Below are 69912 nucleotides of genomic sequence, written 5' to 3'. Positions count from 1 at the left end.
ATCTGATCCAAAATGGGAGGATGCAATGCATATTGAGATGGAAACCTTGAACAAGAATGCCACTTGAGAGCTAGTTCCTTTACTGAAAGGAAAAAAAGCAGTTGGATGCAAATGGGTGTTTACTTTGGAGCACAAGGCTGATAGTTCCATTGATCGTTACAAGGCAAGATTGGTAGCAAAAGGTTATACTCAGACCTATGGAGTGGATTACATAGAGACCTTTACTCCAGTAGCAAAGCTAAATACTATGCGCGTACTCTTGTCCTTGGTTGCTAATCATGATTGGCCCCTATTACAATTTGATGTAAAAAATGCATTCCTTCATGGTGACCTCAAGGAAGAAATATACATGGATCCTCTGCCGGGTATCCCTATGACCTCTAAGGAGGGTGTCGTGTGCAAACTACGGAAATCCTTTAATAGATTAAAGCAGTCTCCAAGAGTTTAGTTTAGGAGGTTTGCTACATCTATGAGGAATTTTGGATATGTACAAAGTAATTCTTATCATACTTTGTTTTGAAGCGTCATAAATGTAAATTGACAGCTTTAATAATTTATGTTGATGATATGATTGTAACTGAAGATGATCAGGTAGAAATGCAGAATCTCGAGAAATATATGTCATCACACATTAACTGAAAGTATTTAATAGTGAGGGAGAAGGTAGTAAACAAACTAGTCAAGTTTGATCATATCAGAACTCAAGATATGATTGCGGATCCATTTACAAAATTTCTGCCTTTAGAAGCTTTTTTGAGACATGTTGAGAGCATCAGGGATTTGCATTTAAGGATGTTAATTTGATTGATAGTTTTGATTATTGAATAATTTCTACCATTTTGACTATTTAGTTGTTTAAACTTATTTTGCATTTTGTTTATGCATGTGAGTTTATGGTCTCTTTGAGATACAATTGTTTTGAATAACATTGCGGATTGACTCTTGCTAAGTCATAAAGGGGTATATGTACTGAAAAGCATAAAGATTCGCATTACATATCAATATATGTTAAGGTTCGCGTTTGTAGGTGCTTCATGTGTTTTGAGATTGCATTATGTGATTATAGATGACCTTTTTAAAAATAAATAAATAAATAAATAAAGGAGAGCAGTGCTTGTGTATAGTTCGTTTTGTTTAATCACTTTTCATTGTAGCTTGAAGTGAAGGACTTAACTGTTTTAAACTCACGACCAATAAATATTATCAAACTTTTGCAATACAGAAGCTTAGTGTTCTAGTGCTTGATCTAGTGGGAGAATGTTATATTCATATTTAGATCGCTGTACTAGATACTAAATTATATCAGGTTTGATAAGAGTTTAAATTAGGTTATACCTTGAGGCCCAAAACCTTGTGAATTAAGGAAAGTTTTGAAGCCAATTAAAGGGGTCATATTTATTTCCTTTTGCGCGAATTCGTTGCTTGATGTGCTTGGAGTGTTAGTCAAGTCAGCCCTTGGTGATGAGTAGAGACGACTTGACCTAGCCCTATATAAGCTTAAGACTCTGCTCTCGTCAAACACGTTCTCTAAACCTAATCTCATCATAAAGAGAGTGCTTGAAACAGTTTTTGAGAGAGAGCAGAAGTCTTTAGCCGTTCGTGTCTTTTGCTCATGTTGCTGCTGCTGCAATTGAATGATTTTGAGATCGTGTACTCAAGGAAAATGGTGCTAGGTATGTCTTCTATGTATTTCAATTTGTGTGAAAGATCATGAACGCTTATATAGAAAATCTAACAAACATTACATTATCTGTTATACATAATGTGTTTGAGAGCCTTACTCTTAATTGTGTAGATTATGAAGGATGTACAGAGAAGCATAATACAGGAAAATACAGACAGAATACTCAACAGATCCAAACCAGTGGTTATCTGCACCATCTTGCTCCTCTCAAACATCTTTACCAGAAGAATCATGACAATTACATGTCCCACTTTCGTCTTTGAGCTCAACGAGTGTGCTAATTTTCATTCATTAGGCCTCTCCTACAGAATCATCCAGTTATCTTGGTAATGTTGTAAACAGAAATACTAGAAGCCAAAAGTGGAAAAGTAAACGAGGGAGAAAGAAAACAAAAATGCCATCTACGCTAAGGCTTATTCATCACTAAGCAATTCAAGCTGATATTGGAGAAAATGAACAGAAAAACATGGCAGTAATAAGAATTTAAATATAGAAAGCTATGGAAAAGATTTAGCGAGTTCAACTTTTATTAAGTATAATATTTTTGTGTCTCATCTGATGACACAGTGCCGATTTAGTAGACTAGTGCCTGACATTTTAGTCCAGGGATTATAAGTTAGAAGCATAGCTACTGGGATATTTATTGGAATATGTAAGGTAACATTACATTATCCTCTATGCATAATGTGTTCGAGAGCCTTACACTTACTTGTGTAGATTATGAAGGATGTACAGAGAAGCAGAAGAGAGGAAAATACAGACAGAATAGCTCAACAGATCCAAACCAGTAGTTATCTGCACCATCTTGCTCCTCTCAAACATCTTTACCAGAAGAATCATGACAATTACGTGTCCCACTTTCGTCTTGAGTTCATCGAGTGAGCTAATTTGCATCCATTTTGGCCTCTCCTACAGAATCATTCAGTTATCTTGGTAACGTTGTAAACAGAAATACTACAAGCCAAAAGTGGAAAAGTAAAAGAGGGAGAACGAAAACAAAAATGCCATCTATTCTAAGGCTTATCCATCACTAAGCAATTCAAGCAGATATTGGAGAAAAAAGAACAGAAAAGCATGCCAGTAATAAGAATTTAAATATAGAAAGCTACGGAAAAGATTTAGCGAGTTCAACTTTTATCAAGTACAATATTTTTGTGTCTCTTCTGATGACACAGTGCAGAATTAGTAGACTAGTGATTGATATTTTAGTCGAGGGGGAAGAACTCATCGTAAGCATGCTCAATTAGATGTTTTCCATTTATTAATATCTGTGAAGGTTTGAGAATGTATACGTGAATGCCGCATACACATGCAAAGGAAGGAAATTAAGATTACCTTCAGAGCAAACATTCCAAACAAAGAAGAGCCCTTAAGAGCACGATCATTATTAGAAGGCACATCATGAGGGACATTACTGATAAATAATCCATATAATCCCATACCAAATATTAACATGACAGTCCCAGCAAGGTAAACATCTGCATCCCAGAAATAATCATAGATCAGTGTCTCAACATAGAAGGCTATAATGATTACTATAAACATAGAAATATCAACACCTCTTCCCAAAAGACAAAGGTGGCCACACAATGAGTTTTACCATGTTAAGAAAGGAGTGCTTTTTCCTTAAACAGAACTTATGATTTTTTCTTTGGTACAAAAAGTCATGATATTTGAGATGTACGTTAGCATTCAAAAATCATATTTGAGAAACAAACTGAACTTGACAAAATACTTGCAGAAAAATAAAGAAAGTATACAAAGAGAATTCTGAAAATTCTACCAATAGCTTCAACTAGTCGTAGAACCATTTGTCCAGTGTGATGCCCTTTGACACAACTAGTCCAGTAAACTTTATATGCATCCATAATATAAACGCAACCCTGAAAGTCGAATGTAGTATGAGTATGCGCAGATATATTCATATATTATGAGTATGTACAGATACAAAATGATTGAGAGAAATTACATTGAGAAAGCACAACAACGAACCAGCCAAGGAACCTCCAACAGCAAAGAGTGCCAAAAATCGGAAGTCAAATATTGTCTGTTCAACAATAGACATGTAAGAAACGATCAGAACAGATATTTTATATGGTAAAAAAAATATAAACAGGTAAAGAAGAAAATGCACAATTGTCTTTCTTATTGATAGACTGACAGTTGATAAACAGAAAACAGAACATTGATTATTTTTCAAGTCATTCATAAGAAGTGACTAAGAGGGATTGACTCCAAGATTCTGAATGAAACTAGAAGTTCAGTTGCATCATTAGTACCCTAATATATTGATTCTTCTTATTGCTCAGGAGCAATCTGTCAAACAATTAATCTGCAGACTTGATGCTTAACATGTAAATAGGAAACTACTTCGCTTTATTTGACCAATAGGATTGTTTCTAAATATTATTCATTAAACCCAAATAATTCATTTGTCACATGAACATACCATATGGGCCACATAGAATATTAAAAAAATATTCTTACATAAAATGCCCATAATTTAGTATAAAGTACTAGTTTAACATACATAATTTACTATTTTCAAGAAAAATTAAACTAATGAGCCAAATTTTATAAGAATATATTTCCACAATTTTCATCTATTATCAACTGATAATAGCAAAAAAAAAAAAAAACTACTAATTCCTCCAAACTATTCAAAAGCCTACTCTGTCACACCCAAATCCCAAAAACTCCCAATATTCCCAAATGAGCATCTGAACATATTTATACCAAATAAACAACCGTTATTAAGCAAGTATAGTGACTGATCAAGTTCTTATTGTAGTTACCCTTTCAATTGAAGACTCAGCAGATCGGGCAAACCGAACAAACGGGTTGCCGTTGGCCAGGGCGTAGTTGAAGCCAGGTGGCTCCGGCGGCCTAGAGGACGCATCGGCGTAAGGGTTTGGAGAAGTATCATTGGAGGAGGAGAGTATGGTTTGATTTGGGGTTGTTGATTTTGAATCTGGGGATGCTGGGGAGCTCAGAGAAGAAGCAATGATGGGATGAGAGAAGTGCTTCGAGCTGCTTGAAGGCCCGCAGTGGCGGATTGAGGTGGAAAGGCAGAGGGTGGAGGTGGAGATGGAAGTGAAGAGAGCCATGTTGGGGAGAGAGAGAGAGAGAGAGAGAGAGAGAGTGAGAGAGGAGGGGTTTGGAAGAGGGAGATATTTTAGTTGAACTGCTGAGAATTTTCTGTGCCGTTGGATGGCGGGTAGTAACGGTAATATGGGGACGGAAGTGGCGTTCACGCGTAGAAAAGGGGCGTGGAACTTTTGGGCTAATGCTGGATGGACGGCGGAAGGAGAAGTCATCCACACAAAACAGACAAACGGAGGCATGGTGATTGGCACGCGAACGTGCCAAATTTCACTTTTGATTACTGTAGTTTGCTCTACTTTGGTCCATGCATGTATTTTTTTGCAGTTGCATAACTCGTGTTCTTAATGTTTTAGATGTAATGCAGCTTGTTTTTTTCTCCCTTAGATATTTTCTAGGTGTAAAGAGAAGAACACATGGTTGGGCTTACCCAGAAAAATACAAAGTACAAAAACAAAACCAACCCATCACAACGATTTTCAGAGGGGAGAGAGAGGAAGACAGAAAGAATGAGTATGAGTGGAGGTAGAGAAGATGGTGAGTGTAATCAGACCGTCGGGTTACGGAGCTCTTCATGGCTGGTTTAAATCCAGTCAGTGATTAATGTCAATTTACCACTTTGATATTTCTCTCATTTTAAACTACATATGTGTTCGATTTGATAAACAGCTATATATTATTCACATATTGCTTTTCTATAAATATAATCATCACATTACAAAACACCCCAAAATGAAAAATATTTTTATTCCAGTCCTGCATTAATAGTACTTACAATCACAAGCAATTAGCAGTCATGACGCTCACGTTGTGGCAGCAACATTGACTTGGTGTCCAGGCAACTCTCCTTAATTTGAAAGTCAGTAATTAGTAGGACCAATAATGATGATGTTTTATATAATAAGGATTAAGGAAAGTGCTTACTATGTTTCCAATTTGTGAATTTTATAAGAACACACATTGACTGTTGGGAACTGGTTTGGACGTTTCTTGCAATTAAATATTTTTATGTTGAATGCAAATTGTTCCCATCTTTTCCTCTGGTCTTTATCCATGAAACTTCACTTTTTTTTAACTCTTCTGAAGAATATGAAATTAGTTTTTAGTTTCTTACTTAGCACGCCATTGAAGATTATAAGTTGAAATCTCATCATGGTTCATGGCTTACAGTGCTTGCTTGTTGAGACTTGAGTTTATGGAAACAGTTGCAATGCTTCAAATTGTGTTATTGCTAATTCTCTCCTTTACAAAAGCAGAGTTCGCTTTTAGTAGTGATGCTCGGGTTATAGGCTGCCTAGAAGCAGAGAGAGAAGCTCTTATTGACTTCAAGGATGGTCTTGAAGATCCTGAAAACCGGCTTTCATCCTGGAGAGGAAGCAACTGCTGCCAATGGTGGGGGATACACTGCAACAATACAACTTCAGCTGTTATAGAAGTTGATCTCCGTAACCCGCATCCGCTAAATAAATTCGATGATTCTCCTGGCAGGTATGGATTCTGGAACCTTAGTGGCGAAATTAGACGATCACTGAAAATGCTCCAGTCCTTGAAACATTTAGACTTGAGCTTCAATACATTCAATGGAATTTCAATTCCTTCATTCTTCGGTACCCTGAAGAATTTGCAGTATCTAAACCTGTCACATGCTGGGTTTAGTGGTGGAATTCCTCCAAATTTAGGGAACCTCTCTAGCTTGCGGTATCTTGATGTGTCGTCTAATTTTGTATCTGTTGATAACCTTCAATGGGTGACTGGTATGAGATCTATGGAATATCTCAACATGAATGGAGCTGACCTTTCAATACTAGAACCAGAATGGATTGAGACCCTTAATAAACTCTCGTCCTTAACTGAATTGCATCTGTCCGGGTTGTGGCTTGTCTGGTTTAATTCACTCTCCCAGAGTTATCAATTTTACTTCTCTTGCTGTAATAGAACTTGATTTTAACAGCTTCAACTCAGAGATACCCAGTTGGCTTGTTAATATCAGTAGTCTTGAAAGTGTCAGTATAAGCTATTGTGGCTTGTATGGAAGGATTCCACTTGGTTTCAGTGAATTACCAAGTTTGAAGGTTTTGGATCTTTCCGGGAATGAAAATCTAACAGCAAGTTGCTCTCAGCTTTTCAGAGGAGGATGGAAAAAGACAGAAGTTATTTATCTAGCTTCCAATAACTTACATGGTAAACTTCCTGCTTCCTTTGGCAACATGACAGCTCTCACTCATTTTGATCTTTTTGGCAACAACGTCGAGGGCGAGATCCCGAGCTCCATTGGTAAACTTTGCAAGCTGAGAGATTTTCGCATATCTGGTAATAACCTAACAGGATTACCTGAAGTCCTAGTAACAGGGACTGCAGTTCTAGGACTCCGCTGCCTAGTCTACAGTACTTTGATTTGTCAGTCAATCAATTGGTCGGTAAATTGCCCGAATGGTTGGTTCAGCTTGAGAATCTTGTTGAACTAACTCTGTCCTATAACTCACTCTCTGGTCCCATCCCTTCTTCATTAGTTTCATTACCAAGCATTTCCACTCTGGATCTTGGGCATAATAAACTAAATGGGACTCTCCCAGATAGTTTGGGAAAACTTTCTCAACTGTCTTTGTTTGATGTTTCTTTTAATCATTTGACAGGTATTATAACGGAAACACATTTTTCGCAGCTCAGTAACCTGACATTCTTACATCTGTCTTCCAACTCTTTAACATTAAATGTCAGTTCAAATTGGATCCCTCCATTTCAAGTCTGGAATCTTGATCTAGGCTCATGCCATTTGGGTCCATCATTTCCTGCTTGGTTAAGATCACAAAAGGAGGTCAAGTTTCTAGATTTCTCTAATGCTAGCATTTCAGGTTCCATACCTAACTGGTTCTGGGAAATCTCATCTAACCTTTCACTGTTAAACATTTCATTCAATCAGTTAGGAGGTCAGCTCCCAAATCTGTTAAATTTAAATCCATATGCGGATATTGACTTGAGCTCCAACTTTTTCGAAGGTCCAATTCCTCTTCCAATTGTTGGTGTTGAGTTACTAGATTTATCCAACAATGGATTTTCAGGTCATATCCCAAAGACCATTGGGGAAACCATGCCAAACTTGATCTTCCTCTCTCTTTCAGGGAACCAAATAATCGGCGAAATCCCAGCATCTATAGGCAGAGTTCTGCTTCTAGGAGCCATTGATCTTTCAAATAACATGCTAACTGGAAATATTCCACCTAGCATAGGGAACTGTTCTTATCTAAAGGCTCTAGACCTTAGCAAGAACAATCTATCTGGAAAAATTCCCAGCTCCTTAGCTCAGCTGAGAATGCTTCAAACACTGCACCTAAGTGACAACAAACTCTCTGGAGGTCTCTCACAATCTTTGCAGAATTTGTCGAGTTTGGAGACACTGGATATTGGAAACAACATGCTCACAGGAAGAATTCCACCATGGATTGGGAAAGGTTTTGAACATCTGAGAATATTGAGGTTGAGGTCAAATGTTTTTTTTGGAGAACTTCCGATCACGCTAACAAATTTAAGTTCTTTGCATGTCCTGGACCTTGCAGAAAATCAATTCAATGGAAGCATTCCAGCTAGCTTTGGAGATTTCAAAGCTATGGCTCAAACGCAAAACATGAACCGCTATCTATTCTATGGAATGTACAGGGGCAGGTACTATGATGAAAGCTTGATTGTGAACTTAAAAGGCTCACCTCAAAAATACACCAAGACTCTCTCCCTTGTGATCAGCATAGACCTCTCTGGAAATAATTTGAGTGGAGATCTTCCTGAAGAAATAACTAAACTGTCTGGATTGGTTGTTCTGAACTTATCCGGAAACCAAATAAGCGGTGGCATTCTGCAAGACATTTCAAAGTTGACGCAGTTGCAATCGCTTGATCTTTCTAGTAATAGGTTCTCAGGTCTTATTCCTCAAAGTTTGTCTTCACTTTCATTCCTGGGGTATCTAAATCTGTCAAACAATGACTTCTCTGGTATGATCCCATATACAGCTCATTTGACAACTTTTGATGCAGCCTCTTTTACCGGAAATCCAAGCCTTTGTGGTCCTCCGCTTGTTCTAAGCTGTCCAGGTGCTGATCCCAGCAAAGGAGGAGGAGCTGTGGAAGATAATGACAGTGGCAACAGCTTCATTGATAAGTGGTTTTATCTGAGTGTTGGATTGGGATTTGCAGCAGGTCTTCTGGTTCCTTTTTTCATTTTAGCAATCAGAAAGCCTTGGAGTGATGCCTATTTTTATTTTGTTGACAAAGTTTTAGAGAGAATATCATGTTTGAGAAACAGAAGAGCAGTGCATCACAGGACCAGGCGTCCTCACCTGAGCTAACCCGTCTTTCTTTTCTTTGAGTTTGGTGCTTCAGATTTTATACTCTTATGTATTTTTTGAGAACTTAAAGTTTTCTTATCAGGATTTATGTAGCAAATGAAAAATGGTGAACAAGAGTGGGTTGTCTCTGAGTGGAATTCCTTGCTGCATTTCATCTATAAGGACTAGAAAAATGAAGTATTTATGTGTTGTTGGACCTTGGAAGCAGACCTGTACTTGAACTCGTATCCAAAACCTCTTGCTCATTTAGTGACAGAACCAGGAATTTGTTCGCTCATTTAGTGACAGAACCAGGAATTTGTTCTTGGATGAACTAAATAAAAATTGTGATGATCAATATTTTTCTTTCTATGTACTATATTTCTACTATACATAATAGCATTGGAATAAAAAAAGTAAAAAAAACTATGTTCTTTTTATATTTTTTAATATGGTCTGATAGAAAAAAAAAGAAAAGAAAAAAAAAGAAAAAGAACATAGCTCAGTCAAAATGATTGGTGTTCTTTTCCTCTCTTTTTCCAAACACCAAAACGTTGGTTGGATAGTTGGACTAATAGCTCAGCCAATATAAAAAAAACCCAGATGACGTAAAATTACCAGAAAACGATCATATAGATTTCCACAGAGAGAGAGAGAGAGAGAGAATGAGTGGAGCAGAGAAGGTGGTGAGTGTAACCGGAGCGTCCGGTTACATAGCTTCATGGGTGGTGAAGCTGTTGCTGCAACGGGGGTATACTGTCAAAGCCTCAGTTCGTGACCCAAGTCAGTCATCAGCTCACTTCACTACTTTGTTTGATAAATAGTTAAATACCCACTTCTTATTTTTCTTTCTATTTCAATTGATTGCAATCGCATCCCTTTTCTGATTAATTTGATGATCACTGAGCCCTTTGTGTTTATAGGAAGCTTATGATTCTTTATTTGGGAAAATTCTAGTTTATTGAAGAATGCATCAGGCTTGATGTGCGGGGTTTGTATATTTTACTAATAATGCTTGAATATTTTCATCAAAGTTGGTAACTTTTTTAGAAAATTTGTGTGGGTTTCTGAAACTAATTAGTTTGATCACTATGATTTTGTGTGATTAGGACCTTGATAACTTGATTAGTTTATCAGTTTGATCCAGTTTGGTCACCTCAAGTAAAAATTGGTAGTATCAAACTAATCCCCAAGAGGTGATATATAGATGTTTTGTAGATTGGGAATGTTTTGATTGGTATCACAAGATCTTTTGTTAAGGTAGGGTTTTTAGGGTTTATGGGGTTATTTTCTTGTATATGCCACAGATGATAAGAAGAAAACAGAACACTTACTTGCACTGGATGGAGCTAAGGAAAGGCTTCAGTTGTTCAAAGCAGACCTACTGGAAGAGGGATCTTTCGATTCCATAGTTGAGGGTAGTGAAGGTGTTTTTCATACAGCTTCCCCATTTTATCACGATGTCAGTGATCCACAGGTACATCCTGTATTACTTTAACTGCTCTGTTGCTTATAAATAATTATGATATATCTACATTTGATTTCAAGAAGTGACCGATTTCTGTTGCATTCTTGTTGCATTCTTTCATAGATTTATTAGTATACAGTTATTGTTTTAAAGTTAAATTCTTTATGCTAAAAAATGTTCACCGGATGCTAACTATAAGTTCTCAGTTGCAAAAGGAGCTAAGTGCAATGGTCTGCTGTTGGATACTTTGCATTCAATTACATCTTATCTGCACATTCTAAAATCAAGACCCTATAGGCTGCCGCTTTTAAAGTTTTCTTTTGTCAGGCAGAACTAATTGACCCTGCTCTGAAGGGAACGCTAAATGTCCTTAGATCGTGTGCTAAGGTGCCATCTATTAAAAAGGTGGTTATAACATCCTCTATGGCAGCAGTTGCGTTTAATGGAAAACCTCTTGCTCCTGATGTGATAATCGATGAATCTTGGTTTTCAGATCTAGCTGTTTGTGAAAAGTTAAAGGTTTGTGCACTTCTCATGCTAATTTTTTAAGGGAGTTTCACTAAAATACCCAAAATGGAGACTGAAATTATAAAAAAACCCAACACCCAAAACACTTTATAAACACACCCAAAACCCATCATTACACACTCAAAACCCATTTATAAACACACCCAAAAAATATACAATTGTTGATTTTACGGTTGATTTTGGGTGTGTTTCTATGTTTAAATAGTGTTTGGGTTTTTTTATAAATACATGTCTAGGATTGGGTTTATTTATAAATTTGTAAATTTTTTATGATGGAATATCTCTTCTATAGGTTCTTTGTGAACATCCATGTGAAGATGTAACTGGTTTATGTATTTGAAATATCAGATGGAATTATTCCCCTGATTTTTTGGCACCTGAGATCCAGTCTTGTTCAGAAATTTGCCCCCTTACTCTTTAGGATCATGCTTTGCCTAAGATATCTCAGTTTGTTTTTTACCTTCTTAGTGAGCCTACATATGAACACCTTTTAGGATTCTTTAGCCAGTAATGCCGTATTAAGCGGTGGATGTAAATTGAAAGACATAATTACATGTCGTGGTGCGGTTGATGCTCATATAGATATATGTTTTTTTTTGGTCTGGTTGTTAGCATACCTCTTGTAAATGACTAATTTTTGTTGTGTAAGAGTTAAATCTTATAGCCTTCATGCTTTAAATACATGTTCATTGTGTTTATTAAGACTTTTCCTTCATCAGCTTTGGTATATGATTTCAAAGACCTTAGCTGAGGAAGCTGCTTGGAAGTTCACAAAAGAGAACGGAATTGATATGGTTGCAATAAATCCAGGATTGGTGATTGGTCCTCTCTTGCAGCCAACTCTGAATACAAGTGTGGAGCCTGTTCTAAAGCTCGTAAATGGTAATCCGAAGTGTCTGTATTATATGATTTTAGGGAGTTTCACTAAAACACCCAAAATGGGGGCTGAAATTATAAAAAAACCCAACACCCAAAACACTTTATAAACACACCCAAAACCCATCATTACACACACTCAAAATCCATTGATAAACACACCCAAAAAAATATACAATTGTTGATTTTGGGGTTGATTTTGGGTGTGTTTCTATGTTTAAATAGTGTTTGGGTTTTTTTATAAATACATGTCTAGGATTGGGTTTATTTATAAATTTGTAAAGATGGTGATATAATCATACAAAATGTAAGGCTAAAATAAGCCACATGTAGTGATCTTAGAATAGCTAGATGTATGGCTGAGGTTCAAGCTGTTGTGTGTGAATCCAGCTAAGGCTAACGGTTATGTAGTACCCGCCTTCTGTGCTCATTCAGATAGAAGAAATATACATTCTCTCTCTGCATTTTTCAGAGTGAGAGAAGCAGAGCATTTCATCATTCTGCATTTTCCTCATTCTTCTATTCTTCTCTTTGTCTTGAGCATTTCATAACCCAGCAAGAATACAAAAACACTAACAAAGTTATAGCATACACATGTTTACTTATCTAAACTAAGAATCCTTGAATGCTAAAGTTAATTTAAATGTTGAGTATAGAATATTTTTTTTTAAGAACACACAGAATTCTATTAATGAAAAAGGAAATTTAAATCTGTGGATAAGCAGTCCACAGCCAAAAAGACGAAACTGAAAGGGTTCCTTCTGAAAAATCCTTGTACAAAAACTATGAACACGAAAAAATTGCTTCAAAATCCAAGACACAAGGTAATGCTTCAATAATTCTTTCTCATTATCTCTGTGATAACATACAATCTGCTAAGAAATTCTTATTGCTGATGTTTAACTGATGCAGGTGCTGAAACATTTCCGAATATAACTTACAGATGGGTTGATGTTAGAGATGTTGCCAATGCTCATATTCTAGCCTTTGAGAATGCTTCAGCTAGTGGGAGATATTGTTTAGTTGGAAGAATAACACACTGTTCAGAGGTCGTGAAGCTTTTGCGTGATCTCTTCCCTGCTCTCAAGATTCCAGAAAAGTAAGTTGCAAATATAATCAAATTATAGCATGTTACTCCTGTCCAAGATATCTGTATCAACCCTAGAGATAGAGGAGGAATTATTTGGTCAAGTTTACCATATTCATATTGTTCTGTTTAACATTGATATGATAAACAGACTCAGTAATATGAATTTTTCTTCATAAGTGCTAAATTGCGAAACATAATATTTGGACTTTAAGATTTGGAAGTCCAAACTTCAAAAATTAATGTCTATGTGTTCATGGCAGATGTGCAGATGACAAACCTTTCACACCAACTTACCAAGTTTCCAAGGAAAGAGCCCAAGCCTTGGGTGTTAAGTTTACGCCTCTGGAGGTAACATTGAAAGATACTGTGGAAAGTTTGAAGGAGAAGAACTTCCTTTAATCATGGAACTCATTCGAATTACCGTCGAGACATTAGAGCTCAGTTTATCACTTATGGAAAGTATGTTAGGCCAATTCTCAACAAAAGTCCTTGTCTAAGAGCCCTTTACATTTTCTACCACCAAAAAAAAAAAAAAACTGTTTACATGAAGTTTTATTAGTCACCTAAATGTAGTAATGTGGAACTTGTTTCAACTGCCTTTTACTTATTGCGAGTTTTAAACTTTGAAGTGACTCCATTAGAAGTTCTGCTCAACCCACGCCTTTTCCTCTCGAGGGACTTTTAGTGCGGATTGATAATCTAATTGCTGAGCTCCAAGAAAGGCAAAACTGAAAGTGACTTATTCCAGAAGAAGTTTTGACAGTTTATTATTAGGTGGATGTTATCTTCTAGAGAAATTTTTTTTTTTGAAAAAACAAACCATCAGATAAGCTTAAATACAACTTGGACGCATTTTTACCATCAAACAGACAAATAATCACCTAAGGGGAACGTTTAATTCAAATTGGGAATATTCGACCAGGGCGTACATTTCCCAATTCGAACGATGACTTCTTAGAGCATCTCCAACGCAAGCCCAGCCGGGAAAGGTCGCAGAGGCAGCCCGAGATACAGCACAGGCCCGTAGTCTTTGGTGGTGGGTCCCACGTGCCCGAGCAAGCCCAAGGGCAAGTCTTGCCGGCTTAAGTCGATGCCAATGGCGTCACGCTGACGCCAACAAGACGGTAGTCAATCTTTACCGCGCGTGAATTACACGCGCCAACGGTAAAAATTTGAGTTCCGTGGCGTCAAGGCGCGTGACGCCACCGACGCCACCATCGACACCCAACGGGCAGTGCACGTGGCGCGATGGGGACTCGGATGGATTTTTTCCAGAACCGACGGTCCTCGCTTTTTTGGCTACAAAATTGCAAAAAAAATCGAAAAAAATCTGAATTTTTTAAAAAAATACCCAAAAATTCTGTATTTTTTCTCTATAAATACCTAACCATTTTATTTACTTTCCACACTAAAATCTTCATACAATTTCTTCTCCATCCCATATTTTTTACTCTTTACTCACATTATTCACTTTCCACACCAATTCTTCATACAAACTTTTCTCCTTCAAATTTTTTTGTTTATCTCCACTCACATTTTTCACTTCCACACCAATTATCCATACAAACTCTTCTCCTTCCAATATTTTTTACTCTCTTTCTACTACTTTCCATTTGTATAAAAAAAACGAATGACATCTTCTATTGAAGTCGGAGGCTCGTGGTCAACGAATGAAGATATTGCGTTGTGTCAATCTTGGGTGAACATTAGTCATGACCCTATCACGGTAATGAGATGAAGTTTCATCACATGTGGAGCAAAATTCATGGAGAATTTTGTCAAAGATCGGTTCTATTCGGACCGAAATGGCGTTGTCTAGTAGATGGAAACTTCTCAATAAAGAGTTAGGGAATGGAGAAATGCCTTGACAAAAGCAAAGGCGAACATTCAAAGCGGTCAAAATTTGACCGATGAGGTAAAATATTTATAATTGCCATTTTAATCAATTCAATGTCACTTTTTTTATTGCATATTCTATTTGTTTTTCTTGCATAATGTTTTTTTCTTGGTGCACCTTTAATTTGTCTATATTTTCTTGCATAATCAATTTTATTTTTGCATTTCAAAATAGTTTATATTTTCTTGCATAATAATTTGAATTTTCTTGCACTTCCAATTATTTATTTTTAATAGATGGTACAAGCACAAATGTGGTTCGGTGCCATGGGGCAAGGCAAAAAAAGTTTTGTGCATTTTCAATATTGGGAAATTGTGAAGGATTGTTCGAGATTCAAAATTATTCCCACCGGTCCCCCGGTTGTGATGAATGAGACGCCACTCCACGATTCAACATCAACCGATTCTCCATTGGACTCCCCAATGGAAACGGAGTCACCATTTGTGCCACGTCCGCCAAGACCTATTGGGAGAAAGGCGGCAAAGGCCAAGAGAGGGGCCACTTCGACCAATGATTGTGTACAATTATTGGAGCAAATAGCTAAGAGCACCTCACTAAGAATCGAGAGAGACTTGAAAAGAGATGAAATGGACATGGCACGAGAGGAAGCATTTGTTCTCCAACAACAAATGGCACAAGAAAAAGACATAGAGGATAGAGAGATGAAAATCATGGCTATGGATACGAGCCATATGTCTCCCGAAACAAAGGCCTATTGGAAGCTACGACGAAGAGATGTGATGAGGAAAAAACTTTTCAATGACGACGGACCTAGCAATACGGATTGGTTAAATGATGAAAACCATTAGGAAGCAATAGAAACACCTTTGCCATATGTTGTATTGTTGTATTGTTGTATTATCCTTTAATTTGTTGTATTGTTGTATTATCCTTTAATTTGTTGTATTGTTGTATTATCCTTTAATTTGTTGTATTGTTCCCTTATCCTTTAATTTGTTGTATTGTTCCCTTTTTATTCAATAAAAAAAGCATTAAATTAAATGACTATTTATTAAAAACATTTGAGCATCAAAACAAATATTAATTAAAAAAAACCTTCATTGATTGCAAACAACACACAACACAAACCATACATAAAACCCTAATAATAAAAAGCATAATTCCAAAAAAAAACCACACACAACATAAAGCATAATTAAAAACAAAGCATAATTCCGAACAAAACCACACACAAAACAAAGCATAATTAAAAACAAAGAAAGCATAATTCCAAACAAAGCACTAATCTTGACTTCATCCATTGTGATTGCCTTTCATCTCCCACAAGTGCTCGATCAAGTCACGTTGACGTATCTCGTGAACATATGAAGATTGCATTTCTTGATACCGATCAATCATGGGGTTGTTGAATTGACCATCCCGAAGTATGGGTTCGGGCTCCAGTGGTAGTCCATTTGGTCCAATCGGCCTTTCATATATTCTTGTCAACGATGTGTTCATTGGATCGGGTTCAAACACCTCTTCAGCATCATAGTCAGGGGCGGAACTAGTATATGGGCTAGAGTGGGCTCTAGCCCAGGTACGCTTTTTTATTAAAAAAAAGTATGTGGTTGTGCTTAATTTGTGAGGGCCAGCTTGGGTTACGTGGCCAATGCATTGGATCATTGATGGCTGGCTGCTGTTATCTTTTTATTATTTTATTATTATTTTAAGTTTTGTGGTCTATTTCCTATACAATAAAGTATTCTACTTTCCCATTGAATAAAGTATCCTAGTCTGATATGATGAAGTATCCTATTCCTAGCCTAGTTTGTCCTACACAACTTTATAAGTATCTTAGTCAGTCTAATAAAAAAAGAAGAAGACGATATTCATATTTATGAAACTTAGCCCTAGCCCTAGCAGTCCCAAAATAATATTTGCAGTGTTTTGTATTCTGTGCTACCAAAGTCGAGTTCATCGTCAACAAGCGTAATAAAGGTATCTAACTCTCCACAATCTCGAATTATTATTATTTTTTCATTGATTTGTTTAGTATAAAGTAAATTGTTCTGTTTTTTATATGTGTTATTAGATTATAATGTCACATCAGAACCAAGCAAGTAAAAGAGCAAAAACTATTGATTCATTCTTCAAGAAAAAAAATGATGGTGATAAATTAGACAATGACAAGGCTTCTACATTCAATGATAAGGCTTCACCATCAATTGAGTCACCTCATCACACATCTTCCCTAGTTGAACCTCACCAGTTTGATGTTGCTTTTTTGGAACGAGACTCTGGTAAACGTATTCAAATATCTGAATACCCTATTAATCAACGTGATGAGGTTCGATGTGCTTATATCAAAGTTGGGCCTTACCAACCAAAATTATTAGAATATCCAAGGTCTCAGTTTGGGTCGCAATATCGTCGATTTCAATATTCTTGGTTCTCTCAATTTCCATGGTTAGAATATTCCCCTTCAGAAGATAAAGTCTATTGTTTTCCTTGTTTTATTTTTGGTAATGGTCGTCCTGCATTAACTACTGAGGGTTTTAACAATTGGAAAAGAGTTAATGATGGAAAGAATTGTGTATTTTTGACTCATGTTGGAGGTCCATCTTCATCGCATAATACTTGTGAAGGATGTATGGAGGATTTGATGAACCCATCTCAACATGTCGACAAAGTTATTAATCGACAATCAAAGGAAGACATTTTGAAAAACCGGTTACGGCTCAAGACAACGATAGAGTGTGTTCGATGGCTTACATATCAGGCATGTGCTTTAGGGGTCATGATAAATCTTTGGATTCTAAAAATCGTGGAAATTTTATTGAAATGGTCAAGCATACAGCAAAGTTTAATGATGAGGTGGCTGGAGTTGTTTTAGAGAATGCCCCAGGAAATGCAAAATATACCTCACCCAAGATTCAAAAGGAGATTTTAAATATTCTTGCAAACAAAGTGAGAAAAAAAATTCGTGAAGAAGTTGGGCATGCTGCTTTTTGTATCCTTGTTGATGAATCACAAGATACGTCAAATAGAGAGCAAATGGCTATTGTTTTAAGATTTGTTGATAATGATGGTTTTCTACGTGAACGTTTTTTTGACATTGTGTGGGTTGAAGACACTACTGCGTCAACACTTCAAAAAGAGATCAAGAAAGTACTTGATCTCCATGAATTATGTATTGACAAGATGAGAGGTCAAGGATATGATGGTGCTAGTAATATGCGGGGTGCATGGAATGGGCTACAAGCATTATTTCTTAGAGATTGCCCATATGCATATTATGTACACTGTTTTGCTCATCAACTACAGTTAGCATTAGTTTCAGCATCAAAAGAAGTAGCTACAATTTGGTTATTCTTTTCATCATTGAATTCAATTGTCAATGTCATTAGGGCTTCTCCAAAACGTCATACTGAGTTACAAGTTGCTCAATCAATGAATATTGTAGAGCTGTTGATTGCTGGTGAACGAGAGACTGGTAGAGGAGCTAATCAAATTGGTACCTTGCATCGACCTGGAGCTACTCGGTGGAGTTCTCATTACGATTCTGTTTGTGACTTAATAGAAATGTATGATGCAGTTTGTACGGTTCTTGAGAATATAAAAGAGGATGGATCCACAGGCTCTTTATGTGGGGAAGCTACTGGTGGATACAATGCGATTAGGCAATTCGAATTTGTATTCATCTTGCATCTATTGAAAGAAATTATGGGACTCACAGATATCCTTTGTCGAGAACTACAACATAAGTCTCAAGACATCGTGAATGCTATGAACCTAGTTGGTACAACAAAAGATGTCCTTGGAAAATTGAGATTAAATGGTTGGGAAACTTTTATTGGGAAAGTTGATTTGTTTTGCAAGAAACATGACATTGACATGCCTGATATGAATGCTCAATATAAAGTGGGAACAGGTCGTTCTTGTCAACAAAAGGACAATATTACAGTTGAGCATCATTACCACTTTGACATATTCAATGATGCAATAGATTTTCAATTGGCAGAGTTGAACAGTAGGTTCAGTGAAGGGGCAATGGAACTTCTTATTCTTAGTTCAGCTTTGGACCCTAGTGATTCTTTTAAATCATTTAATATTGATAAAATTTGCAGCCTTGCAGAGAGATTTTATCCTCAGGATTTCACTCCAAAAGAGTTACATATTTTGGGATGCCAGCTGAAACTTTATGAGGCGGACGTACCTCATCATCCTGTACTTCAAAACGTGTCTACACTCTCTGAATTATGTCGGGGATTAGTTGAAACAAAAAGGTCAAAAAGATATCATTTGATTGATAGGTTGATCCGTCTTGTGCTAACTCTTCCTGTTTCTACGGCAACTACTGAACGAGCTTTTTCAGCTATGAAACTTGTTAAAACAGCTCTTCGCAACAAGATGGAGAATGATTTTCTAGCAGATTCTATGGTTGTCTACATTGAAAAAGAACTTGCTGACAATATCAATTCAGATGTAATAACAAAAGATTTCAATTCTCTCAAGGATCGCAGGGCACAACTTCAATAAGTACACTTTTAATTATGTTGTTGAACATATTATTTAATGCATACTTTGCTTGGTTTATACTTTTATTTGATTTAATGTATACTATTAGCATGGTTTATATGATTTAATGCATAGTTTTATTTTAGTTAAAAAATTTAGCTAGCCCACCGGTCCAAAAATTCCTGGTTCCGCCCTTGATCATAGTCATACTCATCCTCCACAATCATGTTGTGAAGGATGATGCAAGTCATCATAATACTCCGCAGCACCTCCTCATCTAGCATCCGAGCAGCACCTCTAATAATTGCCCAACGAGCTTGCAAGATACCGAAACACCTCTCCACGTCTTTCCTGTAACCTTCTTGAAAGGAAGCAAAGTTTCTTTCCTTCTCGGATTGGGGATTCGTAATTGTTTTCACGAATGTCGTCCACCTAGGATAAATTCCGTCGGAAAGGTAGTACGCACCAGAGTAAACGGTATTGTTGATTTGGTACGTGACTGGGGGGAATGACCTCGCAATACCTCATCGAACACTGGGGATTGACCAATGACATTGAGGTCATTTTGAGAACCGGCAACCCCGAAGAAGGCATGCCAAACCCAACAATCGAATGAAGCTACGGCCTCCAAAATTATACTTTTTTGGCCCTTCCGATTCCCGTACTCCCTTGCCAAGCAGTAGGATGTTCTTCCATCGCCAGTGCATACAATCGATGCTTCCAATCATTTCGGGAAACCTCGAGCCTCGCCTTTTTGTAGAAGCCGTGCAGGTCTCTTGGCGTTGGTTTGCGAAGGTACTCCCTCGTGTACAAATTCTTCCACTGCATCACAAAATCTCACCAAGCACTCTAGGACAGTAGATTTTCCCATCCTTGCAATCTCATCCACCTGCTTTGCAGATGCCCCATAAGCAAGCATCCGCAGCAAGCCGCTTTTTGCTCCGGATAAGACCTAAAGCTCCAACAGCATCATGCTTTTGAATGAAGTATGTGTCGTAATTACAAATATCATGCATGATTTTTTGGAACAAATGTGGTTGCATTCTATATCTTTCTCGAAACTTAGAAGCAGGATATAACGGATTTGGGATAAAATAATCCTCCATGAGATTCTTACCCCGAGACTCCCTACGTCTGTCCACATTCGGGGCACGAGGACGACGGTTTTGCCTTGATTGATCCATCATACACACCGCTGCTGCAAGCAGTAGTTCCTCTTCTTCATCGGCTTCCCGATCTTCTTGAGCACGTCTACGCCTTGTTTCTTCCCTTTGTTTCTGTTGCCTCTCCAACACCCTCAACAAGTTTGACATTGAGAGTAGAATGTGTTTTCTACAATCTGAGAAATGAAGGAATAGATAAGAGATGGTGTGAGAGGTTTGAAAATCAGGTCTAGTTTATAGACGAATTTAGAAGATAGAGATGACACGTGGCACAATTTGAGAGGATGAAAATCTTATCAAAAATATGATATTAAAATTTCTTTAAAATATCTGAAAATGTTATCTGACATTTGACACGTGGCACAATTGTAGAGGGTGAAAATCTAATCTGAAATCTGATATTAAATTTTTTTAAAATATCTGAAAATGTTATCTGACATTTGACACGTGGCACAATTGTAGAGGGTGAAAATCTTATCTGAAATCTGAGATTAAATTTTTTAAAATATCTGAAAATGTTATCTGACATTTGACACGTGGCACACTTTTAAAAGGAATTTTCTTGGAATAATTTTTATTAAAATCTAAAATATCGAAAATTAACTACGAAACTTTAAATGCCATTTTGGAAGGCCAAACGACCTCAAAATGCCAAAATCCATCATACATCACAACAAAGTAGTGAGTTTGACTCGTGGCGTCGTTCCCTTTCTGAAATGGTATTTTGCGCCCTAATCGGAGCTCGGACGACAAATCTACAAATTCTCACTACGTCCTTTTTCTAACTCAACCGCGATAAAATCTGCCATTTGTTCTACATCAGACGTGGCACAATTTTAGAGGGTGAAAATCTTATCCGAAAATTTAATTACAAAAGATTATCAAAATTAATGGTTTAAACTATTAAAAAATAGAAAATAAAGTACAATGAATAGTAATTGCCTTAGACTTGCCCTAGACTTTGCCCTTGTAGGTGGAACCACAAATTAGTGGCAGCCCTTGCTTGCCCTTGCCTTAGACTTAGCCCTTGTGGGTGGAGATGCTCTTAGCCATGGATGAAAGTCTGTTTGTAACAAATAACCCATTTTCCAAATCATGTTGTCCACTGTGATGTAAGTCATTAAACTAATTAAACTAATTAGAATAGTTTAATAAGTTAATTAAAGTTATGAAATTTTAGTTTTGGTCCTACATGACTTAATAATTTATTGAAATGGACTCTTATATAGTTAGACATATGTGTGACACATTATGAGATAAATGTAATGGACTTAGATAGCCCAAAAAGAGGCCATTGTAAGGGGGTGTGGCACATGTGGACTAATGTTCATATGTGTCACAAGGTGTGATACATGTGGCCTTATAAATAGGGGAGTTTCACTAAAACACCCAAAATGGGAGTTGAAATTATAAAAAAACCCAATACCTAAAACACTTTATAAACACACCCAAAACTCATCATTACACACACTCAAAACCCATTTATAAACACACCCAAAAAATATACAATTGTTGACTTTGAGGTTGATTTTGGGTGTGTTTATATGTTTAAATAGTATTTGGGTTTTTTTTATAAATACATGTCTAGGATTGGGTTTATTTATAAATACATGTCTAGTATTTTAGGGTTTTCAAGTTAGACATTTAAGAAGAGAGGAAACATCAAGCCTTCCTCCCTAGTCTCCCTTGGCCGGCCACTCGGAGAAGAAGAGGCTAGCACCCATCTTCTCTCCAAGCTTCCTTATTCTCCTATTATCTTCCATTCTTGGTGAAGATTCTTTTGGGAGGTGCATCCTTAGTGTGCCTATTTGGAGATCAAGTGTGGAGAATCAAAATCTAAGGGACCAATCCCTGTACTTGAACACCATCCTTAGTTTCAAGATTCGCTCCAAGGGTATGTGCTCTTTCAACCTTCTCTCAATAGTTGAATTACAGAATCTTTGGTGCAAATTTTAATTTCATATTAGATATGCATATGCTAGATAATTTGTTCTCGTTGCGAAAGTTAGGTTTACCAAATTAATCAAATATTAATGCTCGCAAGTATACAAATCAAAGATAGTATAGCTAAGTAAGCACAGATATCGTCCCACAAAGATTGATATAATTCTTAATATTCCTACCAATTAAACTGAAACTAATTTTATATTGAGAAACTTTAATGGATGAAATTAATTTGAATTTATAATTGAGAAAAACTAAAATTAAAGAAAGCAATTAAAACTAAAGACAGAGTTGCACAACACAAGGGATTTAGGAAAACCAAGAGAGAAAGACACTAGAGCATCCGATTTCACCTTAGCCAATCCTACCCAATCCCTTAGCCTATCAATTCCAAGCAATTCCCCTTATCGATGATCAATTTCCCTAAATTATTCAATGGTCATGACATCTGGTTACATCAAAATTATCTTTACATGCAATTCTCTATGGCATCTAGATGAATTCGACACATAAAGACCCATTAAGCTCTATCGAAATTATGTAGCGATCACACAAACCCTAAGTGCATGGCATCTAGAATTAGTCATTCATGGTATCAATTGCAAGAAGCATAACTCAAGTTAAGTATGGCATCTACTCTAACTTGCATCACACTAATTCAACTTTAGATGGTGATTAGACATCCAAACCAAATTAAACATTAAGCACAACAAAAGATACTCAATAAAAAGGGAAAAACTTGAAATTAATATTAACTAAGAAATTGAGTATTCATGATTAGGCTACATCGTAGCCCTAACTAAGAAAATTAGTTCTTCATAATCATAATTGAAATCACAATAAAAAAATAGCATAAGTTCAGAAAAACCCTAGACTTGAGCCTTTCTCCCCTTGCTTTGCCGTCAGCCTTCTGCAACTTTTGTCAAAAACCTTGATCTCTTCTTCTCGGAAATATTGTCCCCCTTCTTCCCTCCGACAATAAGGAAGTATCCCTTATATAGTCCAAGGGACTAGTTATTTTATTAGTCCCTGAACTTGGACTCGATTTGCATTTGATTACCTCAATTTCCAAAATGGTTCCCGTGATCCTTTAACTCTAGTTTCGTTTGGACAAATGGTCCTGCCGTCAATTTTGTTAACTTTTTCTGTTAAATGTAGAGGCTAAATGGTATTTTAATATTAAAACTAAAAAATGAATTAAAAAAATCATATCTTTAAAATAACAATAAAAGAAAATCAAATAAAAAACCAACCAAAAAAAAAAGTTTGTGGAGTAGAAACTGTAATAGAGGGGAGAGAGAGTATTAATTTTAATTTTTTTTTTAATTTTTTAGTTTTTTTAATTGCGTATTCATATTTTAATCAATTTTGATACAAAAATACCATTTTATCCATGCACTTAACAGAAAAGTTAACAAAATTGACGGCATGACCATTTGTCACAATAAAACTAAAGTTAAAGGATCACGGGAACCATTTGTAAATTGAGGGACTCAAATATACATCGGGTCTAAATTTAGAGACTAATACAACCCCTAGCCGACTTGGACTCGAAATCCTTAACCAAAAAGGAGATAATTCATATTTAAAAATCAGTCTAACAAAAAAAGTAAGTCTTCCCACATCAGCTCTTCACACCCAGCCACTTGCATTTGGATTCCAAGCCTAGCTTCCTTCTCCTTTGTTTGGGCTGCCATCCATCATCAACTTTGCCTAGGCCCATTGAGATGATTCCAGCATAATTTCTCTATACACCCAAAACTGCACTTCTTCTTTATTTTCTATGTATTTCCGAAATTGAGATCCTATAAATCAAAACAATTAAATTTAGTGCAATTAACCAATCCAATTATACAAAATCTAAGGGAAATATTTATCAAAAAGCTGTATAAATATCCACACATCAGTTCTCCTATGTTATAATTGAGAATTTGAAATCCCTACTCAATATATTTTCCCTTCATCCTTTGTGAGAGTTTTATTTGTATTGTTATAGCTTGGTTTTTTCAAGTTTTATCTACTTTTGGTTGTTCTGAGTTTGCACTCTTAGTTGGGATGCGTATGACAGAGTTTCTTTAATCATGTGTGATAGTTAGTGGATGAACCCTATGTTGTCTTAATGTTGATGTTAGATCGCTCCGTTATTGTAATGACCTCTTATGACTAGTGATTTTTTTGGTTAAATTATGAATGCAATCCCAGAATTTAAGAAAAGTAAAAAAAAGAAAGCAAAACCATGAAATCAATGCATATGAATGTGCATTTTTACAAAGAGACTTTTTTTATTTTTAAGAAATTGGTTTTATTGAAAATTAAAACTATATCATATTTCATTAAATATCTGTAATATTCTCGATAATACTTGATATTTGTCGTTTTTAGTGAGTACCAACATTAGAAAAAAAAAAATGATATTTTGCTAATATCCGTAACTGTACATTTTATCCAAAATATTCATATATCAACGATTCAAATCATTTATTTTAAAGTACTTATTCAAAGGGTCATTCTTACAAAAAAAAAATAGCAAAATTAGAAATCATAGAGTTACCTAGTTGTGACTTATACACATAATAAATTAAGAATAATGCTACTCTTACCACATTTGTATACCACTTCTTTATACCATCTTATTGCAAATGATGACAGCCACATCAATTAAAATTATTTAATATTTTCTTTTATTTTATGATTTATTCCCGTATTTGTTTTTGTAATTGCCTTAATTAAAATACACTTCATTAATTTAATTGATGTGACATATAATATGAACGTGCCACATCATGTGATATAGAATTGTGGGATAAAAATGTGATAAGTGTAGCATTTAGTTTATCCTTTTCTCTTCATAATAAAATCCTATTTTTTGGTCAACACTTACCGTAAGAAATGACGGCCATTCAAAGCGAAGACTGAATTCGCCTCCAATATGCCTAATCTTCTTTTGCCTTCTTCGCGATAAAATACACCAACTGAATTTGCCTCCAATGATCCTAATCTTATTCTGAGCCTGGAGACAGACAAACAGACACAAAGCGAGATAGGATGAGTGGAGCAACAAAGATTGTTTGTGTAACAGGAGCCTCCGGTTACATAGCATCGTGGCTAGTTAAGCTCTTATTGCAACGAGGTTATACTATCAAAGCTACTGTTCGTGACCCAAGTTAGTCTTAGTACTTGCTTCCAAGTCTTTTCTTTTCCCTTTTTCTAAACTTGATCATATCTATGTAGACCAATAATTATCATTTTCGAATTCTGGGTTTTGTTTTGTTTTGTTTTGTTTTTTTTTTGTATTCCAAAAGAGAACTCTAGTATCTAGTCATTTTCTGATCTCTTCATCTGGAGTGGCAAGTCAAATGTGTTTTTGTTTGAAATGACAAAATGTGCATCCAATTTAAACTCTTTGCGTTTTTGTTTCTGGGGGCTTTGGTGGCCTAGCTCAATTTCCAATTAAGTCCCAGCAGTAACTGCAGTCAGTCTTTGCCACTTTGTCTTGTGGACATATATTCCATCTCAAGTGCTTCTTGTGTTTTTATTCTCACTAGTTCTGTTTATGTATGCCACAAGATGATCCAAAGAAAACAGAGCACTTGCTCTCACTGGATGGAGCAAAAGAGAGGCTTCATTTGTTCAAAGCAGATTTGATAGAAGAAGGATCTTTTGACACTGTAGTCGATGGATGTGAAGGTGTTTTCCATACAGCATCCCCCGTACAATTTTCGGCTACTGACCCACAGGTTTGTCCCTTTACTTCATGCTTCAAATGTTCTACCATTCTCACAATAGTCTGTTGCTTACAGGGCTTCTTTTACCAAGTGTATTTAACATAGCATTCATGCATAATTTGTAAATTCAACCGGAGGGAACTGTACTTTGTGCATCTTGAGTCTTTAACAATAAGGAAAAAGAAAACTTGGTTGCATTAATAGTGTGCTGAGAAATGTCCGAACAAAACAAGAAATTTCATTGGCAACTTATGCAGGCAATGCTCACTAGCCATTTCAGAATCATTAGCATATCAGGATGAAAAGTGTAAACCAACTCATATTATTTGTTTCGTGCATCTTCTTAAGAGATTCTTTTAAGATCTTTTCCCTCACTCCCAATAGACAGCACTGATCTTTATTGTTTGCTTTCACAGTTTAGTAATTGGCTGCTTCTTTCCCATATTTTTCATCAGAGACATGGGAGTAGGACTAGATTCCTGGATAGATTAATTTGGTGTTTCCAAAAAAAGCCTATTTGAATTTGGGGTTTGATGTCTAGCTTTAACAGATAGGTTACATTTCCCTGTGTGCACGATGCTTTTGCGGGTTTCTATATGTATTTAGAGAATCAACATACTTCTAATACTTTTTATGTGAAACCATAATGATTCTTTGTCTCCACAATTCAGGCAGAAATAGTTGACCCTGCAGTGAATGGAACACTCAATGTTCTCAAATCATGCGTGAAATTTTCTACTGTCAAGAGAGTGGTTTTAACATCTTCTATGGCTTCAGTAATGATGAGTGGAAAACCTCTGACCTCTGATGTGGTAATTGATGAAACATGGTATTCAGATCAAGTTGTTTGTGAGAACCACAAGGTATGTATAATGTATCCATGTTATTATCCTTCTCAAAGTATGACTTTTTATTCATTGTTAGTGTGCTATATTTCCCTGTCAATGGAAACAGGATCAAATCTTGTCACATTAACAGGTAGACGGATTCAATTATAAAAGAGATGACTAATGCAATACTTCTTCGTTCTTTAGAATTTCCACTGTTCTTTACTTATCCTACAAAAGCAGCTTTTAAGTTGATGTGCATCTTCCGGTGTTCAAGGTGTCTCACTGTTTGCCGCACCTCATTTTTGGCCTTTTTTCGTTGGAAATCTATGCTCTTTTTCATAAAATTAAGAAACTTTACAATTTTTCGGAACCAATGCTTGCACAAGGGCATTCTAGCTATCAGCATTAAACTATATCATCTGTGTTTTTTTTTTCCTCATAAAAAAGCTTAATGTAAGACAAAGCAGTACATCTTGGTTTAGCATGAACTACAAGCTCAATATTATCTTCCTTTCGCATTTGTTCAGCAATGGTATATGCTCTCAAAAACTTTAGCTGAGAAGGCTGCCTGGGAATATGCTAAAGGAAATGGGATTGACTTGGTTATAATGAATCCAGGGTTTGTGATTGGTCCACTCTTACAGCCAACTCTTAATCTCTCTGTGGAGCTGTTTCAGAATCTCATAAGTGGTACACTTCAGCAACTTTCTTTTTTATCAGTTGAGGCAGATAGCATGGAAAGTGGAGATCCAGGCCTTGTCCTAGCAAATTTACTAAATTAGAATTAGATGTGTCAAGACAGTAGCTTAAATCTATCTGAACTTATCAACCAGTTGCTTCAAGTAACAAATAAATTGAGTTGATTGTTTTCTCTCTCTCTTTTGTGCAGGCACCCAAACAATACCTGTTTCAAATTACAGATTCATTGATGTTAGAGATGTTGCCTCTGCTCATATTCAAGCATTTGAAGTTCCTTCAGCTGCTGGAAGATTTTGTTTAGTTGGCCATGTTGCAAGCGTTTCCAAGACTCTGAAGATTTTACGACAACTTTATCCCACTTTGCTTCCTGAAAAGTAAGCTATCATTGATAAAATGCCACAAATTGGTGCCCGAGTGCCATTAATTCAGATTACTTAATCCCACTTAATGATCTACTCTGCTTAAATATATCAGTAATAAATTTTCTTTTTCTTCTCAGATATCTTGAGTAACTAAACCAAATGGCAATGAAAATTATTATCTTTCATATCAATCTGAAAACTTACCTTTTCAGATTTGAAGAATATCACATATAAAAACAGAGAAGAATCTAAATTACATTTGGACTTGCAAAACACCAAATCTACACCAGTTAGGAATATCCTCAAACTCACTGAATGTGGCATATTTTTAAGGGATTTTTTTAAATCTATTTTTTGTTATTGGCAGATGTGAGGTAGGCACTCCTCCGGAGCCAACATATCAAGTGTCCGTGGAGAAAGCAAAAGGTTTAGGAATCACTTTCCTTCCTTTGGAAGTAAGTCTTAGGGACACTGTTGAAAGCCTGAAGGAGAAAGGCTTCCTCAAGATTTAAATTATGCAATTGATAGCAATTTGTTATTTTGCTGCACAAGTTGATCGAATATTGGCAATTTGAACTTTGTTTTCTGCTGAAGTGCTCCAAAGAGATGCTGAAAATAATAATGTTCCTGTTAAGATTTTCTTAAATCAAGATAGCGAAAGAGTTGACTAGACAGATGCACACAGAAGCTGCTTTCAGATTTTTATATATTGCTCAATCTTCCTGCATGTAAATCATTTGTGAAGTTTCAAAATGAATATGAATAAAAATATAAGTTCAACTTATTTTAAGGCACTCCTTTCTTGCAAATATTTTGAATCAGTTATCATTTCAAATATATATATATATATATATATATATTTTAATACAAGCGATATTCTATTTTAATCTAATCTAAATTATAGGGAGGAGGATTCAACTCAGGTGCAAAGTGGAGAGCACATCCACTTTAGCCAATTTAGCTAAACCCATGTTTGCAAAATTCATTTCAAATTTAAATCGACATATTCTAAGTTTCTAGCATGAATAATTTTACAATGTAATAAAAATGAATATTTATTGAAAAAACTAGCATGAATTTTTTCCAATTTGGTGAAGTTTTTCAATCAAAGACGCCACTTGGAAAGATTCATTGATCTTCATGCCTTCAGCAAGAATCTCATGGATAGTTGCAATAACTGTTTAAACATATTCGAATTTCAGATAATGATTTTATCCGAAAATGATATTGATAATTAAATATATATATAAATTAATAATTAATCAAATATATATATTCTAAGCCCAAACCAAGATGAGGCCCAACTCTGCCTCCATTAGGCCCATATCCTATTTAGAATTTCTAAAGTGTTAGTGTTTATAAACCATGAAAGGAAACAACTCCCTTCCAATGTGGGACTTAGTAAAAAGTGTATTTTCCTTTACAAACTCTAACAATTTCTATGTAGAGAAGCCTGCAAGATATGAAATAACAAGATTGTGTTTCTTCTTCAATGCTTTATGCGAAAAGGTTGTAGATGTTTCCAAGCTAGATAAGTTGGAAGCATATGTGGTAGTTACTCTATGTTTGCTTGAGAAATACTTCTTGCCTTTATTATGCAATCAATAATAAACATTGACTGCCAACACAATCTTCACTTTTCCTTCACACAATAATATCTTTATTTTTATCTTTGATGAATCTTAATAATAAACAATGACTGCCATAACATAATTATTCTGAGCGGAAGACTGATGGTGACTCCATAGACCCTAATCTATCGCTGACATTTTTAAATAAAAAACACCAACTGAAGAACCAAAGCTATACAGACACAAAAAGAGAGGATGAGCAGAGGAAGGAAGGCGGTGTAACAGGAGCGTCTGGTTTCATATCATCATGGCTGGTGAAGCTCTTATTACAAAGAGGTTATACTGTCAAAGCTGTTAAAGAATATATACGAGTCCCAAATCAGAAACATGACTAAATAAAATCCAACATATAACGAATATGTTTCCACTACCAATAGAATCAAAATGGAATATCCATTCCTGCATATAAACCCCACACATAGGCTTTGTAGGTAGTTAAGTTGGGAACAAACAATATCGGTGTTGCTAGTAATGAGCCACCAACCCATCTCTTTGAAATTAGTACATACAATTCTTTTTATTTTTTCATTATCAAAACTTCTAGCATATATTAAACAGCTCTATCAATAGTGATCAAAATTCTGGGTTGTCTATATTGTTTAGTTTTCAACTAGACTAAGAACTAATTGGTGGCCCCGACCTTCGTAACACCAAGAAAATAAATAAATTCAGTTATTAAAGAGGGTAAAATATAGTGTTGCCCTTACTATGTTATATGATTTTAGTAATTAGACCAAATCACTAGTTCTTTTTATGTATGCCACAGATTATCCAAAGAAAACAGAACACCTACTCTCACTAGAGGGAGCAAAAGAAAGGCTTCAATTGTTCAAAGCAGATTTATTAGAAGAGGGATTTTTTGACGCTGTAGTTTGATTGATGTGAAGGTGTTTTTTCACACAGCATCTCCACTATTTTCATCCACTAACCCACACAAGGACAGAGTTAGAATTGTAAAGTTGGGGGAGGCGAAATAGAAAATACAAGTATATCATACACCTAAGAATTAAAGAGTTACATGTTAGAGCTAAGTATTTCTAATTTAGTCATGTCTAATTTGTTTTAGAGGGGATTTTAACTTAAATTATAAGTTGTTTATAACTAATTCTATATGTCATATATAATATATTATGGGGTTAATTGCAGTTTGGTACCCCACAACAAGTGTACCCTTAAGACATGTTTGTCAATGCACTTCCAATTTTAATAACGTTGGGGGTATAGTTTAACAATGAAGTACCTGTAGGGGTCTTTTGTTCCAGCAGCCTGACGAATGAGCTTGGGCTGCCGAAAAGAAAAATAGGTGAAATTACCCCATGTGCTTGAGTTCAAGAATCATGCCCCAAGAATGTTTCGAAAGGGTAGTGAAGCCTTAGGAAGCATCCTGGTTATCTTCACCAACAAAAACAACAATTGCTTGCAGGTAGATTCTTAGCTTGGCATGAAAGGCTTGTGACATGGGAGCAAAACCATCATGAGTTTAGTATAAACAGAGAGAGAGCTGTGAGTTCTTATGAAAGGCAGGGGTTCTAAGGAAAGGGAGAATGGATTCTAAGAGGGTTTGTTGAAGAGGGAGAGAGATGAGGGTATATGTGTGTTGAGTAGTTTCCGGCAGCTTGACAAAAAATTTGTCAAGCTTTGGAATGTTTTAACATAAGAGAAAAGGGGAAGAGATGGAGGAATAGGGCTTGAAGTTGTTGAGTTTTGGAAGCAAGAGAGGAAGCTTGCTCTCTAGATGTGGATTGAGTGAATTTCCAGTTGCTTGACAAAGCTTGGTCACACTTTGGATAGTGATTTTGCTGGGTAGAAGAAGCTCCCTTTATAGGCATAAAGAATCCCTAATTTTGTCTAACCTCCTTCTTCCTTTTTCTTTGCTTCTTTCCATTCAATCCAATTTGGTGAAATTTTCCTATCCAAGATGCATGGGTAAGGAGCCCTTTAGGGTTCCAAGGTTTTGACACAGTTGGTTTTCTCCATAGGGGTGAGGCGCCACCCACTTTCTTCCTGGTTTTTCCTATGGGAGCTAACAGAGGAAAAGGGGGAATGGACATATGGTTTGCCCAACGGGTATCCTTCTTGCTCGCATGAATTTCCTTTGGTTTTTATGTTGGCTCATGTTGACTCTGTCATAGAACTTTGGGCAAAGGCTGAACACGCTTGCTAGATATTTTGTAGAGCACTGGGCTGGGCTTTTCTCAAGGTTCTGGGTCAGTGATACTCTATTCTACACCGACCAGTTAGCTTTCGTCAAGTTGCTGGAAGCAGTTTGCATGTTGCGTTTTTAACAAAGTATTGGATGCTCTAACTAACATAGGGTTTCCTAAGCAAACTACTGTATTCTTTCTAAGGCATTGGGTTATGTTCTCTCTCTCATGCTAGCCCATGTGTTTGGGCTCAAGAAATGGGCTTCAGTTTTGGGGCTCCCAAGCAGCCTAGAACTTCCATTCATTGGCTCATTAATAGGCCTCATGAAAGCTTGTTACCATCCATACCACAACCCACTCAAGCATGCCCCGGGTATTTGCGTGGCTTGGGCCCACTTAAGCTTGTAGCGTGGTTGGGTGTGAAATAATGATTTTTCGCTTGGCATTGCATGTCACTTGGTGTGCTTGAATTTTGTCGCTTTGAAGAGAGACATAGTGCTTGACGGAATAATTAGCATGGGCTTGTAGAGCCAATGCCTTTTATAGGCTCATTTTAATTCTTAGCGTGATAAATTGCATATTTATTTGGCATAGCACGTGGTCGTAACTTGTCAAAGCGTGCATGACGAATTTCGCGTGCTCTGAACCGGGTCTTTTATTAATAAAGTGTTGCACTGAGTTAAGAATTTATTTGGGCCCAACCCTGAATTTTTGGGCCTCAACAGTACCCTACATTGAAAATTTGTTGCAAATTATCTAACCATTATTTAAGATAAATAAATATAATTAATTAGTATTTACTAAGTAATTTATGAAATTAATTAAAATAGTTAAATACTAAATATTCATTAAATAAAGAATAATTAAAACATAAATAATAGTTAATATAATTAAATAAGGCTAGGATATTACTTAATTGCCAATATTAAACTAAACAAACTAATGTTGTATAAAAAATTAAAAACAAAATCCACAAATAATTAATTACTATTTATTAACTGATTTATGAAATTAGTAAAATATTTAAATACTGATTATCCACCAAAGAAATAACAATTAAAACATAATTACTCATTAAAGCAATTAAAAAGGGCAAAGATATTACTTTATTACAAAAAAAGAACAATTACCATTTTGTGCAGTCTAGCCGCTCGGCTATACTCTTGAAATATTAATATATTTTAAAGTGTACAGCCGTACGGGTATACCCTTTGACTATTTAACGAGTATAGCCGTGCGGAGATACTTTTTAATGTATAAAAATAATTAAAAAAGTACAGTCGCCCGACTATACTCTTGATATATTAATATATTTTAACAGTACAATCATTCGACTGTACGTTTAAAATATTCAAATATATTTAAATAGTATAACCGTGCAGCTATACTATTTAAATATTAATATCAATCTATTATCATCACGAATTAGGTTATCATGTGAGATGCAGAGTTGAAAACGGAAGTCAATCAATAATCTTAACTCTCAATGAATAAATCAATTACATCAATAGCAAGGTTTCAATACTATATGATCTGAAGAGAAGTTAATTTAAAATCTTTTACTGAACAAATAAAAACAAGAAAAAGATAAAAATGACATGTGTTGATTGAAGTGGAAAGGAGCTTAATAGGCCGCAAATTCAATAACAAATCACTTCGTTCTAATTCGACCTCAAGATTTTTAGAATTCGAAGCATGGTTTTCAATGTTTGACTGTCCAAATTATTTAAGATAAATAAATAACATTAATTAGTATTTATTAAGTAATTTATGAAATTAATTAAAATAGTTAAATACTAATTATTCATTAAATAAAGAATAATTAAAACATAAATAAAAGTTAATATAAATTAATAAGGCTAAGATATTACTTAATTGCAAAGATTAAACTAAACAAACTAATTTTGTATAAAAACTAAAAAACAAAGTCAATAAAATAATAAATTACTATTTATTAAGTAATTTTTGAAATTAGTAAAATATTTAAATACAAATTATTCACCACAGAAATAATAACTAAAACATAATTACTAATTAAATTAATTAAAAAGGACAAAGATATTACTTAATTACGAAAAAGAAAACCATTTTGTACAGTATAGCCGTGCGGCTATAGGGTTGACATATTAATATATTTTAAAGAGTACGGCCGGGCGGCTGTACTGTTAAAAAAAATTCAAATTTGAATATCATAGCCACGCGGCTACACTGTTACACGACGTGCGGCTATTCTATTGTAACATTAATATATTTTAAACGTATAGCCACGCGGCTATACGCTTGAAATATTAAGATATGGCCGAGCGGCTAGACTTTTAAAATATTCTAATATACTTAAATAGTATAACCGCGCGGCGATACTATTTAAATTTTAATATCACTTTGTTATCATCAAGAATTAGGTTATCCTGTGAGATGTAGAGTTGAAAAATATAAAGTCAATAAATAATCTTAACATTCAATTAATAAATCAATTACTTCATTAGCAAGGCTTCAATACTATATGATCTGAAGAGAAGTTAATCTAAAATCTTTTACTGAACAAATAAAAACAAGAAACAAGATAAAAATGACGTGCTGATCATTCAAGCGTAAAGAATAACTTGTAATATCAAACGTCATCACTTAGTTCTAATTCAACCTCAAGATTTTTAGAATCCGAAGCATGGTTTTCAATGTTTGACTGACCAAATTATTTCGGATAAATAAATATAATTAATTAGTATTTATTAAGTAATTTATGAAATTAATTATAATACTTAAATACTAATTATTCATTAAATAAAGAATAATTAAAACATAAATAATAGTTAATATAATTAAATAAGGCTAAAAAATGAAATATAATCCTAAAATCTATAGAAAAATTAAAAATAAAATAAAAAAGCATCATAACCAACGTGCACCAACAACCCGCAGCCACCATCTTCTCCAAAATCATCTTGATTCTTGTGGTGCAAGATTCAAATGATTCTCGTGATGCAAGTTTGTTTCTAATCTATGCAGATATACCGGATGTAACCGGTTCAAATTATTTCTCTACTGATGTTAAAGATGTTGCCTCTGCTCATGTTCAAGCATTTGAGGTTCCTTCAGCTACTGCAAGATACTGTTTAGTTGGACATGTTACACCCATGTCCAAGGCTCTCAATTAGATTTTACATGAACTTCATCCCACTCTTTGCCCACCTGAAAAGTAAGATATAATTTGCTTGTAGCGCTAGCTTATTAAGTATATAGGTTGATGTTTGGCTATCACATATAAAAGTATTTTTTTAAAACCAAATGTAGTAAATGAATATTATATATACATGTATTCTTCTCGTAAAACAGAAAAAGACTGCAAATTAAAACAAATTATAATTCAGCTTTTTATTTATTGCTATTTTATTGCGTATATGATTCTGCTATTCTTCTTATTTTCCGTTTTCCATATGCTAGCAAAGAATTTTTCCTTTTGATTTTTTTTCTTCAGTATAACCTTATAACCTACATGTGTTATAAGCCTAGCCCCAAATTAAAAAAATTAAAAGTAAATCCTACACATATAATGCCCATCCAGGTGGTTTCATATCTTCTCTCTCCTTTTCTTTTGGCTATTAGACTTATTGTTTCTCTCTCTCTTTGCTACCCGACAGTAACAACTTGTTTCTTCCTCTCTTATTTGTGGGTCAAATTCTCCCTCTATTGGCTACATCTTCTATATATTATCTTGAGTGGGCAACTTGGCAACAACATATTCTCCTCTCCTTTTGTCAACAACAAGTATTATTATCATTCTCTCCTTTGCTATATATCTTTAATTTAAAATTCAATATTGTAGGGTTTAATTAGGGATGAATTATAATTTTGGGATTTTATTGAATTTAATTAGGGCTTTTATTAGGGATGAATTATTATAGGGCTTTGATTTGGGATTTTGTTAAAATTGAATGTTTAATTAGGGATGAATTAAGTTTATTAATGAAAGTCACATATATTGTCGAGTTTAGTATGTAAGTTTTGCCCAACCGATTTTTTAAACTTGGAACTGTCACTGAATGCATACAAAGATCATTGCCATGCAAACCAACAAACTATGTTTACTGATGATTTATCTTCTCCAGTTGTGCTTTTAATCTATTCATTATTTTCTCCAAGTTATGCAAGACGTACCAAGCTCGTTTCTTTATACATTTTAAAGATTTATGGATTCCATGTAATGCAGAAGTTCTGCTGCACATGGTCAAATAATAAAATTGTAATGAAAAAAAATATTACAGAATCAATCAACGGCACTTGTTCTTTGTATTTATTCGTTCTTGAATTGGAATACCTTTTTTAATAAAGTAATATATAGTCATCAACATCAATGTCTTACACAATAATAAAAGCACAAAATATAAAACTTCAGATCAGAGGTCAGAGAGAGAGAGAGAGAGAGAGAGAGAGAGAGGATGAGCAGAGAAGGGAAGGTGGTGTGTGTAACAGGAGCATCTGGTTTCATAGCATCATGGGTGGTGAAGCTCTTATTACAAAGAGGTTATACTGTCAAAGCCACTGTTCGTGACCCAAGTCAGTATTTTACGATTTTTTTTTTTCTTTCTCTAAACTTGCTCTAATATACTTCAAAACAGGCATTGGAATAGTTTTCATTCTAAAACTTTTTGTTTTGATGACAACAATAAAAACTTCTGGGCTTTGATTGCTACTTTTCATTTATTTTTTGCTATTATAAAATTTTTATTGGACATGAACTCTTATTTTCTTTTTGTATTTTAAATTAAACTATTGTTGTACGTATTTGTAAATATGTGCATGCTACAGATGATCCAAAGAAAACAGAACACTTACTCACACTTGATGGAGCAAAAGAAAGGCTACATTTGTTTCAAGCAGATTTGTTAGTTGAAGGATCTTTTGACCTTGCAGTTGATGGATGTGAAGGTGTTTTCCATACAGCATCCCCTGTAATATTATTTTCTCCCACTGACCCCCAGGTTCATTCCTCCCACATATACTTCAAATACCATTCTTGTCTTGCCGATTGCTTAATTGCATGTGTCGCCATTTGTGCATTTTCTTAGAGAATAAAAAATAACTTCCAAATGTTTATATTTTTTTTAATGTAAAAACTACAATGATGCTTTTTCTCTACATCTCAGGAAGAATTACTATACCCTGCAGTGAAGGGCACACTAAATGTTCTGAAATCGTGCGTAAAATTCCCGACTGTCAAGAGGGTAGTTTTAACATCTTCAATGGCTTCAGTTCTGAACAACGGAAAACCTTTGACTTCTGATGTGGTAGTCGATGAAACATGGTTTTCAGATCCACTTGTTTGTGAGGATTTGGAGGTATGCAGTTTATTCTTTTGTTGCAAGTATATACGGATCCAATTTTGTGCATCAGTAGTTGCCTTCAAAATTGCTTTAACGGCTCAGTTTGTTTCAAAATCAATGAATTTTATTCAAATCAAGAACTACCTTGTCTTTCTATATGTCCAGGCATGGTATTTTCTTTCAAAAACTTTAGCTGAGGAGGCTGCTTGGAAATTTGCTAAAGGAAATGGGATTGACTTAGTTACACTAAATCCGGCATATGTGATTGGTCCACTCTTGCAGCCAACTCTTAATGCCACTGTGGAAATGGTTCTGAATCTCAAAAAAGGTACACTTAGGCAAAACTATATTTTTCACTTGCTGCAGGCGAGTTTCTAGCAACCAAAACTTTATTCATTTTTTAAGTAGCTAGGAACGTCTATTGAAAACTAATAAACATAACAAATAAAATTTAAAGTTTTAAGTCGTTTGAGAACAAAATTAATCTGTCCATAGCTTCTACAATTGTAGTTGCATAGTGAATTAAGGCAATTAACTACTTTTTTTAAGTCTTTAGATGATTCTTGTGATGCGCTAACAATCGATGGTATTTCTTTTTATTTTTTTGTATCTCTTTGTTTTCCATGCAGATATGCAAGAAGCAAACAAACCAAATTATATATCTACTGATGTTAGAGATGTTGCCTACACCCATATACAAGCATTTGAAGTTCCTTCAGCTAATGGAAGATACTGTTTAGTTGGACATGTTACACCCGTTTTCGAGGCTTTGAAGATTTTACAACAACTTCATCCCATTTTTTGCCCGCCTGAAAAGTAAGTTATGCTTGCCAAATGCCAGAATTTGGGGATATTATTAGTAATCAAGGTTTTACTTATCCCACATCGCTCCATTAATGCTCGTTTGGTGGCTCTGAATGGACAAGATCGGGAGTGAACCTAGTCCCGTCTCATACAACTCAGGAGATGACTTGTTGCTTCTCCAATTTAATAAGTGCAGTCCGGATTGTTAATTAAGTTCATTAAGCATAAAACTTCAAAAAGTTAATAGTTCATTTTAATTGGTCTTGTCTTGTCTAGCCCTAGAAACTTTTATTTTTTTCTTTCTCATACAAGTGATGGTCTAAACTACAAGGGGAAGGGGTTTCTTACACACACTATCAAAGTGTTATGGGGATTCAAACTGAGACCAATATTGGTCTGCAAGTCAAAGCCCTTTCTTACTCGGTCTAGCCTTATAAAATACTGCTTTGGATCAAATTCCTATTTTCCTATAAGTTAAATATACACATCACCGGTGAAATACAATGTGGCAAATTTCTAAGGGAAATATTCGTTTCTTTCCTTGACAGCAGATTTGAGGATGGCAGTCCTTCTGAACCCACGTTTCAAGTATCGCAGGAAAAAGCAAAAAGCTTGGGAGTTAGTTTCCTTCCATTGGAAGTAAGTCTTAGGGACACTGTTGAAAGTCTCAAGGAGAAGGGCTTCCTCTCAAGATAGAAACTTCCTAATTTAATGCACAAGTTGGTCACATTTTGGCATTTTGTAGTTTGTCTTCAGACTGTTCAGTTTTGTTCTTGTTCAGACTGTTCTCATTGACTAGGCAAATTCTTAGAAAGTTGCTTTCAGATCTTTATATATGGCTCAATCTTCCTGTATATAATTATCCCTTTTGTCTCTTTTTATAAGTTGATCATTTTTTTAAATAACTATAAATAATTAAAAAGCTCAAGTTGGCATTGTGCTGCTTCACTATCTTTAAATTAGCCTGGGCCTGCTAAATGGCCGGACCTGGAGTGGCTTTCAAACTCTCAAAACCGGCCCTATAAATATAATACAACTACATGGTCTGAAAATATGAAATATTTTAAGTTAGATGGAGAAGTGGTAGTTGGTGGAAAGTGGAAGAAATGTGACATAAAATGAAAATTAAAAGCTACGGCACTAACCTTATAAATATATTTTTTCTTATCCCACTAGTCAATGCGCAGAAAGATCTTCTGTAATGCACAAGTTCTTAAACTACAATCGGCAAATCTCCACCACATAAAAAGTACTTTTAATAAAATTGTAGAAAAATGATAACCAACGACAACATTCGTTGTACTTCATCTTTCCATTTCTGTCGTTGTTGAGAGCAGTCGCCGACTTGGACATCTTTAGCTGACTTTGCCTCCATGGACATTTTTGTCGTTATTCAGCTCATTTCTCTCACCGTAAAAGCCCACCAACACCATATATATTAATACTAAAAGCTTCACATATACAGACACAGAGAGAGAGAGAGAGAGAGAGAGAGAGAGAGAGAGATGAGCAGAGAAGGGAAGGTGGTGTGTGTAACAGGAGCGTCTGGTTTCATAGCATCATGGCTGGTGAAGCTCTTATTACAACGCGGTTACACTGTCAAAGCCACGGTTCGTGACCCAAGTCAGTATATATATCATTCCCTAATATTTTATTTCTTCCTTTTTCTTCATTAAAATTTGCTCATATAATAATTTGCAATTCTTAAATAACATATAGTATTCATGATTCTTCAAGTCAAGGTATATATTAAACATGGGTGCATGTTGGAAAGAATATTTCCATTTTGGCATCAGATGTAATTGGATATGAAATTTTAAATTGTGAATAAACTTATGATTCAAAAAATAAAAAATAAACTTATATTCAAAATTGAAACTTGGAAAGTATCCAAGAACTATTTTTTTTTTTGGTAAACTGGAGGGGATAAACCCCGAACACAACAACTAAGAAGAATCAGAACAAACTAATCTAGCTTTCGCTACACCAAGAATATCATCAAGGAGAAGAGAACCAATCCAAGCAGGAGCTTCGTCAAAATAAAGGATACCCAGGTCAAATTATTACACTTAGTGAATAGGACCTTTCTAATTAACATCTAACTCTTATAAATCTTAAATGGTGAACTCTAAACTTAGTATGACTTATTTGGTATTCAACTTGAATTCAACTTTTTAAACTCAAAAACAGAATTTGAGTCCAAAACAAAGAAAACCTATTTGGTAGCTCTATTTTTAAAAACTCAAACTCAAGAACAACTAAAAAACACCACAATTATTAAAAACAAAAAATATCAGTTTTTTCAGTTTTTTTCTAACAACCCATAAGTTCTCAAATTTTTAAGATTTGAAAATAATTTTCAAGTTGCATACCAAACAAGTTTTTGAATCTTAAAAATAGATTTAAGAACGGGTGGTGATTTTCCCACTCCTCTTTTGTCTACTTACACTCCATTTTATTTATGTATAATAGTTTTTACTATAATAAAAAAGGGAGTGTAAATGGACAAAAGATGAGTGGGAACATACAATTTTTAACAAAGGAAGTGTAAGCGGATAAAAGAGGAGTGAGAAAATCAGCTCCCTTAAGAACTCCTTGTTTTTAAGAAAAATCAAAGTTTTTGAGTTCTCTATTTAAATAGGATACCAAACGCCCCCTAAATGTGTTGTTGAGTTTTGTGTTGACATATTGTCACATGATAGGTTACACTTATACCATATTCTCTACCACACAATATAGAGAGAAATTTTGATATTCCTCATTTGCAGCTTGGAAAGTATTGCATCAATATACCCTTGTAAATTATTGAAAAAAAGGAATAAGTAAATTCTTTTTATTTCTTTATTTCTATCTCTCTCCTCATTGAGTTGTGATTAGAGGTGTCAAATGAACCAAGTCAAGTTGTGCACGGTATGAGGCCAACCTAATTAAATATGGCCCGGCACGAGCCCAATTAAAGTCGGGCTTGACACTGGCTGACTTGATGAATCGGCTAATTAAAGCCCCATATATTATATTATATTTGTTTTTAAAAGAAAAATAGTACATCATAATATTAAAGTTGTGCTCATTTTTTAAGTAACATATGTTAAAAATTAATGATTTCTTTAAAAATTAAATAATGACACTGTTTTTTAAATTTCAATCTTTTAAACCAAACAATAGTCTAGCCCTTGGGGCGTATCGAGTTTTTGAAATTTCAATTTTAATGTAATTATAAGCTAATGTTTTTTTTTAATAAATAGACACGCTTGGCTCGGCCTGTTTACTAAGTGGGTTGGCTCGAAGTCTTAATGCCCAACTCTAAAAGGGCCTGTTCGGTCCGTTTGACACCTCTACTCTAATCAACCTACATCCATGTGTCCTATTACATAATGTTGGCGAATGTCTATACTTGTGCCATAAGCACTTAGAGCATCCATAGTGGTGGGGTGTATAATAGTGTGTATCTTAAATATACACCATTTGTGATCGGAATCACCCACAATGGGGAGATGTAAACAAGTGTAAATTTGCATCACCACCATGAGATGCAAATTTAGATGTACATGTACATCTTTTTTTTACATCTCTCTGCAGGTAGGACCCAGCTGAAAAGATGTGAGATAAAGTGGAGAAAAGTCAGCAAAAAAGTTGTAGGACCAAAATTCATATGTGGGCCCAATTTTTGGTTGTCATTTCCCCCCTCCCCAAGGCTACATTGCTAGACCAACAACTTAAATTTTCAAAAACAACCAGCTTTAAATTTTTTTGGATGAAATCATATCTTCTCCGAATTTAAATATTTTTAGGTTTATTTGTTTGAAAAAAATTAACCTAATACACAAAAAATTAATTTTATAAAGTTAACACAAAATAAAATTTTAACACAAAAATGAATTAAGACAAAAAAATCAATTATACATCTTTAAATTTACATCATTCTCATTGGAGTAAAAACTACATTTACAACCCTTGAAGGTATAAAGGGGGATATAAAAGTGGCTTTACACCCTCGAAATTACACCCCCGAAAATACACCCCCTCTACTTTGGATGCTCTTAAGCTTCTTCACCAACCAAACTACAAATTGAATATCATAGAAGCCACCGACCAGCAGAAGCAAAAAATAATAAAAATAATAAAAATCTTAGCCTACAATGGTATATGGAATGAACAACTAGATTCATAATGCTTTCGGGTATCACCAACACAACATATAGGTAAGTGATCATTGCCAATATGATAGTGAAACACATAACGGTTGACAAGAGCCACATAAATAAAAGATGCTTTAGATAGGATCCAGTAGCAAGCAGAAGGGTTACTGTCATAGAAGCAAGAGAAAGACTTCTGATGACCAAGGTGCACAGCCTAACACTGCAGTTCCAACATAACATGGTTTTTCTTAGGAGCAACACACATCTCCTCGAATGTTATGGCTACAAGGGTATATTGATGCAATACTTTCCAAGCTGCAATACTTTTGTAGCCATAGCCATCATCATGTCTTTTGCTCTACCGTCGTCGTTTTCTGGTCGTCTTTTTCCCTATTTGTAATAATGTATCATTAAAATTTGTGTTGAAGTGGTCATCATCGACCGAACTAAAAATAATTAAGTTCACTTAATTTTTATTTATTTTTTTCCGGAAAATTAAGTTCACTTCCAACTGTAAATCTTAATGTGATGAGAGAAGAAGGATGAGCCAAGAAAGGAAGGTGGTGTGTGTAACAAGAGCATCTAGTTTCATAGGATCATGGCCTATCAAGCTCTTGCTAGAATGAGCTTAAATTGTCAAAGCCACTGTCCGTGACCCAAGTCAGTATATATATATATATATATATATATTATGACAAGACCCGACCCAAATTCTACTTTCGAATATGAGCCGAACTCTGTGTGTGTCCGACACTGGCCAGTGCCGGGCACACTTAACTAAATTGCCCGTCTAACAAAACCGAAGTTAACCTAAAGTTTGACTTCAGCTTAAAATTCGGCAAAGTCTCCCTTATAAATAGTCATTTCCCAAAAATCTTCCACCTGTACAAAATGCAATTATAATTCCAACCGTTCAACAGCAAGTTCCAAATCATGAGTAGGATAATTCAACTCATGCTTCATATGCGCCTTTTGAATTTTAGAATATACAAGAATTTCGTCTATGAACACAATCACAAAGCAGTCCAAGTACCGTCGGAACACTCTGTTCATGAGATCCATAAATGTTGCTGGCGCATTAGTCAGCCCAAAAGGCATCGCCAAAAATTCATAATGACCATATCTTGTTCAGAAAGTAGTCTTAGGCACATCCTCTTCTCTGATCCGCACTATAACCTTATTTAACTGTCTATAATCAGTACATAACCTCATGGTGCCATCATTCTTCACAAATAGAACTGGTGCACCCCAATGAGAGAAACTGGGTCGGATGAAACCCTTGTCCACCAACTCCTGCAACTGAGTTTTCAACTCCCTTAATTCAGCTATTGCCATTCTATACAGTGCCTAAGAGATAAGGTTCGTCCTTGGAACGAGCTCAATGGTAAACTCGATCTCCCGATGAGGAGGTAATCCAGGAAGATCCTCAAGAAACACATCTGGAAATTCCCGTACCATCGGAATATGCTCTAACCTCAATCTATTATCCCGGGTGTCAATTACGTGAGCCAAGTATCCTAAACACCCCTTTCTGAGCAACCGTCTCACCGTCATAACTGATATGAGGCAAGATGAAAGAACTCTATGCTCACCACAGAAAGTCACCTCAGGTCGTCTGGGACTACGGAATACGACCTTCTTCCTAAAACAATCGACCGAAGCACGATGCTTAGCTAACCAATCCATACCCAAAATAACATCTAAATCCACCATATCTAAAGGAATTAAATCTGCCTCCAGAATTACATCCCCTACCAAAACCATGCTACCTTTATACACTACGCCAACTGTAAAGACATCTCCTATGGGTACAGAAACAGCAAGTTCCTCACACAAGGCCGTTAGTCTCACATTTGCATTGTGCAACAAAAGAATGCGTATCCCCAGGGTCAATTAAAACTCTAGCAGGAATCCCAAAAACTGGTAATATACCTATGATCACATCAGCGACGTCTGTGCCTCCCTGATACATGTTGTATACTCGTCCGATAGCTCTAGAACGTCCACCGCTTTTCCCTCTGCTCGCCACCTATGCTAGCCATACTGGTCTGGGCCCCACTACTAGACGAGGCCCCACAACTGTGATGTACTCAGACTTTGCTCTATGCACCCGCCCCTAGGTTGGACCACAGAGATTTCTCTACTTTACAGAAGCATCGGGCACTCCTCCGAAAATGCCCCGATCGACCACAAAGTGATAGCACCAGTGGTGCCTTGGCGACAAGGGCCGGTATGGAACTTGTCGCATAAAGCACACCGGGAGCGATTCTCCCTAAAAGCCGATCGCACCGCCTCTCCGAACCTCCGCTATGCTACTCGAACGGCCGTCTCCCCTCTCGCTGATCGCCACCGCTAGCCATATCGTCTCGGGCCCCACTACTAGATGAGGCCCCTACAACTGTGATGTACTCAGACCGCTCGGCACCCGCCCCTAGGTTGGCCCGGGAGATTTCTCTACTCGCAGAAGCATCAAGCACTCTTCAAAATGCCCCGATTGACCACAATGATAGTACCCGGTGGTGCCTCACGACAAGGCCTGGTATGGAACCCGCCAGATAAAGCACACTGGGAGTGATTCCTCCCACTAAAAACTAGTTGTAGCTGTCTTCCCAACCACGGCTATGCTATCTCCGAATGGGGTCCGAACTCCCACTCAGCCGACCCTCCGCTAGAGCTAACTCCACTGAAAACCTCCACAGCTATGACCACTAGACGATCCAGAGCTGAAACTACCTCACTTGGATGACCCCTGACTGGGACCACCCATGTCATATTGTCATTTATGAAATCACTTCGCCCCTGGACCATCATCCGATCTGCTTTCAACCAATGAGGCAGACATCACCAAATCTCTGAAATTAGCCAAACGCTGTCCCACTACGATGTCACGGATGGATTTCTTTAATCCTCTGGTAAACAACTGACACTTCTTTCTTTCATCCGCCACAAGCGGTGCACAGATTTGGACAATTCATTGAATTTCTTCTCATACTCTTAACACCGTCATAATGCCCTGTTCAAGTTGAAGGAACTCCTTCATCTTCATATTTTGGTAGGCTAAATGATAGAACTGCTCAACAAAGGCATTCCGAAAAGCTTGCCACGTGATGGCTGATGGGTCCTTATATCGCCTTCCGATCGACTCCCACCAAGACCTTGCATTTCTAGAAAGGAAAAAGGTAGCCAGAACCACTCTGCACTCTTGTGGGACATCCATCACATCCATAATTCTTTACATCTCTATCCATTCTTCAGCCATGGCGAGATCACCATCACCATTAAATTCCACTGCCCCTATCCTTCTAGCCTGGTCTGTATATGTCAAAGATGCATCTCTGGGTTGCACGGTCCTAGATAAGGCCTGAGCCAATAACTCCAATGTCTGCTGAAAATTAGGATTAATCGGTGGAGTGGGCATCACCGGTACAACTCCTGCTAGACCTCCTACATAAGACTGCCAACTGCTCGTACCGACCGGAATCGGAGGGTTCTCCGGCCAGAGAAGGATCCTGCCCTCTTAGTCGGGACGGACGTCGAATTCCCCTATGAGTGCCACAACTTTTAAGGCCCATGATTCTGTCACAAGAAACATGAATTCATTAAAACAGAATGCACACAAGGTGCGCAGTCTACAGTGAATTTAAACCTAATGCTCGATACCAAGTTTACAGGACCACCCAAATTTCACTTTCAATCTAAGCCGAACCTCGTATGCGTGTCGGACACTGGCAGGTGTCGGGCACACTTGACTAAATTGCCCGTCTAACAAACCAAAGTTAACTTCAAGTTTGACTTCTGCCTAAAATTCGGCAGAATCTCCCTTGTAAATAGTCGTTTCCCAAAAATCTTCCACCTGTACAAAATGCAATTATAATCCCAACTGTTCAGCATGCATCAAGTTTACATTCAAGCAATCCAACAACAATACTATGTGGCCTAAGGCCTTACAAAAATCCTAGGGCAATTTCAAAGCAATACTAATTAGTTTAATTTACAGGAGTAGTTCGATTACAATAGAAATACTACTTAGTGGAAAGGATGAGTGAAGAGTTGTGACTGCCCTCTGGTGGCGCTCTAGTACACGACTATTGCCTGGGGGCGCAAAACATTTAAAAATATGAGTTGACAAAAATAAAGTTTTGGAAAATAGAATATGAACATACTAACCCCATTGTTAAAACATTTAGAAAAATTCAATTATCTCAATATTCTATATTCGTAATAAAATTCAAGCATGCATAACTACATACATATAACTGATCAAGCATTCAAACAAATCATCGAAAACGTTTGAAAGCATTGTAAAATATTAATTCCTTTCCACCTAGGTGTACCCATCATATATCCGTCAATTCCTTAATTTCCGTTAATTCCCACATTATACCACAATTCCTTAATTTCCGCTTCCCACAAGATACCGTCTATTCCTCGTGTCACAATTTGTGACATGTCCTCGCAGGTCTCGGTAACACAAAGTCAACCCGAGCCGCAATCCTCAAAAGATTCAAGAGACATTTAGTCTGTCAGATCCACATTTCTCGCTCCGCACGATGCGGGCGTCCAAGAAACTCATGGGGCATTGTCAAACACGAGCACTCAACCGAAGGCAACTGTAATGTCTGTTGACATTATTATAACTGAACGCAACAATTTATCTGAAGGCAACATATTATCTGAGGCAACATTCATTCCTAAGGCAACATTTATTCCGAAGGCAACATGGGTACGTATCGTGGTTTAAAAAAAAAACATTTCCTGGAAAATCATAAAAACTATTTCTCATCCATCCTTAAATTATGTTGCCACTATACTTCCTACTTTCCAAGCCAAGCTCAACTTAAATATAAACAGAATATAATAAAAATATTCGAAATCAAACAATCATACTTGGAAAGGAAAAATTCATAATAACTCATTCAAGGTCAAATAATAAAACTTTAATTTCATAAAATCATTTATAAAATAAAAGTCCACTCACTAAGCGCCGAAGTTCACTTGACCATTTGAGGGTCCCTCCTGCGGGTCCGCTGGTGCTCGAGTACCTATTTATGCCATTACAAATATTAAATTAATAAAATTATTCAACATAAATATTTAATCCAAAACCCTGACCCCCAGCTTCTAAAAGTGCGTGTACTTATTTTAGGACCATTCCTATGCCCACTTAAACATTTCAGACGATTAGAACGGTCCGAAAAGACCTGAGACTCGATAAACGATAAATTTGTCATATTGGTCAATCCGAGACCCTGTGGGGTCCACGACCTCCAATTATCAATCCGAGAGTTCCTATTGGTTCCTCACATTTAAATAACCCTATCCTGCAAGTCTGGTCTGAATCCGATGGTCAGATTGCTCACGATCGAACGATTACGGCTTATTTAGCCCTATGGTTAGCAATTTCGGAGTATCCAGGACTCCGATTCACGATCCGTCGAATCCTATACGATCCTAGAAATACAAGATAAAACATATGTGAATTTGAGCTCGATCCAAAGGTCTGAACATATCGAACTCGGATATCACACAATAAGCGAAATCCGATTGAGGCTCAAACGATAACCAAATTGAAATCCGAGCACACCTACGCACTCGTGACAACCTAGGGATCATTTTAGGACAAATTGTAGCACCATAATATTACCCACGCGCTGGCAGCGCGTGGGTGGCTTAATCAATTTTGGCTGCTGGAAAACTTCAAAATCGAGGCCCAAGATTCCTACCACAGGTTCAGGACGTCGATTGGAGCCACTTTTGTTCTGGGACCTACCTTGAAAAACGACCGGAAATGGCCGGATTTTCAAATTGAAAACGGGCCAAACTTTGGACCGTGATTTGATCTACCTAGGCTAGAAATCGTTACAATCCTACCCAACCATCAGCTAGAGCACGAAAAATAGGTGAGAAATCATACCTTACTCGTCGGAAACAGTGGCCGGAAGAGGGAGAACGAGCGGCAGGAAATTTCGAACGGAAACCGGGTGGTTTTTGGCAGATTCCGCAATCACGAAAACGGCGGCAGACCGTTGGGAAAGGACGGGGCAAGGAAGGCGGTTTGAACTGTTCGGTTTCGTGGCGGTGGTGCGGCGTGGCGGAGGTCGGAACGAAAAAACCAGTCGGATTTGAGCCTACTACATGTCTACGAACTCATCTCGACGTGCTCTACACAATGGTACAATTGAAATTTCCAAATTCCTTCCCGATCAAAAAGTCAACTTTTAACCTAATAAAATATTCTAGGGGCAAAATAGTCTTTTATTAGAATAAATTAATAATTAAAAATTGATTTAGGATCGGGTTGTTACATATTACATATTTCTTCACCATTGGATTGTATGTATGTTGCGTATTAAATCAACCAATACATTTAATAAATGCAATCCAACAGCAAAGATTAGAAATATGTAATCAATTATTTTCTCCCTAAACTTGGTATCAAACTAATTACCTGCTTGCTAATCATTTCTTTTTCAATTTTTTTTTTTTACAGTTTTTTGTTTTTTTGTTTTTGTTTTTTTTTTTGAAAAGTGCTGAGAACATGTTTGGTAACTTTTTCATCTTCAATGATTTTCATCTTCAACTTCGGTTGTTGTTTTCATCTATAATCATGTGATTAATGTTAGACAATTATGAATATGGACTAATCTTGCAACACATGTCATCATCTAAATGTCTCTAACAAGGACCATGATAAAAAATCATTAGGTTCCAAAAACATATGCTATCAAAGAAATGTGAGTGAACAATATTGTAGATCAAGCCAACAGTGTACAAGTTTTTTTCTCCACGCTCATGACCAGCATAAATAGAGAACACCCTAGTGTTGGCTAAGAACTTCTTATCTCGACCATCCATTAGAAGTGTTACTGAGTTTAATATGTACCATACATGCAATCAAATGATTGTGATTATAAATCGTTAACTGCCTTTCACATAAAATTCTTAATGGACCATCTCCCGATTATATATATGTCAAAAACGGTTCTTAAATGTTTTCATTAGTTAATATTTTTACCATTAGGATTTATACTGGAAAGATAATGAGGTTAGAAAAGAACTTTGGAAATAAACAAAATATCATCACCCAATAAAAATAAATTAATAAATGGTGCATATGTTTGCAGAGGCCCTTTTGATGAACTAATTACTTTTGCATTTACGCCTGTGATGCCACAGATGACTCAAAGAAAACAGAACACTTATTGGCACTTGATGGGGCAAAAGAAAGGCTGCATTTGTTCCAAGCAGATTTGATAGAAGAAGGATCTTTTGACGCTGCAGTTGATGGATGTGAAGGTGTTTTTCATACAGCATCCCCTGTTCTATTTTCAGCCACTAACCCTCAGGTAGTATATAATAGCATTCATCCCTTTACTTTCATTTTTTATAGAGTTCAAAACTGAAATGGTTCTTTTGTCTACACAATCTCAGGCAGAATTAATTGACCCTGCAGTGAAGGGAACCCTTAATGTTCTCAAATCGTGCATAAAATTCGCTACCGTCAAGAGGGTAGTTTTAACATCTTCTATGGCTGCAGTCATTTTCAATGGAAGACCATTGACCCCTGATGTGGTGATTGATGAAACATGGTTTTCAGATCCTCTTGTTTGTGAGAATTTGAAGGTAAGTGTGTAGGCTTCCATGCTTATTATCTTCTTCCAAGTTACACCTTTTATTCATGAAATTCATTATCATTTGTTATTTGGCATCTTCTGTTGCTTCAATCATGGCAATATATCTTGGTTTAGTATGAACTTCATTTCCTCTCTATGTCCAGGAATGGTATTTTCTTTCAAAAACTTTAGCTGAGGGGTCTGCTTGGAAATTTGCTGAAGAAAATGGGATCGACTTGGTTACCATAAATCCATCATATGTGATTGGTCCACTCTTACAACCAAGTCTTAATCTCACTGTGGAGATGATTCTGAATCTCAAAGATGGTACACTTCAGCAACTATATGTATATATATTTTAGAGCAAGAGAATGATGGAGACTCAGAATTAACTTAGTTAGGGCCACAAGCAAGATTGTTTTAGATGCAGGCAATTTTTTAGCAAATTAGATGTGTACCAAAACATTTGCTTGGAGTACGAATGTTCATCGAATGTTAAAGTAACCAAATCTTGATTCTTGTGGTGCAAGATTCAAATGATTCTTGTGATGGAAGTTTGTTACTTTTCTATGCAGATATTGAAGATGTAAACAGTTCAATTTATACATCTAGTGATGTTAGAGATGTTGCCTCAGCTCATGTTCAAGCATTTGAGGTTCCTTCAGCTAATGGAAGATATTGTTTAGTTGGACATGTTACACCCATGGCCAAGGTTCTGAAGATTTTACATGAACTTCATCCCTCTCTTTGCCCACCTGAAAAGTAAGTTATAATTTGCAAAATGCCACAAATTGGCAATTTTCTTTTTCGAATATGACAAATTTCTAAGGGAAGGAAAGATTTATTTGTTTCGTTGTTGGCAGATATGAGGAGGCCAATCCTTCTGAACCCACATTTCAAGTATCACAGGAAAAAGCAAAAAGTTTGGGAGTAAATTTCCTTCCAGTGGAAGTAAGTCTTAGGGACACTATTGAAAGCCTCAAGGAGAAGGGCTTCCTCAAGGTTTGAATTATGCAACTGACAGCAACTTGCTCATTGCACAAGTTGATCGCGTATTGCCAAATTCAAGTGTTTTTTTCTGCTAAATTTATCCTAAGAGATTGTGAAAGTAATATTGTTCATGCTCAGACTTTTATCTGCAATTGCCCAGAATGGTCAGGAGTTGCTTTCAGCTCTTGATAGCTCAATTGAAGAAACCCTTGTTTGAAAATGAACCAAACCAAGTAACTTTTCATTTCTCTGGTGTACACCAACCAAAGTGCCTTTAATTTTTCTGCTTTCTAATAACAATTTCTATTAGCTTTTCATTTGTTTATATGGCCTGATTGTGTTATGAATTAATCATGTATTTCATTACTATCCCCAGTAAAACAAGAGTGTAAACAAGACTATAGAGTTTGAAAATCACAATAACATGTATAGATCTCGACAGAGTTCACGTACGTCTTTCCACCTTCTTTATTTTTGTTTTAGTACAAGCGATATGAATGAAATTTCTCACAACTAAGACATTTTTCCACACCTTCTTTATTATATATGGAGTATAAGCAGAAATTGCAGAAGAAAAAAAATCATATAATATAAAGCATGTGGCCCCATCAAACTCTACATCCGTCACGCGTAGAGAGAAACTTACCTACCCACACTAACTAGTGTGATCCCATCTCATTTAATCATTTGTACTACTAGGTCTCAATATATTAATTCCCAAACTTTTTAAAGTTGCTGCCTGCCAAGGGAAAAACTCAAGCAAGTGAAAGCCCAAAAATCCAACTCAACCATCCAAGAGAATAATAACTAAGGGTTCAACATTAAAATACCACAACACGAATAAATAAGAGTGTTGCTAAACGAACCCTAAAATTAACTGAGTACACCCTATGATATGAGTATACCCTAATATTTAAATTAAAATATAAAATTAACTAAGTACACCCTGTTTAATTACTAAAAATACTCATGGTACACCCTAATATAAGTTCTTGGCTTGTTGTTGCATTGTGAAATCCTGCAATATATGACAAAAACAATGTGAATCCACATAATCGGCTGGAATTCACCAGACGAGGAAAGAGCTTTTCTGCTGGAATTCACTTGGATGTTTGCTCGTTGAAGATTCAAACTTTCAAAATCAAATCAAAGAAGGTAGAGTTTTTAGGAAGGAAACGAACCCGAGTGATCCTGAAGTTCTTTCAACAACTTCATCTCATCAAATATATGCTTGATTGTGCACCGCTAAGCCAAAAGTATATTCTCCCCATTATCATGAGTTGCTGCAAGTCCCTCTCTACCTCAGCCAAAAGAAGCAAACTTTAACATCTTTAATGCAAAACAGAGACCCCAGATACAAAAATTCGTTACATCCTAGCAAGTTAGTCATTTTGGTCATTTTATATTAGGGTAAATTAGTAATTCAATAAATAGTTTGGTAGTAGGGTGTACTTAGTTAATTTTAGGGTTCATTTAGCAGCACTCATAAATAATTATCAAAACCCCTCGCCTAAAAGAAAAACCAAGAAATATATATAGTCAAGGGTTAATCCTGTCACAAAAATTATCTCCATTATAGGCTTTATTGCACTTTATCATCTAAAAATTTGAATCGATTTGTCATCTCAATTAAAATTTTGTTACAATTTGCGTATCTAGGATAAACTTCATCCGTTTTTTCATTTAAAAAATTTAATGCACTTTGACTTCAAGTTTTGTTCTTTTTTTTTTTTGGGAAGTGAATAGTATATAACCAAAAAAAGTGGCCAATGAGGGTTTACAAAACTACTTGCAATTGTGTACAGAGGTTTTAAAGACGTGTATTATTGGCCCCAAAAGAGTAAAGCTAGTTCACCTATCTTACACGCCTCCCTCTCCCTAAACCACCAGTCACGAACTAAAATGTTCAGCTCACTTCTCAAGTATATAAAAAGCTGAAGCAAAAACTTCCAACTAAAAAGCTTCTTCTGATCAGGAGGATGAACGAAGCAAGGAAGGTGGTGTGCGTAACAGGGGCATCTGGTTTCATAGCATCCTGGCTGGTGAAGCTCTTACTGGAACGAGCTTATATTGTCAAAGCAACCGTCCGTGACCCAAGTCAGTATATATATATATAGATATGCCACTACTATTTAATCTCTTCTCCCTTTTTCTCTCTCCCGAAAGAAGGTTTTTCTTTGGATGATTTTCATGTTCAACTTCTTGGTTTTGATGACATCAACAGAAACTTCTGGATATCGATTATTGTTCTCATCCATAATCATGTGACATCAACAGAAACTTTTGTAATTATGCATATGCCACAGATGACCCGAAGAAAACAGAACACTTATTGGCACTTGAGGGGGCAAAAGAAAGGCTCCATTTGTTCAAGGCAGATTTGTTAGAAGAAGGATCTTTTGATGCTGTAGTTGATGGATGTGAGGGTGTTTTTCATACAGCATCCCCTGTAATGTTTTCATCCACTGACCCACAGGTTCTAGCATTCATCCCTTTACTTTCATAAATACTTCAAACCTAATTGACTATTCTTGTCTTCTTGATAAGGGATTGGACAAGCCATTGGACATTTTTAAATATAACAATGATCACCTTTTTAAATAAAAAAATACAAGCGATATTGGGGAAGGGGGGAATCGAACATAAGACCTTAGGTGCAGGGTAAATGTTCTTAACCATTGAGCTACAAGCCCCTTAACAATGATCACCTTAAGGTTACAACAATGCCAAATTTCGAGTCCAATCCCTTAGAAAAACATGAACAAGTGAAACTGTGATTGATTGCAACCTAATGTGAGCTACTTGACCAAATTAGAAACCGTTTGAAAATTACAGGGACTAGAAGTGTCTTGTGATACAAATTACATTTCCCTCTTTGCAGAATCTACATACTTTTTTTTTATGCAGAAACTGAAATGGTTCTTTGTCTCTACAATCTCAGGCAGAATTAATTGACCCTGCAGTGAAGGGAACCCTTAATGTTCTAAAATCGTGTGTAAAATTCGCTACCGTCAAGAGGGTAGTTTTAACATCTTCTACGGCTGCAGTCATATACAATGGAAGACCATTGACCCCTGATGCGGTGGTTGATGAAACATGGTTTTCAGATCCTTTTGTTTGTGAGAATTTGAAGGTAAGTGTGTAGGTTCCCTTGCTTATTATCTTCTTCCAAGTTACACTTTTTATTCGTGAAATTCATATTCATTTGTTGTATTTACATGACATTAACTAGAATGAATTTGTCACCTTTACAAGTATCTGCATCCAATTATGTAGGAGATGAATAATTATCCTATCTTTCTTCTTTCCTTTTATTCTCCCCTCTTCTTCATTTGTTCTACAGAAGTAGCTTCCAAGTTTTTGTCCATCTCTTGAGCTCAAAATGTCTAAGTATTTGCATTAAACGATGAATTAAACGATCTCAATTGTTTTTTTTTTTTTTGCCATTAAAAAATAATAATAATAAATCTGTTGTTCATGTGATTCATTGCATTGAGGTATGCTTAACATAAAACAAGGCAGGAAGTATATCTTGGTTTAGTACGAACTTCTTTCTCTTCTGTGTGTCCAGAAATGGTATGTTCTTTCAAAAACTTTAGCTGAGGAAGCTGCTTGGAAATTTGCTGAAGGAAATGGGATTGACTTGGTTACCATAAATCCATCCTATGTGATTGGTCCACTCTTACAACCAAGCCTTAACATCACTGTGGAGATGATTCTCAACTTCAAAAACGGTACACTTATATGATTTTTCTTTTTCAATAATCTTTGCTTGGTTAGAGCAGACTATGATGGAGAGTCAGAATTAACTTAGTTGAGGCAGCTAGCATAATGATTGTTGAGTGTCAAAACATTTTCTTAGAGTAGTAGGTATGTTTATCGAACGTTAAGGTAATGAAATGTTGGTTCGGGTAACAAAATAACATTTAAAGTTAGTCATTTGATGTTAGATGATTCTTGTGATGCAAGTTTGTTTCTTTTCTATGCAGATATTGAAGATGTAAACAGTTCAATTTATTCATGTAGTGATGTCAGAGATGTTGCCTCAGCTCATGTTCAAGCATTTGAGGTTCCTTCAGCTAATGGAAGATATTGTCTAGTTGGACATGTTACACCCACGGCCAAGGTTCTGAATATTTTACATGAACTTCATCCCTCTCTGTGCCCACCTGAAAAGTAAGTTATAACTTGCAAAATGCCACAAATTGGCAATTTTCTTTTTCGAATATGACAAATTTCTAAGGGAAGGAAAGATTTATTTGTTTCATTGTTGGCAGATATGAGGAGGCCAATCCTTCTGAACCCACATATCAAGTATCACAGGAAAAAGCAAAAAGTTTGGGAGTTAATTTCCTTCCACTGGAAGTAAGTCTTAGGGACACTGTTGAAAGCCTCAGGGAGAGGGGCTTCCTCAAGGTTTGAACTATGCAACTGAAGGCAAACTTGTTCATTACACAAGTTTGTCCAAAGAGATTGTGAAAGTATTATTGTTCATGTTCAGACTTTCTATATTTGTCTGCATTTGCCCCCAATGTTTCAGCTTGACTGAAACTGAATTAAAATGAAGTAACTTTTCTATTATCTGTTTTATAATAACTTATGGCCTGCTTGAATTCAATCAAATGAAATGAAAGACTTTATTAATCCACAATCAGGGTTAAATCAGTGGTACAAAAAAGAGTATAGAGTTGGAAAATTACAATAACCACCATATGAATCATAAAATTAGAACCATTTATTGATGAGGATTTCAAAGAACATGTACATTTTTAACAGAGTGTTTCTATTATACAGTGTACACCTTTAAGATCTCTATAACCTCAAAAACCTCTCTCCTTTAGTTATTAGGGGAAAAATAATGAAAGACACGAGTAATTGCCTGCAACTACCAATAATCCCCACATGAACAAACCCCATCACGGAAATGGTGAAAGCGACTCACATCTCAAAGCAGAATCTCTCTATCAGCGAACTTGGAAATGAACTTCGTAACATAGTGACAATCTTTGCATATCCTCAAGTTCTTGTAAATCCGTATAGTTTCCCCCCCTTTGGTATTTATGAGTCCGAATGCTACTGCTAATTTTTCATTATGGCCTAATACTATTCGTTTCTTCTCTTCCTCATTAAGATCATATAGGACAACTTTAGTTTGCGGCTTATATCCTCCGTCCTTCATCTCTGTTGACAATTCAGTCAACAATGCATGGAGCTTCTCCATCTGTGGGTTAAACTCATCAACCGAAATGAATGAGTATATCTTCCTTTTAACTTCAATCCAACTCCGACCTGGGACCTTTTGTAGTTCTCGAGCTTCTAAAAGCTTCTTCACTCTTTTTACCTCATCCCACATCTTGGCTTCAGCATAAATAGCAGCTAGAAGTACATCATTCCCAGCATTCCTAGGCTCAAGCTCAAATAGCCTTTCACTTGCTCTCTCCGCCAGCTCAACATTACAATGTATTCTACATGATCCAAGAAGAGCACCCCAAACTTTAGCACTTGGTTCAATCCGCATATCTTTTATGACTTTAGCTGCTTCATCGAACCAATTGGCACGACCAAGCAGATCCACCATACAAGCATCGTGCTCAACTCTGGGATATATACCATGTTCTTTTACCATAGAATTAAACAACATCTTCCCCTCTTCAACAAGACCAGCGTGACTACACCCACCCAAGACACTAACGAATGAAATGTGACTCGGTGATACTCTATGATAGACCATGTCTTCAAAAATTCGAATTGCCTTCTTTAGTTTTATATTTTCTCCCAAGAGATTTCCAAGCTTCTCTAGCTGTCTTGAATGCTGCATAAACATCATACAGTGTGTCATCGTGGCCATTTAAGATGTACTTCATGCACAGGAAATCAGATTGTGTCCATGCATCAATTGCAGCATATATATATATAAGTTGGAAGCAAATGCATTGGTTACTCTGTGTTTGCTTGAAAAATACTTCCCACCTTCATTCTGCAGTCAGCATCTGAGTTGGTTAGGCAAATGCTCCGAAGTTGCTTTTAGATCTTTATATATGGCTCAATCTTCCTGTATGTAAAGCACTTCCACCTCTTTAGTGTTGCTTTACAAGTTTATCATGTGTAAATTTTCGGAATATAATAACTATAAATAAAAAGTTCAAGCTGGATTTGTTTTACAAGTTTATCATGTGAAATCTTAGTCAAGGCACTCTTAGTATTTCCTGCAAACATTTTGAATCAGTTAAATAAGTGCTTCAGAAGTTTCCTGTCTAGAAGCTTCTAACTCAAGTAGCCGGTTAATATCATGTATCTCTTTTTGAAATCCATTTCGACTCGGTTTTTTTTTTAAATTTTGGAATTCCTGGAAAAACTGTTTTGTTGAATCATTCCAACTTTGAGATGTCAATTGTAAATGAAGTGTTTAAGCCAAGGAGAATATGATGATTGATCCCTTCGTAGTAAAATAATGACTGCCAACATAGTTATCCTTTTTTCTTCTCAACTTAATAATATATGTTGACGTGAGTCTCCTAATTAATTAAGGAGATTTATTTCCTTGATTAATTAAGGGATTTACTTTTCTATTCTATATAGTTGACAAATCATTGTATAATTAGGAGAGACTATCCTAATTAATTACTGTATCTATTTCCTTGTAAAACACTCATGTAAACTCCTATATATACCTCCTTACGGAGAAGAATAAAACCTAACCCAACCTAACCCAAAGTATTCAAACCATATTCATATTTTAGCATGGTATCAGAGCAATTGATCCTATGTTGTCTCTAAACCCTTATATCAAATTTCTTATATTCAAATCCAAAACCCTGAATCAAATTCCTCATATTTTTCCCCAAATCCAAATCCCTCAAATCTAATGTCCTCAAATCCTCTTATCAAAACCCCTAAACACATACCTCTCAAATCCAATTCCTCCATCAAATTCATACATCAAATTCCTCAAATCAAATTCCTCCAAACACAATTCCTCACATTCTCATGTCACATCTTACTTCCACTGCGATGTCAGGAACACCTACGAATCTCCCCCTTATTGCAAACTCACAGAAGCATGCGATCAATCCTGCTGACCTGGCTACCCCGACTCATGCTTCTATCGCCACCACCAAAGGTTCTACTTTTCATACGTCCTCTCAAAAATCCGCATGGATTATCGACTCGGGTGCTACGGATCACATGACATTTGATCCTGACCAACTTATTAGTCGCCATACATCTACTCCATCGGTGGTGTCTAATGCTAATGGTACCCCTTCCCCTGTGGTTGTGGAGGGCTCTCTATCTCTCTCTACTTCCCTATATCTGGATTCTGTATTACTTGTTCCATCTATGGACCATAACTTGTTATCTGTTGCACAACTTACTACTACTTTGGGTGTATTGTAACATTTTGGCCGAATCATTGTGTTTTTCAGGACATCCTCACAGGAAAGACGATTGGTTATGGTACTCGGCTAGACAAACTCTACTACTTGGATTGGGCACCGGATAGTGAGGTCAAGGTTGGCTAAGCTTTCACAACTAGTGGAACTCGTTCTGATGGGGAGAGAGACAAAATTTGGTTATGGCATAAACGTCTTGTGCATGCCTCGTTTGATTATCTTAAGAAGTTGTTTCCATCATTATTTTCCAATCTTGATGTTTCCAGCTTCCAGTGTGATACGTGTAAATTGGCTAAGAGCCATCGTGTCCGGTTCCTATTAAGTTCAAATAAGAGTTTGGTTCCATTTTCTCTTGTTCATTTCGATGTTTGGGGACCTGCTGAAATTGCCACTCTGGCAGAGGCGCAATGGTTTGCCACGTTTACAGATGATTGCACACGCATGACTTGGGTTTCTTCTTAAAACTAAAAGGGAAGTCAGGCCTGTGTTTCAACAGTTTTATCAAATGGTGGAGACTCGGCATGCCGAATTCAGGTTCTTTGTTCTGACAATGGTGGAGAATTTCTCCACCATGATCTTAACTAGTTCTTACAAGATCATGGCATCATACATCAACGCTCATGCCCTTACACTCCCCAAAAAAATGGGGTGGCTGAAAAAAAGAACAGACACTTATTGGAAGTCATTCTTGCCTCTCTCTTTGGTACCAATATCCCACGATCTTTTTAGGGCGAAGCCGTTTTCTCTGAAGCATACCTTATCAATCGGATTCCCTCTAGTATCCTAAATTTCCAAACACCACTTCAAACACTTCACCACCATATCCAAACACCTCACACCCCAAACCTAGAACCCTGAATTTTTGGTTGTGTTGTATTTGTCCACTTACATGATCACCAACGAAGCAAATTGGATCCCCGAGCCGAAAAATATGTTTTCATTGGCTATGCGCCTCATCAGAAAGGATACCGGTGTTATCATCCTCCTAGTTAGAAGGTCTTTACCTCTATAGATGTTGTGTTTTAGGAACATGACTTATATTTTTCAACAGCCCATGAGGAGAATCGAGAATCCACCACTACTCCAATTCTCGATTTTTTTTTCTCGAGGATGTCACTCTACATCAAAGTGACCGGTCTCTAGTGGAAAGCAACCGGTCGCCTCCTCTTAATTCTTCAACTACAGAGAACCTTCTTCAAAATGACCAGCCGCCAGCAGACAGCGATCTGTCGCCAGAAGCAAACGATCCGTTGTCTCCACATTGTCAAAATCAGGAGAAAATTGAACCATTTGATGAAATTTTGTTGCTTTAGCTCTAGTACCGCACCAATCACCTGCTGAGGAAGTCATTCAGGTAACATCTTTTCCTGAAACTGATAACACTAATTAAATATCCCATGATGATTTGATTTCAGAAGGCACAGAGCCTACATATCAGTTTTCAGAAAGGAAGAACCGTGGCAAACCTTGAGTACAATATAAAGCAGATTTTAAAGCCAAAGGGAAATACCCCATCAATAATTATATATTTCTCAGAAGATTATCAGAGTCACGTGTGCATTATGTGAAGCAGTTGGCTGATATATCTATCCCCAATAGTGTAACTGAAGCACTAGAAGACCAAAAATGGAAAGAAGCTATGAATGAAGAAATGCGAGCTCTTTGAAAGAATGTCACATGGGAACTCGTGCCCTTACCTTAAGCAGATGGATCCATTGAAAGATATAAAGCAAGATTGGTGGCGAAGGGGTACACACAGAGATATGGGATAGATTACGAGGAGATCTTTGCCCCAGTAGCCAAGATTAACACTATTTGAGTCATATTGTCTCTAGCAGCAAATCTCGATTGGCCACTACATCAGTTTGATGTCAAAAATACATTCTTACATGGAGACTTGGAAGAATAAGTATATATGGACTTACCCCTAGGATGTAATTCAGCTCCTGACAAGAAAAATCAAGTTTGCAAACTTAGAAAGTCATTATATGGGTTAAAGCAATCTCCTAGGGCATGGTTTGACATATTTACCAAATCTATGAAGAATTTTGGATATACACAGAGTAATTCATATCACATCCTATTCTTGAAGCATGATGAAGGAAAACTTACTGCATTGATTGTTTATGTAGATGACATAATCGTAACTGGAAACGACGCAGAAGAGCAACTAAAGTTGCAAAAGTATTTGTCTCAGGAATTTGAGATGAAGGATTTAGGTGATCCGAAGTGCTTTCTGGAAATCGAAGTAGCAAGGTCAAAAACGTATATTTCGTCTCAAATGAAGTATGTAATGGATGTACTCACTGAAACATGAATGCTTAGATGTAAGCCTGCTGACACACCCATTGAGATGAATCACAAGTTTTGTGAAGACATGGACCAAGAACCAACTAATAAGGAATAGTACCAACGCCTTGTTGGAAGGTTGATATACCTGGCACACACAAGACCAGATATTGCATATGCTGTGAGTGTGGTTAGTTAGTTTATGCATTCGCCCAGTGTTTCTCATAGGAATGCAGTTGATCGAATCTCAAGATACTTAAAGTCAGCCCCTGGGAAAGGATTAATGTTCTCAAAAAATGGAGATCTTGAAGTTGTTGGATATAGAAATGCTGATTGGGCTGGTTCCATTACAGATAGACGCTCTACTTCTGGTTACTTTACATTCGTGGAGGTAACCTAGTCACTTGGCGAAGTAAAAAGCAAAATGTGGTTTCTCGATCTAGTGCAGAAGCAGAGTATCGACGAATGGCTTACGGAGTTTGTAAATTATTGTGGATTAGAAGACTCTTGACAGAATTGAGCTTCAAGCCAGAAAAGCCAATGAAGTTGCATTGTGACAACAAGTCAACTATCGATATTTCCCATAATCCAGTTCAACATGATCGAACCAAACATGTTGAGGTGGATAGACATTTTATCAAAGGAAAAAATGAGAAGAAGATCATCCGCCTACCATTCGTAAAATCAGAAGATCAACTGGCAGATATCTTAACAAAAGCTGTTTGTGGCAGAATATTTCATGACTCACTTACCAAGTTAGGCATTGGTGACATATATGCACCAACTTGAAGAGAAGTGTTGACATGAGTTTCCTAATTAATCAAGGAGATTTATTTCCTTGATTAATTAAGGGATTTACTTTCCTATTCTATATAGTTGACAAATCATTATATAATTAGCAGATACTATCCTAATTGATTACTGTATCTATTTCCTTGTAAAACACTCATGTAAACTCCTATATATACCTCCTTATGTAGAAAAATAAAACCTAACCCAAAATATTCAAACCATATTCATATTTTAGCATTTTTTTTCTTCTAGTCAATGTTAATAATAAACATTGACTACCAACACAATCTTCACTTTTCCTTCACAATAATATCTTTATTTTTATCTTTCATGAATCTTAATAATAAACTAGGCTTATTTACTGTAGCACCCTCTGAAACTTCGGTCAAATCTCACTTAATCCCCCAAAGTTAAAATGGCCCACTTCACCCCTTAACCGTGGAATTTTGTGTTCCACTCCCCCAACTATTAACGCAATCCAAAAGATCGTCAAAAAAGCCGACGTGGCAAGGGCCTTGTGGTAAAGCACCCACGTAGGCCAATTGCTGACCTTAGTCACTGCCTACGTGGCATATTGATCCTATAGGCGCTGAAAATCCTAATCTAAGCGGCTGAGTTCGTAAAATTTGGCCAAAGACCCCTTTCTCAGCCAATATAATTTGGGGACATTAGGGTTTGGACTGTATCAAAGAGAGAGATTCGAACATTTGAGAAGAATAGAAAATTGCAGAACAGTGAAATCAGAAGAATCAAAATTTGGGCATTGCGCGAATATTGGACAGATTGGACACTGACGGTGTTGAGAGAGAAATGAGGTTCTCAACTCGAGTACGGTAAGTGGCCCTTTTCTTTTGAAATGAAATTGACGACAGCGATAGATTTATAAAGTGTTGTCCAGGTTTAAACTTCTTTATTGTCTGCTTGCTTTGTTGGGTCGAGTCCGAAGGTATTGTGGTTGTTGCTGTTATGTTTTCTTGTTTACTAGTTGTTTAAAGGTCATTTTAGTGCTTTACTAGTTGTTTTCTTATTTGCTAGTTGTTTAAGGGTCGTTTTAGTGTTGACTGGTAGTTTGGTGGTTGTGTTGCTATACATATGATTAGGCAGTAGTTGAAGTGTGTGTTTTTATGTTCTGTTGTGCAGATAACAAAGGAATAGTCACCTTTGAAGTACACGATGGAGGTAAAATAGTAAAATCCCCAAACCTCAATGAGTGGTGGTTTTATGTAGGGGGTTCTGTTGATTATTTGGATTGGTGTCTTTTGGACTACATAAATTTGTTAGAGATATATGCTTATGCAAAAGACCTTGGGCATCATGACCAAGTGGTTGTGACAAGGATACAAAATGGTAAAAAAGTGTGTATAGATAGTGATGCTCAACTACTTGATTGGTGTAATTTGGTGCCTCCTAGCTTTCAAACAATGATTGTCATTTACTTTTAACACCCTACTGTTATTAGTGTGGATGAATCTGCAGTGGCTTGGAGTGAGAGGGGTCCTATTGCAAGAAACCTAACTGCTGAATTTGAACAATCTGGTTATGAGGGTATGTATGATGAGGATAAGGAGGATGGAATTGCTGTTGATGAGGAGGACGAGGGTGATGAAAGTACTGTTCCTGAGCATATACATGTGGAGGAAGCTGGTGATGAAGGCACTACTCCTGAGCGTACAAATGTGGCTGAGGATAGGCATGAAGGAACTGTTCCTTAGGGTATAAATATGGATGAGAAAGATGATGAAGGTACTATTCCGGATGGTATAAATGTGGAGGATGAGACTATATATGAATAGGGAAAGAATGACAAAAGGGCTGAAAATGATAGTGAAGACAGTGAAGACCTTGAATTTTATGATAGTGCTTATGACCAAAGTGAAGATGAACAATGCTTGCTGGAGAAGGATGATAGAGTATTTGACAACTATGTTGACCACAATGCTCCAGATATTGATCCAGCTGCAAATGAAGGAGAGAAATCAGAAGATATGACTGTAAGTGATGTTAATAGATTGGATAGTAGCTCATGCAATGAGGTTGCATTGCCTATGAGAAAAAGGAAGAGGAAACTGCCCAAGTTTGAAGATTTAGGCCTGAAACAGATTTGAATAACCCAATCTTTAAGCTTGGTCTAAGATTTCCAAGTGTCTATGTTTTTAGGAAAGCAGTAAGAAACTACTCAGTGTTCAACAAAAGGAAGATTAAGTTCTCCAAGAATGATAAAGATAAAGTTAGAGCAGTTTGTGATGGGATCAAGAATGGAAAATGTCCACAGTTTGTTTATGCTTTAGTTGTAAATGGAAGTAGCATGGTTGAAATTAAGAGTTATGAAGAGGAGCACAGCTGTGGGACTGTTGAACGCAATGTCCATGCTAAATCATCATGGTTAGTAGAGAGATATGCTACACAGCTGTCTAGAATAATAAATTGGGTGTAGGAGCTTTTAAGGAAAGGGTGAATGAAGATCTATGTGTCATAGCTTCAAGATCACAGATCTACAGGGCAAGGCAAAGACAACTGCTGTAAGTGAGGGGACTTACACAAAACAGTTTGAGACTCTTTGGGATTATGTTGAGGAGCTAAAAAAGACAAATGTGGGAACTACTATAAAGATTAAGTCCAGTTTGGAGGGTGATAAATGCAGATTTAAAAGGATTTATATATGCTTGGCAGCTACAAAGAAAGGATTTATTGATGCTTTGAGGTCAGTTGTTGGTTTGGATGTTTGTCACATCAAAGGGCAACACCTGGCCAATTACTATCTGCTGTTGGTGTTGATCCTAATGGCATGTATCCAATAGCTTATGCAGGGGCAGAGGCTGAGAATTATGTAACTTGGACTTGGTTTTTAGAACTCTTAGCTATTGATCTTAGCATTGAACATAGCAATGACTATGTGTTCATTACATATAGACAAAAGGGCTTAATTGATGCAGTGGGTGACATGTTTCCAAACTCTGAGCATATGCATTGCCTTAAACATCTACATGCTAATTTTATACTTGCTGGCCATAGAGGATTAGTTCCGAAACAACATATAGAGGCTGCTGTAAGAAGTATAACTATACCTTGGTTTTAAGTAGAGATGAAAAAGCTCCAAGATTTGTCAAGACCAGCTTTTGATTGGTTGTCAAGGCTTGATCCAATGCAGTGGTGTAGATCTCACTTTAGAACACACTCAAAATGTGACATTCTCTTGAATAACATGTGTGAGGCATTCAACAAGTCTATCCTTGATGCTAGAGACAAGCATATCATAACAATGCTTGAGAGGATCAGGTATTCCATCATCTTGTTGATGGCAACTAGAAGAGAAGCTATGGAGAAATGGGCTCATGATGTGGGGCCAAGAGTTTTTGTAACTCTTGAGAAGCTTAAGAAGCAGTCAGCCTAGTGCATTCCAAGGCCTGTAGGGGAGAGCAAATATGAGGTTAAGTGTTTTGGGGGCACTCAGGTGATAGTTGATTTATGAAACAGAAGTTGTTCATGTAGGCAATGGGATGTAACTGGGATCCCATGTAAGCATGCTTGTGCTACCATTGGGCAATTAAATGGCAATCACATAAGCTATGTCTATGATTATTACCCAAAAAAAGGCCTTCATCAAAGCTTACAAACCCATGGTTCATCCAATAGCAAGTCAAGACTTGTGGGCTAAAACAAATTTGCCATCTTTGTTGCCACCTAAGTTTCATAAGCAGCTAGAGAGGCCAAAGAAAACCAGGATAAGCTCAGCCAATGAACCATCTCCAAGCTCTAATTCTAAAGCTAAACACTTGGCAAGGTATAATTTGGAAATCAAGTGTTCCATATGTAAGTAACCAAGCCATAATAAGAGGAAATGTCCAAGGGAAAATGAAGCAGGGAGTAGCAGCCAGGTATATTTAAAGCATGTCATTTTTAAAAATCTGCATGTTTGGCATTCTGATATGGATTTCCCAGTGATGTTTGTTGGTCAGGTACCATCACAAAGGCAAAATAAGACAGCACATCAAGCCAATACATCCACTCAGAGAATTACAAGACAATCAATGCAAAAACAACCAGTAAGTTGGGTTTCTTTTATTGAAGTAATAGTTTGAGACTCTTCATTTGTAGATATTAATCCAACAGCAGGCATTTAATATAACTCTTCCATAATTTTCAGATCATATCAAAGGCTAAAAAAAGGAGCAATCGTCACCAAGCTTCTTCTCAGTCTGGCCAAGATCCTCAACCATCTTACCAACCATCTCAACCATCTCACCAAGCAGCTTAACCATCTCACCAACCGGCTAAAGCATCTCAGTTTGAACAATCCTCTGAAGCTTCTCAGTTTGAACAAGCATCTCAAGCTGCTCAGTTTGAACAAGCCTCTGAAGCTACACTGTTTGAACAAGTCTCCTAATCTCAAGCACCAAATTCGTCTCAGCCTTTACAAGCTTCCCCCACAAAGGAAAGTTAGGTTTAAGTCTCTAGCTAAGAAGAAAGCCTTTTGGCAAAGTTTAAGCCATGGAGATATTGAAAATCTCTCCTCTGTTTTTGCTATGTCTTGGGGAACACATATGTTTTTGGGTAGAAACTATCTATTTGATATTTGATTGTCTACTTTGTTTTTAGGTACAAGATTGTACAGCATTGCCATGGATGGTGCATATTCAGTGAACAGGTGCATATGAGATCTTTTGTATTTTGTTTTGGCATTACCATGGTTTAAACATGTGCTTAGAAAGTCTTTTGAGTTATGGTTTAAACTGTACAATTTATGTACAAGATTATATATAGTTTATGTAAAGTTATAAATCAATGACAATTGTAAAGCTCTTAAAGGTTTCAACAATTACTGTTGCTTACATAGGTCTTTAGTCTTAACCATTGCAAAAAGGCTTTCAAACCATTACAAAAGGGATTTCAAACCATTAGATTTGCAAAATGCTAGAGCCATTGCATAAAGACTCTTATCTCCCTAAATTGTCATTCAACTAGGTACATTACATAACATTACCTAACTTTCAAACATACCACATTGCCTAAGTTACATTACACAACATTGCAAAACCAAATCATAAACACAAAGGCCCAAGAAATAAACAGAGCAATCCACAACTTCTTCTCTCTTGCTCTTGCATGCCCAATCTGATCTTCAAATTCTCTCTTTGTCCTCAGTAGCTAAGCCATCAGAGCACTCTCATGGGGAGGTATTTCAATATCAACCCATACAGAAAACCCACTACCTTTTTTCCCCCTCTGCATTCAAACAACAATTCCATCACATTCTCACAATTATTTTTTTTCTTCTAATTTTTGAAAAAATGGCAAATACAAAATGTACCTCTGACTTTGGACACACAAAGAACTTCCGAAGTGGGTTGGACTCTGTCCAAGAAGTCTACAGCCGAGCAAGCCTTCCACAATAGCAATCAGGTGCAGCAACGGCCACCTCTTCTCTTCGTGGAGGTTCTTTCCTCATCTCCACACCCTTTAATCGAACAAAGATGGAAAGATTTTTATCTGGAGAATCTTAAATCCTTCAAATGGTGCTATGTAATTGCTCTAAGTTCAGAAACCCTATTATCGAAGAAGAAGTCAGAGGATTCTCATCATCAGTCGCTTAAATTTGGATTTTCAATGCCTGTGGGGTCCAATATGCCACGTAGGCAGCTGACCAAGGTCAGCAATTGGCCCAAGTGGGTGCTTGTACTATAATGCCCCCACTACATCAGCTTTTTAGTCGGTCTTTTGGATGGCGTTAACGGTTGGGGAGGGGGGGAAGTGGAACACAAAACCACTGTCAAGAGGGTAAAGTGGGCCACTTTAACTTTGGGGGGGTTAAGTGATATTTGACTGAAGTTTCAAGGGGTGCTACAGTAAATAAGCCTAACAAACAATGACTGCCATAACATAATTATTCTGAGCTGAAGACTGAAGGTGACTTCATAGACCCTAATAACTACCGTTGACATTTTTAAATAAAAAACACCAACTGAAGAACCAAAGCTTATTATGAGCTTAGAGATATATAGACACAAAAAGAGAGGATGAGCAGAGGAAGGCACTGTGTGTAACAGGAGCGTCTGGTTTCATAGCATCATTACAAAGAAATTATACTGTCAAAGCTATGGAAGAATATATACAAGTCCCATATCGGAAACATGACTAAATAAAACCCAACTTATAATGAATATGTTTCCACTACCAATATCTCCGAACCATTTTGTGATAAAACCCCACACCTATTGGACTTTTAGGTGGTTTTTGTTGTTGTTGTTGTTGTTGTTGTTGTTGAGAAATGGAATCCATTCATAGTATCAAACTAGCGGATATAGAGTGACACAATACGGTGGCCTCATAGAATCAAAATGGAATCCATTCTTGCCTATAAACCCACACCTATTAGGCTTTGTAGGTAGTTAAGTTGGGAACATTATCGGTGTTGTTAGTAATGGGCCACCAGCCAATCTCTCTGAAATTAGTACGTACAATTCTTTTTATTTTTTCATTATCAAAACTTCTAGCATATATTAAACAGATCTTTCAATAATGATCACTTTCAAATTCTGGGTTTTGTATATTGTTTAGTTTACAACTAGACTAAGAACTAGTTGGTGGTCCCGACCTTCCTAACACAAAGAAAATAAATAAATTCAGTTATCAAAGAGGGTAAAATATAGTGTTGCCCTTACTATATTATATGATTTTAGTAATTAGACCAAAAGTTGAGGGTGCAAATTGAAAGTAGCGTACAAGTTCAGGGGATAAATCAATAGTTAATCCTTATTTTTTAGGCAATCATAAAGTTCTGATGTCCATCTTTGCATGATCATACACTGTACAGTACATCATCACTATACTAAAAGTCAGGTACCTTTTCAAAGTAACAAACACAATGTATGTATGTATGTATGTATACATGCATGACACTTTTTGGTATAAATTATATTTTGAAATATGAAAATTTTGGATAAAATGGATAAATGAAATTTGATATATGGGTTGGGATTTTAAATTTTCAACCATTGATCAAACCACAACACTTGATGGTGCACCATTCACTACAATTACTCACTCCTTCAAGAACATAAGATTGTTGACAACAAACAAACATATAAGAGATCCAATTCTTTCATTAGTCGGTTTTGATGGTTGTACTTTTTCTGTAGTTAAAAAAATGTCAATGCCTCCATCACTAAATTGAAAGTCGTATATAATTGTAAACGATTTTCAGCCGTTTTGACCCATGAATTATGACCCTAAATGAACTTAACCCTTTAAACTAAAAAGTCAGCCAATTTAGTCCCCGAATTAAAAAATATCGCCAATTTCACCCCTACCATTAAAATTTTCAAACTTCACTCACTTTTCGATCCAAAAAGTCACGTGTCATCCATGTGAGTTACTATTTAATTTTTTTACTATCTAAAATGAAATCGGAAAAGAAAAAAAACAAAAACAAAAACCCACTAGCGCTTCCACCCCTACCACAAGCTTCTCTACTTCGACGCACCACAACCAGAGGCTTCTCACCTTCTCTCTCCCTCTTATAACTCGTGAGACGCAAGTCGACACCATCGCCGAATTCAAATTCGTACTCTAGCTCCAACTCGCAATGGTTTTCACTAAATTTGAAGTCCAAGGGTGCAATTATTGGCCCCATTCTCCTCAGCCATAGGTTATGTACATTCTTCATTACCCGAATTTCCTTCGCTTTTGCGGATGATTAATTGGTGCTTGGTCAAGAAATTTGGGAATTAGGGTTGGGTTGCATGGAAAATATAGGAAAGGAACCCGGAGCACTATAGAGGTCTTGGTCAGGTGGTGGGATGGGGCTTAGAGGTGGGCATCGGGACCGAAAAACCGGAACACTGAACCGAACCAAAAAAAAACTGAAAAAATTGGTTGACCAAAAAGTCAACAAACCGAACCAACGGTTCCAGCCTTTTACACAGACCGGACTTGTCTTTTTTTTTTTTTATAACAAATTAATAAAATCTAATGCCATATTTTAAATTTTATAATCACTATTTTTCGAATTTCAACTTCAAAATGTTCTAAATGTATGAATTGGATTATTTGTTAATTTTTAAGCAAAAAAAAAAATTTATTTATTATAATTTTTTTTTAAAAAAAAACTTAAAATAACCGATTCTAAACCGGAACCGGTCAGAATCGAGCCGGTCGATTTTTGAAATTTTTTGCCAAAATCGGACAGAACTGCACCGATTAAATAGTACCAATTTCGGTTCCAGTTTGAGGTGAGAAGTGGACCGCACCCACCCCTAATGGGGCTGTGGGGTGTTGGGGCTAAGTTTTTAAAATAAAATTATAAATATAATTAAATAAGGCTAGGATATTACTTAATTGCCAGTATTAAACTAAACAAGCTAATTTTGAATTAAAAAATATAAAACAAAGTGCATAAATAATTAATTACTATTTATTAAGTAATTTATGAAATTAGTAAAATATTTAAATACTAATTATTCATCAAAGAAATAATACTTAAAACATAATTACTCGTTAAAGCAATTACAAAGGGCAAAGGTATTACTTTATTACAAAAAAGAAACCATTCGGCTATACTGTTCAAGTACAGTACGACTATACTCTTGATATATATATATATATATATATATTAAGCAGTATAACCGCGTGGCTACTATGTAAATATTAATATTAAT

General features: G+C 36.3%; 8 protein-coding genes and 2 pseudogenes across 15 annotated transcripts; 7 read left to right on the top strand and 3 right to left on the bottom strand.

Annotated features, from left to right (window-relative positions):
* Positions 1-1695: 1695 nt before the first annotated feature.
* LOC103330658 (uncharacterized) lies at positions 1696-4887 on the bottom strand. 3 transcript variants are annotated; one of them, XM_008233260.3, is made up of 6 exons: positions 4480-4887; positions 3654-3731; positions 3468-3567; positions 3020-3162; positions 2388-2593; positions 1696-1986 (listed from the first exon to the last, which is right to left on the bottom strand). In XM_008233260.3, exons 1-5 carry the CDS (start codon positions 4789-4791, stop codon positions 2390-2392), a joined length of 837 nt encoding a protein of 278 aa, XP_008231482.1. In that variant the 5' UTR covers positions 4792-4887; the 3' UTR covers positions 1696-1986; positions 2388-2389. The 3 variants fall into 3 exon arrangements, with proteins under 3 accessions (XP_008231482.1, XP_008231481.1, XP_088909769.1); XM_008233259.3 differs by having other exon boundaries at positions 2394-2593; XM_089053643.1 differs by lacking the exon at positions 1696-1986 and having other exon boundaries at positions 2192-2593.
* Positions 4888-5925: 1038 nt separating this feature from the next.
* Positions 5926-9511, top strand: LOC103330656 (receptor-like protein EIX2). The gene is given in 3 exon segments (XM_008233258.2): positions 5926-6653; positions 6655-7135; positions 7138-9511. Coding segments are annotated over 3 exon segments (3174 nt in total). The 5' UTR covers positions 5926-5945; the 3' UTR covers positions 9123-9511.
* A 118-nt stretch (positions 9512-9629) lies between these two features.
* Positions 9630-13859, top strand: LOC103330655 (cinnamoyl-CoA reductase CAD2-like). 2 transcript variants are annotated; one of them, XM_008233257.3, is made up of 6 exons: positions 9631-9884; positions 10409-10578; positions 10897-11088; positions 11817-11979; positions 12886-13072; positions 13324-13859. In XM_008233257.3, exons 1-6 carry the CDS (start codon positions 9767-9769, stop codon positions 13460-13462), a joined length of 969 nt encoding a protein of 322 aa, XP_008231479.2. In that variant the 5' UTR covers positions 9631-9766; the 3' UTR covers positions 13463-13859. The 2 variants fall into 2 exon arrangements, with proteins under 2 accessions (XP_088909774.1, XP_008231479.2); XM_089053648.1 differs by lacking the exon at positions 10897-11088 and having other exon boundaries at positions 9630-9884.
* Positions 13860-17666: 3807 nt separating this feature from the next.
* On the top strand, positions 17667-19442 carry LOC103336983 (uncharacterized). Its single transcript, XM_008240111.2, has one exon. The coding sequence runs from the start codon at positions 17667-17669 to the stop codon at positions 19440-19442; it is 1776 nt and encodes a 591-aa protein (XP_008238333.2).
* Positions 19443-25431: 5989 nt separating this feature from the next.
* On the top strand, positions 25432-28790 carry LOC103330654 (phenylacetaldehyde reductase-like). Its single transcript, XM_008233256.3, has 6 exons — positions 25432-25691; positions 26096-26265; positions 26925-27116; positions 27611-27773; positions 27973-28156; positions 28512-28790. Exons 1-6 carry the CDS (start codon positions 25574-25576, stop codon positions 28654-28656), a joined length of 972 nt encoding a protein of 323 aa, XP_008231478.2. The 5' UTR covers positions 25432-25573; the 3' UTR covers positions 28657-28790.
* A 7538-nt stretch (positions 28791-36328) lies between these two features.
* On the top strand, positions 36329-38910 carry LOC103330653 (phenylacetaldehyde reductase-like). Of its 2 annotated transcripts, none has more exons than XM_008233255.3 (6): positions 36329-36473; positions 36726-36898; positions 37064-37255; positions 37406-37568; positions 37870-38056; positions 38596-38910. In XM_008233255.3, the coding sequence occupies exons 1-6, from the start codon at positions 36356-36358 to the stop codon at positions 38738-38740; spliced, it is 978 nt and encodes a 325-aa protein (XP_008231477.3). In that variant the 5' UTR covers positions 36329-36355; the 3' UTR covers positions 38741-38910. The 2 variants fall into 2 exon arrangements, with proteins under 2 accessions (XP_008231477.3, XP_088909771.1); XM_089053645.1 differs by having other exon boundaries at positions 38593-38910.
* Positions 38911-39516: 606 nt separating this feature from the next.
* Positions 39517-51103, top strand: LOC103330652 (phenylacetaldehyde reductase-like). 3 transcript variants are annotated; one of them, XM_016794156.2, is made up of 6 exons: positions 39517-39667; positions 49360-49529; positions 49615-49806; positions 49961-50123; positions 50372-50558; positions 50660-51103. In XM_016794156.2, the coding sequence occupies exons 1-6, from the start codon at positions 39550-39552 to the stop codon at positions 50802-50804; spliced, it is 975 nt and encodes a 324-aa protein (XP_016649642.2). In that variant the 5' UTR covers positions 39517-39549; the 3' UTR covers positions 50805-51103. The 3 variants fall into 3 exon arrangements, with proteins under 3 accessions (XP_016649642.2, XP_088909772.1, XP_088909773.1); XM_089053646.1 differs by having other exon boundaries at positions 39532-39654; XM_089053647.1 differs by lacking the exon at positions 39517-39667 and adding an exon at positions 48215-48355.
* On the bottom strand, positions 44178-45755 carry LOC148916647 (uncharacterized; annotated as a pseudogene).
* A 1546-nt stretch (positions 51104-52649) lies between the features above and the next one.
* On the top strand, positions 52650-55367 carry LOC103330651 (phenylacetaldehyde reductase-like). 2 transcript variants are annotated; one of them, XM_089053644.1, is made up of 6 exons: positions 52650-52883; positions 53084-53262; positions 53728-53919; positions 54358-54520; positions 54776-54962; positions 55064-55367. In XM_089053644.1, exons 1-6 carry the CDS (start codon positions 52766-52768, stop codon positions 55206-55208), a joined length of 984 nt encoding a protein of 327 aa, XP_088909770.1. In that variant the 5' UTR covers positions 52650-52765; the 3' UTR covers positions 55209-55367. The 2 variants fall into 2 exon arrangements, with proteins under 2 accessions (XP_088909770.1, XP_008231476.2); XM_008233254.2 differs by having other exon boundaries at positions 52653-52883; positions 53093-53262.
* A 364-nt stretch (positions 55368-55731) lies between these two features.
* LOC103330677 (pentatricopeptide repeat-containing protein CRR2, chloroplastic pseudogene) lies at positions 55732-56634 on the bottom strand (annotated as a pseudogene).
* Positions 56635-69912: the final 13278 nt, after the last annotated feature.

The sequence above is a fragment of the Prunus mume genome, linkage group LG5 (genome assembly GCF_029339155.1).
Source record: "Prunus mume cultivar Tortuosa linkage group LG5, ASM2933915v1, whole genome shotgun sequence".
Taxonomy (NCBI): domain Eukaryota; kingdom Viridiplantae; phylum Streptophyta; class Magnoliopsida; order Rosales; family Rosaceae; genus Prunus; species Prunus mume.
This window is presented reverse-complemented; position numbering and strand designations above follow the sequence as displayed.

Excerpts from the sequence above, each read along its gene's own strand:
- LOC103336983 (XM_008240111.2), top strand. The coding sequence starts at position 17,667 with ATGGCTTACATATCAGGCATGTGCTTTAGGGGTCATGATAAATCTTTG.
- LOC103330658 (XM_008233259.3), bottom strand. The coding sequence starts at position 4,791 with ATGGCTCTCTTCACTTCCATCTCCACCTCCACCCTCTGCCTTTCCACC. Across the intron at positions 3,568-3,653 it reads CGTTGTTGTGCTTTCTCAAT|GGTTGCGTTTATATTATGGA; the intron begins GTAATTTCTCTC and ends TTCGACTTTCAG. Across the intron at positions 1,987-2,393 it reads ATCCTTCATAATCTACACAA|GAGAGGCCTAATGAATGAAA; the intron begins GTAAGTGTAAGG and ends ATGATTCTGTAG.
- LOC103330655 (XM_008233257.3), top strand. The coding sequence starts at position 9,767 with ATGAGTGGAGCAGAGAAGGTGGTGAGTGTAACCGGAGCGTCCGGTTAC. Across the intron at positions 10,579-10,896 it reads ACGATGTCAGTGATCCACAG|GCAGAACTAATTGACCCTGC; the intron begins GTACATCCTGTA and ends TTCTTTTGTCAG. Across the intron at positions 11,980-12,885 it reads TGTTCTAAAGCTCGTAAATG|GTGCTGAAACATTTCCGAAT; the intron begins GTAATCCGAAGT and ends TAACTGATGCAG.
- LOC103330653 (XM_089053645.1), top strand. The coding sequence starts at position 36,356 with ATGAGCAGAGAAGGGAAGGTGGTGTGTGTAACAGGAGCATCTGGTTTC. Across the intron at positions 36,899-37,063 it reads TTTCTCCCACTGACCCCCAG|GAAGAATTACTATACCCTGC; the intron begins GTTCATTCCTCC and ends TCTACATCTCAG. Across the intron at positions 37,569-37,869 it reads GGTTCTGAATCTCAAAAAAG|ATATGCAAGAAGCAAACAAA; the intron begins GTACACTTAGGC and ends TTTTCCATGCAG.
- LOC103330652 (XM_016794156.2), top strand. The coding sequence starts at position 39,550 with ATGAGCAGAGAAGGGAAGGTGGTGTGTGTAACAGGAGCGTCTGGTTTC. Across the intron at positions 39,668-49,359 it reads AGCCACGGTTCGTGACCCAA|ATGACTCAAAGAAAACAGAA; the intron begins GTCAGTATATAT and ends GTGATGCCACAG. Across the intron at positions 50,559-50,659 it reads TCTCTTTGCCCACCTGAAAA|ATATGAGGAGGCCAATCCTT; the intron begins GTAAGTTATAAT and ends CGTTGTTGGCAG.
- LOC103330654 (XM_008233256.3), top strand. The coding sequence starts at position 25,574 with ATGAGTGGAGCAACAAAGATTGTTTGTGTAACAGGAGCCTCCGGTTAC. Across the intron at positions 27,117-27,610 it reads TTGTTTGTGAGAACCACAAG|CAATGGTATATGCTCTCAAA; the intron begins GTATGTATAATG and ends GCATTTGTTCAG. Across the intron at positions 27,774-27,972 it reads GTTTCAGAATCTCATAAGTG|GCACCCAAACAATACCTGTT; the intron begins GTACACTTCAGC and ends TCTTTTGTGCAG.
- LOC103330651 (XM_089053644.1), top strand. The coding sequence starts at position 52,766 with ATGAACGAAGCAAGGAAGGTGGTGTGCGTAACAGGGGCATCTGGTTTC. Across the intron at positions 52,884-53,083 it reads AGCAACCGTCCGTGACCCAA|ATGCCACAGATGACCCGAAG; the intron begins GTCAGTATATAT and ends GTAATTATGCAT. Across the intron at positions 54,521-54,775 it reads GATTCTCAACTTCAAAAACG|ATATTGAAGATGTAAACAGT; the intron begins GTACACTTATAT and ends TTTTCTATGCAG.